The sequence below is a fragment of the Cervus elaphus genome, chromosome 5 (genome assembly GCF_910594005.1).
Source record: "Cervus elaphus chromosome 5, mCerEla1.1, whole genome shotgun sequence".
NCBI classification, from domain to species: domain Eukaryota; kingdom Metazoa; phylum Chordata; class Mammalia; order Artiodactyla; family Cervidae; genus Cervus; species Cervus elaphus.
The window spans coordinates 87,702,849-87,769,224 of record NC_057819.1 but is presented as its reverse complement, the minus strand read 5'-3'; the positions used below and the strand labels follow the sequence as shown (position 1 = coordinate 87,769,224).

At 40.8% G+C, this 66,376-nt stretch overlaps 1 protein-coding gene, 1 long non-coding RNA gene, 1 other non-coding gene and 1 pseudogene across 3 annotated transcripts; 2 read left to right on the top strand and 2 right to left on the bottom strand.

The window, feature by feature from the left end:
* The first annotated feature begins 23,652 nt into the window (after positions 1–23,652).
* LOC122693201 lies at positions 23,653–27,798 on the top strand (annotated as a pseudogene).
* A 7,498-nt stretch (positions 27,799–35,296) lies between these two features.
* On the bottom strand, positions 35,297–42,049 carry LOC122694377. Its single transcript, XR_006341177.1, has 3 exons — positions 38,984–42,049; positions 38,000–38,267; positions 35,297–35,358 (listed from the first exon to the last, which is right to left on the bottom strand). It is a non-coding gene; the product is annotated as an uncharacterized LOC122694377 (long non-coding RNA).
* Positions 37,992–38,154, top strand: LOC122695924. Its single transcript, XR_006341654.1, has one exon. It is a non-coding gene; the product is annotated as a U1 spliceosomal RNA (small nuclear RNA).
* An 802-nt stretch (positions 42,050–42,851) lies between the features above and the next one.
* On the bottom strand, positions 42,852–65,691 carry LOC122694376 (schlafen family member 12-like). Its single transcript, XM_043903028.1, has 4 exons — positions 65,385–65,691; positions 47,803–48,881; positions 46,830–46,910; positions 42,852–43,548 (listed from the first exon to the last, which is right to left on the bottom strand). Exons 2-4 carry the CDS (start codon positions 48,854–48,856, stop codon positions 42,968–42,970), a joined length of 1,716 nt encoding a protein of 571 aa, XP_043758963.1. The 5' UTR covers positions 48,857–48,881; positions 65,385–65,691; the 3' UTR covers positions 42,852–42,967.
* Positions 65,692–66,376: the final 685 nt, after the last annotated feature.

Sequence of the window (66,376 nt, the reverse complement as noted above, 5' to 3'; positions counted from 1 at the left end):
GGGAATTCCCATACAGTTGTTATAGTTCATAATTACGCAAGAGAAGAGAAAGGATCATTTTCAGTAACCCAGCAAAATTCCCAAAGACAACTCTGGTATGTCTAGCATGCATCACATTTCCATAAAGCACATTAACAGAATGAGAAAAAAAAATGATTATTTTAATAGATGCAGGGAAAACACTGGATAAAATTAAACAACTCATGATAAAAATTTCAGTAAACTAAAATTAGGAGACTCTGTTAGTCTGATAAAGATTATCTACATAAAAGCTACAGTTCAAATGGTATTTAATAATCCACCTGAGATTAAGAATGAGATAATACTTGCTATTACCAATTCCATTAGGCTTTGTACTGGAGGTTAAACTAGTACAATAAGAAAAGGAAATGAAAAACATAAAGACTGAAAATCAAGAAATGAACCTTTCAAATTAATCATGCAACAGGTCTGTACATGTATATGTGTATATGTATATGGGAAAAGTCTACAGATAAACTCAAATAATAAGTGAATTTAGATACAAGATCAGTTTACAAAAATCAATTGTATTTCTGTATACCTGTAATGACTAGGAAATTTAAATGTAAAAGATGATGCCATTTACAATTACATAAACCACATCAAATACCTAGGAATAAATTGTGTGAAAGATGTTGAAAGGCTCTACATAGAAAACTATAAAATACTATTTAGAGAAATAAAAGAAAACCTACATAAGTGACAGACATTACCACATTCATGGACTGGATGACTCAACGTTACATTGGAGATGCAAATTCTTTACAGATTGACATAGAGATTCCATTAAATGCTAATCTAACCTGAGCCTTTGGGGGACAGAGATTGATAAATTGTTTCTAAAGTGTATATGAAGGACTTCCCTGGCAGGCCAATGGTTGAGACTCCTTTCTTCCACTGCAGAGGGCGCAAGTTCAATCTCTGGTGAGGGAACTAAGATCCTGCATGCCCCGTGGATGGCCAGAAAGTTAAATAAATAAATGAAGTGTATATGAAAGTGCAAATAGTCGAGAATAGTAATGCCTATCTATCTAGAAGAAGAATAAAGTTGGAGCAAACTTTGTGAACAGGCATGTCATAAAAGAGGCCAATAAGTATATGAAAAGATGCTCAATCTCACTAGTCATCAGGGAAATGGAAAATGAAAGTATTATGAGATCCCATTCTAGAATGGTTAATATTGAAAATACTGCCAAATCAAGTGCTGGTGAGAATGTGGAGTCACTGGACCTCTTATACACTGCAGGTGGGAATTTCAATTAACTACAACTGCTTAAGAAAATGTATTTGGCAGTATCCCCTGAAAGAGCCAGCAACTCTTTTAAGTACAGAGTCAACAGAAATAGATATTTATGTGCACTAAAAAGCATGTATACAACAAAAGGGAATATTTCGATCACAGCTCCCAAGTGGAAATAATCCTAATGTCCATAGAACATGGGTAAACTGTTCCATCCTCATACAAGAGAAGATGACACACCAATTTAAGTGAATAAACTATGGCTACACACAATAAGGAGGTCGCTTACATAACACTTCGTGAAAGGTGCTGGCTTAACACCATGTACTGCATAGTGAATGATTCCGTTTGTAATAGGTTCAAAACCAGGCAAACTGGCTTATGGTATTCAAAGTTAGGATACTGTTTACAGTACTTGTAGGGAAGAGGTAGTGGAGAGTGATGGAGAAGGACTCTAAGAGGGAGTCTAATTTTTGGTCTGGATGGGTCCACTTTCTTCAAGCTTATGATTTGTGCCCTTTTCTGTATGTTGTTTCATTCCTCGGTGGCTCAGATGGTAAAGACTCCATCTGCATTGAGGAAGACCTGGGTTCGATCCTTGGGTTGGGAAGATCCCCTGGAGGAGGGAACGGCTACCCACTCCAGTATTCTAGCCTGGAGAATTTCACGGACTGTACAGTCCATGGGCTAGCAAAGAGTCGGACACAACTGAGCAGATTTCACTTCAAAAAGTGAATAATGTTTTTCTCTCGAGTGTGAGGATTACATAGAAGAATTGATCTCAAGCCCCTGGTATGTAGTATATGACTACTCAATATTAGTTAGTTCCCTTCCTTTCATCTGATGAATATTCCCTGTTCCTTAGGGTAGAGCACCCCAGTTGACGGATGTGTACTTCAAGGTCACTTAAGGGAATGGGGGACTGGTTAGCAAGCCAGTTTATATTTGCAAATTCACTCAAGGAATGGCAGCCACCTGGCCTCAGTGTGTTTAGGAAATGTAAGGGTTCTGGGCAGGAGAGCTAGCAGTGGTGAAATGGAGAAGCATCCGTTCACCGAGGTTCCAAGGCAGAGTGGCCACAGGGCCACGGAAGCAGGAGCTGGAGCCGGAGCTGGGATTGCTCTCAGTGACACCGGAACCCTACCATACTGCTTACTTTCCCAGAAGTGCAGGTTCCCATGACCTCCTTCTGCAGCCTTGTTGAACCTGTCACCTCCTTCTGTGTGGTTCTGCCAAAAGGCACTTTGGCAGTGATCTTTGAGGTTCTGAGGTCTGTGGGTTTCCCTCTTACTGCTGAAGTTCAAAACCCAAGCCACTGAAACATCAGGGTAATAGATTTCCTCGTGATTCATAAAACCTTTCATAAAATGTTTCATGTTTTATGAAAGGTTTTAGTGCAAACAGCCACACTACTAGTCAAGGTTCTGGGATCCAATCTAGGTAAGTGAGTTCTGGGTCTTGGGGAGAAATAAAGTGAAAACCACTCAGTCGTGTCCGACTCTATGCAACCCCATGTGCTTATACGGTAGGTCCAGGTTGTTTATCTATTTTAGATATAGAAAGTGAAAGTGAAAGTTGCTCAGTCGTGTCCCACTCTTTGCGACCCCAAGCTTGGTGGTGGATTTTCAAGAGGGACTAAAGGGAAGAAGTCAGAATGTCAAGGGAACTATGCTCTTTGGGTGGGTGGGTAGGTGTTCTGGGATTTGTATCACAGGTACTTTACTTTAAAAGAAACAGAACAGCTACCAACTCTGTAGGGGCTTTCCAGGTGGCTCTCCGCCTGCAAATGCAGGAGACTCGGGTTCGATCCCTGGGTCAGGAAGATCCCCTGGAGAAGGAAATAGCAACCCACTCCAGTGTTCTTGCCTGGGAAATCCCATGGACAGAGGAGCCTGGTGCGACCCCTTGGACTATACAGTCCATGGAATTCTCTAGGCCAGAATACTCGAGTGGGTAGCCTTTCCTTTCTCCAGGGGATCTTCCTGACCCAGGGATTGAACCCAGGTCTCCCACATTGCAGGGAAACCTGATGTTTCCAATATTCAAGGGAAGCCCAAGAATACTGGAGTGGGTAGCCTATCCTTTCCAGACCCAGGAATCGAACCGGAGTCTCCTGTATTGCAGGTGGATTCTTTACCAACTGAGCTCTGAGGGAAGCCCAAGGGTAGAAACAGGCTCCTGAAATCATTTTACAGCGGGCTGTGTTCCAAATGACTGCCTGTGAGCTTCTGTCTTTGAAGTCTTTGAAGATACCGGCATTGGATGGGGTGGGCAGGTGGAGATTTCTTCTCCCATTTACTCATGGTAAGAGTCGGGGCTAGAAAATGAATCTCTAGGGCAGAGTCTGTGTCAGGGTGCAAGGGGTGTGCTTAAAAGTGGGTTGAGCGTGTTCCCTGGGGTCTGGGAAGGGCAAGTGTTAGACATAGCTCAGGGATTATTGGATTGCTGCTCCTAGGAGTTGGTTGTTGTTGTTTAGTCACTGAGTCATGTCCCGACTCTTTTTGTGACCCTGTGAACTGTAGCCCACCTGGCTCCTCTGTCCATTGGATTTCCCAGGCAAGAATACTGGAGTGGGTTGCTATTTCCTTCTCCAGGGGATCTTCCCGACCCAGGGATCGAACCGGAGTCTCCTGCATTTGCAGGCGGAGAGCCACCTGGAAAGCCCCTACAGAGTTGGTAGCTGTTCTGTTTCTTTTAAAGTACCTGTGATTCAAATCCCAGAACACCTACCCACCCACCCAAAGAGCATAGTTCCCTTGACATTCGACTTCTTCCTTTTAGTCCCTCTTGAAAATCCACCACCAAGCTTGGGGACTTCACCCCGATGAAATTCTAAGTGTCATCAGGTTTTCGTGTAAGATTCTTGTGGTGTGGGTAGCTGGATTGGTGGATGACTCATATAGCCATCCGTGGTTACCAGTTACACTGGGGTTGTAACCCCATTTTTGCTTTCTGTACAACAAAGTTTTGTAAGCATACTCCTATTAAAAAAAAAGTAATAAAGATCATGGGAAAGGATGAAGGAGCTCGCTGTCACCTTCAGGGGGCAGTGCAGGGCATGCTGGCCAGCTCAAGGGGAACCGAGTCCCCGGTTTCTCGGGGATGGTGTGAGAGTTCCAGGTATCACAGCATCAGGGAAGGTCAGCAGTGCTTCCTGGGTAAGCAATGTTCATTTAAATGAAACATAAACTCTCAGACTCTTAAGAAACTTAGCAGAAGCACAAGTTTTATTATCTCCATGCATGTGGGAGACAGGAAAAAGCTTCTTCTCCTGGCTTGAAAAAGCAGATTTGTAAGTGCGTATTCCTTCCAGGAAAAAGGTGTCAGTTTAAATGTTATCAGAGCTGGACATCATTTAGTTAAAAAAAAACCCATCAAACTTTTTAGCAGTTTGTGATTATTTTCATAGGAGATGCCAACAGTCTCTGAATTCCAGGGGTCTATACAATTCCCCTTTGTCAGAATAGCATTTAGAAAGACAGCTTTCTGAGTCGTATCTGCTTTTTATGCAGATATGACTGCATAAGGTACAGGAGGTCTTCCCTGGCGGGTCAGATGGTAAAGAATCCACCGGCAGTGCAGGAGACCTGGGTTCTGGGTTGGGAAGATCTCCTGGAGAAGGGAACAGCTACCCACGCCAGTATTCTGGCCTGGAGAATTTCATGGACAGGGGAGCCTGGCATACAGTCCATGGGGTCACAGAGTCAGACACGACTGAGCAACTTTCACTTTCGCTTTAAGGGACAAGAAGATATTATCTGTTTAACTTGCTGAATTTCTGTTCTCCACCCAGTTCTGTAATTTCCCGAACCAAGCACTGTATTCACTAATTGCTTTGGAGAAAGTGAATGCTAGACTCCAAAACTCAAAACTTCCAATGTGCAGTGAGAGGTCAGGATGGGGTTTTTATTATTATTTGACTGTAGATTCTGCAGTGTTTTATATTCACAGGAGTGCCAAGAATCTGGGACTATTAAACACAGATTGTATCAGAGGCCCAGGATATATGGGGGGGGGGGGGGGGGGAAGTTCCAAAACAGGAGACAAACACATTGTCTTAATACTTTCCAGATAATTGGAAATAATTTTTTTTTTATAAAATTAAAAGATCAAAGTTGCCCAAGCACTTGGTATTGAAAGTCAAATAGTTCTCCAAGGCTTACGATAAAATCAGTAGTCTCCTGTCCCACCCCTCTTCCTGCTCCTAGAAGTGATCACTTTGATGTTTCTTTTGGATACACTTTTCTGTAGGTGCAGTTTTGAGTTTCAAATGGGTATTATCTATTTACTTCCTGAAGACTTAGTTCGATTACGCTCCCTCCCTGTCTTCCCTTCCCCATACCCTGCCAATGTGCTTTTATCAGCATTTTGGGTTAGAACAATCTTCAGCGTGTACCTTATTTTGACTCTTTTCACAGCTGTGCTAGGTGATATACTATGTGTACATTTCATTTCCTGTACAATTTTCTGCTTTGCTCAGAATTTATAATCATCTTACTTTCTGTCTGTTTAATTTTATAATTTTCTAACTTACCTCCAAATTCTCTGCCTCATACAAGGAAACTTTCTGTTGGTGCTGTTAATCAAATGTATTAAGTATACTATCAATTAACATCAATTTCTATCCTTAGGATGTATGTTCCCTGAGCCCTTTCCCCTGGGATCCTGACTGGGGCCTCGCTGGGCTCACTCCTGGGTTCTCCCTTCATGTACATACTGTTTTTTGTTTGTTTTGCTTTTCCCCAGGGCTATATCCTTGTTTCCTCGATCAAACTGCTGCAGAAGTATTTGGTGGTAGCAGGGTCAGGGCAATGTTTCAGGCACCAGAGTTTCCCTGTAGGTGCTTTGAAAGTCTCTCCTATCCATTTAGTTTTTAAATTTTCTCGGTTTATACTTTGATGAAACAAAATCTCTAATATTTTTAGAAAAAAAAATGCCTATCACCAAATTATTATTTTTTCTTTAAGCCTGAAGGGATAAGAGATGGTGATATAGTCTGCTGGGGTTCCTCTGACAAACAAAAGACTCAAGAGCTTTCAGTTTGAATACAGTTACTTTACCAATGAACTAACACAAAATCGGTTTAAACTAAAGATTGCAAAACATGGGAAAAAACTTTAATGCTTTGAAGGCTAGATGTCTCAGATGGGACTTTTTTCCCCCTAGTAGTTTCACTACACTTTTTTAATTTGGCCACGCTGTACAGTTTGTGGAAACTTAGTTCCTCAACCAGGAAACTGAACCCAGGCTCTTGGCAGTGAAAGTGTGGAGTCCCAACCAGTGGACCACCAGGGAATTGCCTTTTGTTGTTTGTATTTAGACTTCTTCTAAATAATCTTCAAGCATCCTTTAGTACACAAGTCACAAAGATGGCTTTTCACAAAGGGTGTTTCCATTAGACAAGTGTATGTGACTGTGAGAGTTTTGGTCTTTATTTACCTATAGACTCTGAGAATCCACCCACCCCACCGTGATATCCTGACACATGCTACCGTCACTGATGATGGGCAGTTTGCTCTATACAGCTCACCAGTGTTAGTACACTGTTGTGCTTCTTACCAGGCACTTGACCCCCCACCTGGAAACACCCACATCCCTGGGCTTCCCTGATATAACTCTCACAGTATCCTGTTTATTTCTAAAACTGTGTTTAAAAAAAAAACTACATAAAAGTTGTCATCTTAAATGGTACAGTTCAGTAGTGTTAAGTATATCCAGATTGTTGTCAGATAGACCACAGTTTTTTTATTTTGCCGAACTGAAACTCTACCCATTAAGCAACTGTGACTCATCTCTGCCTCCCCCAGCCGCTGGTAATCACTCCACTCCTTTCTGTCTCTATGAATTTGAGTACTTCAGGTCCCTTGTGTAAGCAGAATCCTACATCATTTGTCTTTGTATGACTGCTTGTTTCCCTCAGCGTAATGTCATCAAAGTTCCTCATGCTGGAGCACGTGCTGGGATTTTATTCCTTTCTAAAACTGAATAATATTCCATTGTATATATTTACCACATTTTGGTTATTCATTCATATGTTGATGGACATCTGGGTGTCCACTTCTACCTCCTGGTTTTTGTACACAGCGCTGCTATGAACATTAGTGTGCAAATACCTCTTCAAGATCCTGTTTTCAGTTCTTATGGGTATATACCCAGAAGTGGGATTGCTGGATCCCATGGTAGTTTTCATTTTTTGAGGAACTTGTATACCGATTTCCACAGGACTGTACCATTTTACAATCTCACAAAATGCAGTAGGGTTCCAATTTCTCCCCATCTTCACCAACACTTGTTATTTTTGGCTTTTTTTTTTTTTCTGATAGTATCTTTCTGTGGAGAGGGAAATGGCAACCCATTCCAGTACTCTTGCCTGGAAAATCCCATGGACAGGGGGGCCTGGTGAGCTACGGTCCATGGGGTCTCGAAGAGTCGGACACGTCTGAAGCGACTTAGCAGCAACAGTATCTTTCTAATGGGTGTGAGAAAATACTGCCTTTTGGTTTTGATTTCCATTTCTCTGGTGCTCTGAGGATTAGTGATATGGATCATCTTTTTACACATTTGTTGGCCATCTGTTATCACCTCTGGAGAAATGTCCATTCAAGTCCTTTGTCCATTTTTGAATCAGGTTATCTGATTTTTTTTCTGTTAAGTTGCAGAATTTCTCTATATATTCTGGATATTAACCCCTTATCACATATATGGTTTGCAAACATTTTCTCCCAGTCTGTCTGCTGTCCTTTCACTGTGAGGTCCTTTCATGCACGAGTTTTGTGTTTTTTTTTCATTTATTTTTATTAGTTGGAGGCTAATTACTTTACAATATTGAAGTGGGTTTTGCCTTACATTGACATGAATCAGCCATGGAGTTACATGTATTCCCCATCCCGATCCCCCCTCCCACCTCCCTCTCCACCCGATTCCTCTGGGTCTTCCCAGTGCACCAGGCCCGAGCACTTGTCTCATGCATCCAACCTGGGCTGGTGATCTGTTTCACCATAGATAATATACATGTTTTGATGCTGTTCTTTCAAAACATCCCACCCTCGCCTTCTCCCACAGAATCCAAAAGTCTGTTCTGTACATCTGTGTCTCTTTTTCTGTTTTCATGCACGAGTTTTAAAGTTTGATGTAGTCCCATTTGTCTAGTGTCTCTTTTGTGGCTGTCCTGTTCATTTTATTTCCTGAGTATCTCCCTGATGCGCTTGAGTCTCTTCTCCACTGCAACTGGTCTAGTCTATGTCACTACCTCTCAACAAAACAGCTGCAATGACCCTCCCCCTTTGCTTTTAGTCTTCATTCCCCACACCTTCCCTCCACCCTGAGTTAATAATATGACACTTTGAAGTGCAGACTGGAACATGTTTTTTTCTTACCTAAAGATCTTCATATAGGTGTAACCCATTGCTTCAGGAGCCCATTGGTCCAAAAGACAATGGATCTTAAGGATAGAAAAATGCATCTTGAATAAATGAATTGTTTTTACATTTATATTCTCTCTGAATACTGTTAGATTTTTTATGACAGAATCAGCTTTGGCATATAGTAGTTATTCAATAGATTGCTGAATGAAGTGGATGAGAAAATGGTTGTTGAATGTTCCTAAGATTACAGTCGTTAAGCCAACAACTATTTACTAAATCATAATGTGCAGGGCTGTATGCTGTCTTCTTTCGGCAATACAAAGTTTCTCTTTCCATGAAACTTACAATTCATTCATTTATTCACCAAATATTTATTGAGCACCTACTATGTGGCGGTTACTGTGGCAATGATGGGTATACAGTGTTGTACAATATACCTGACCTCATGGAGCTTTTGGTTTAGTAGGGAAGATCCCCATGAAAGCAAATACATAATTTTTTAATTAGAGTTGTTGTAAGGGTTATTAGTGAAAAGCACAGGAATCTATGAGAGCATTTTCTAGAGTGCCCTAATCTAGAGTTAGGGATGGTAGATGTGGAGAGGGGTAGGGTGGGGGAATAAGACATACACACAGCTAAGTATAGCAAAAGTATGTGACAAGTTCCATTAGAACCTCAAGCAAAGCACTAATGAGACTTAGAGAAAGGAGAATCGTACTGAACAGAGAAATGTATTCCAGATCCAAAACAGCTCTTCTTCAGTGGTGAATCCCTGGGCATGGAGCAAAAGCATTCAGCACAGGCAGTAGTCCAGACAAACAAGAGAATGTATGTGTGCCCAATGTCTTCTCCAAGCATCGCTTGGGAGCTTGTCAGAAAAGCAGACTCTTGGGCCCAATTCCAAAACTACTGAGTCAGGAGGACCTGCAGGTCTAACAAGATCTCCAGGTGATTCAGGCAGATCTTATAGATACAAGAGTGAATGAAGTTATCACATCAGAAGACTGTGATATATTTTGCACCTCCACCAACAAGAGGAGGTTCTGTTGTGAAGCACTGTACCCCTGAGTGCTTTTTTTTTTTTTTTATAGCACACAAAGGAAGTGCATTTGTTAGGTAAAGTTAGTTTCATTATCTTTATTTTTTTCATTATGTGCCTCACTTGTATCTCATTTATTTTTAAACGAATACACTTACTTTTCAGAGCAGTTTTAAATCCATAGCAAAACTGAGCAGAAAATACAGAGTATCTTCTGTCACCGCACACATAAACCTCTTCCCATTATAGATTTTCTGTCCCACGGTGGTACATTTCTTACAATCCGTGAACCTACACTGACACATATTCATCACTCCAAGGTCCACAGATGATGTTAGGGTCCACTCTTGTAGTTGAACAGTCTGTGGGTCTCAACAAACATATAATGACATATATCCATCATTACAGTATTATACAGAGTGGTTTTACTGGCCTAAAAATCCTCTGAAGTAGGTTCTTCATCTGTAACAGGTACAGCACATGCAGAAGTCACTGGTTGGGTAAAGTCAGTTTTCATTTCAGAGAGAATTTCAAACATTCTTTCAGCTGGGGATGAGACAGACTATGTTTTGAATAAAAGGAAGCAGGTGAGCTCAGAGGAAAGGGGGCCAAGGAAGGAAGAATCTATTTCAAACTCAGCTACTTATGCTACCTTATAAGCCTGGTCCTTTTTGCTCATCAACTTTCAACCACTGCTCTTTCAAATCTGATATTACCTTGGAATTATTTTCTTCTCCTTGAAGTAGTTCAGAAGTTAAAGCTTCACTCACCTTCAATCCAGTTATACAATGAATCAAGTTCATTTGCTTTGGCTTTTTGAAACTCATTTTCAAAATGAGTACTTTTAAAAGTGAATTTCTGAGTGTGTTTCTTCACTCTTGCAAGTGCAAGTGTGACGTATTTTTGTGCGTGTGAGCATTCATTATGTATTATATATTTTAGCTGAGTTTTAATTTTCAGGTTATTTTTTAACAGTTCTTCAAGTTTAAGTCTTAATTCAGGGTACAAGGAGCACTAACATGCACGTGTCCCTACCGGATTCGCCTGTGTTCAGGGATAGTTCATTCAATTTTCCCACCTCTGAGAAGTAGGTCTGTATTATCTATGCTGAAGAGAGTGAAGCTCAAAGAAGTCAAATAACTTTTCCATCACTTCCAAGGGCCAGAAACAGTCTGACTCCAAGGACCACAGTCTTTCCACTGCAGCAAACTGTTTAGTGCTTACATTTTAAGGAGTTCCTATAAACCAATAAGTTATCTATTTGCTGAAGATGCTATCTGCTATATAACGCAGGTCTTTCTTTCCCTTGCAAAGGAATTTTCCTTACAAAGGGACTGGTTGTGTGGTAGACAACCAACCAGCCCCCAGTGCTACCTAGCCATCCTAGGGAAGAGCTATGAGGGTTTGTAACAAAGCAGATTTAAGAAGAATACAAAGGATACCCAACTGGAGGACTCAAAAAGGAAACTGCAATATACAAAGTGTTAGTTGCTCAGTCGTGTCTGACTCTTTGTGACCCCATGGACTGTAGCCCACAGGCTCCAGAAGTCCATGGAACTTTCCAGACAAGAATACTAGAGTGGTTAGCCATTCCCTTCTTCAGGTGATCTTCCTGACCCTGGGATTAAACCTGGCCTCCTGCATTGCAGGCAATTCTTTACTATCTGAGCCACCAAGGAAGCCCTTAACATACTGTGTTTATGTTAATAGTATTCTGAGCCATTTTTTCACTAAAACTTCTACTGTAACAAAGTATTAAAATTTGTTTACAAAGTTTCTACTGCTGCTGAATCTAATCAGTTCAATGTAATCAGTTCTAATCATGATTTTAAAATTAACATGAAGAAAATGAGCTCACAAAATGCCCAAAAGTCATCACGTTTATACCTTAATACCAAGTCGTCCAAAACTCATGGGAATATATACTTGACAACTCTCTCATACAACAGTAAAAGGCATTTTTTCCTCACTAAAAAAATCCATAACTAATGTTATAGTCCTGACTTGGAAGCATCTCTGCACTTACACATGAAAAAATATAATAGGTATAAAATAATGTTTTTATACAGAACTGTCTGTGTGTATGTATGTGTGTGTTTTCAGGAAATTAACTGATATATCACTATCTCTCCTAAAATGTGTGTTTCCAAGATTTTGTGAGAGGTAGAAGGAGTTTTCATTGTTCAGATTTCATCTAAGAATTTGATTTCCCAATTATTTTGCTAATAGAAAATGACAGCTACTTTAAGAATGACCTGAAAATTCATTAAAAGAGCAAAATAAACACTTGAAAAAAAAGTCAACTAAAATTGAAGAAGATAATGAAAGTAACATACTCGTTAGTTTATGAGAACTGTGCTATATTAGTCACTTGTCTAAGACATTTCAGTAATTAATAATGACAATAATACAACCACCATGGCAACTTCAATAACAATACACTGTAGCTATCATCTACCGAGTAGCTACTCTGTGCAAGGTGCTTAGACCCATTGTCTCTTTGAAGTTCTACCACAGCCCTATGAAGGAAGCATCTCTAGATGAGCAACACAAGGGGCTTAAAGAGAGATTAGCTTGCCCACATCCCGTCCACGTGGAACTCCAGTTTAGTCGGGCTCAAGTATATACTCAGAAGCACTGCTACCTTGTGTTTCTTACAGTTAGCCTTAAAACATGCTCTTTTGAAAACTTTCAAGAGGAAAAATGTGTATTATGTGGCAATCTGTTTACATCAGTGACTCCCAGTGGGCTATGTGTTCATGGTTTGGGGCAGGTTCCTCTTCTTGAATCTGGGCTGGGTTCAAGACTGGCCTTAATCAACATGAGATAGAAATGATGCTACGTCAGGTCCAGGCCTCAGTCTTAAGAAGTCTGGCAGCTTCTGCTTTTGTGCTCTTGAGAGATCTGAACTGTCACATAAAGATGGTTACCCACCTGCAGAGCCCCCACGGAGCGAAAGAGAGGACCAGCCAAACCAGCGCTCCCACTGCCTCCTGCCCCTACCCGTGACCTCCACGGCACCAACAGCGTGAGTGCGAAGCTCTGTCTTGGACGCTTCAGCCCAGGCTGCTCTTCTTCTCCTTTAAAATATGTGCCTTCATGACTTTGGGGTCACAACGGAGAACAGCAGTGGAACTGCCCAGCTGAGGCCCGCTCAACTCACAGAATCCCAAGGAGAGAGAATGGTTCTAATTTAATCCACTAAGTTTGAGGGTGCTTTGTTCCATAACAATAACTGAAATAAAAATTCACACCTGGAACTGAGGTACTGATGGAACAAAAAATCGAGAACATGAGTCCTTGGTTTTGAGCCTGGATGAGGCTTAAAGCTGTCAGAGTGATTTCCTGGCAGTCACAGAACCAGGCAAAGGCTGAGTTAGGACTTGAATCTAGGTCTCTCTCTCTTTTCATAACACTTCATTAGCTTAAGCCAAAAGACCACTTCTCTCCACTGCTGAGCAAATGCAATTGTAGTCCTCGATGGCGGTGTCACACAGGATTCACTTCAGCATTTACTTTTTTTTCTTTACTTGCACAATGCTACACTTTCCTCAAGGAAATCACGTGATTCCTGAAGACAGGAAGTGGTTCCTTTATGTCTTTTGTTTTTCACATAGGAGGCAGAAAACCTGGAAACTAACACAACATTGTAAATCAATTACACTCTAATAAAAATTTTTAGGAAAAAAAAATAACAGAGACCTAGGGGTCAAAAAAAAGAAGAAAATATGGGGGCCCAAAAGCATCCCCAGCCCCTATGCATTTTGCATCAGCTGCATAAGGCTGTTCACCACTCTCCATGTAGTTTGGGATCTCTGAACCTATAAAAAGTGTCCTTGGTGCCTCTGATGCTATGCTCTCTTTGTTCACCTAAGAATTCCTCACCCTTCGAGGGTTGCACGCCCTCCTTCAGGGGATCTTCCCAACCAGGGATCGAACCCAGGTCTCCTGCATTTCAGGCAAATTCTTTACCAGCTGAGCTACCAGGGAAGCCCCATTTTCTAGATTTTAAAGCAAATCCTAGACAGTATATCATTTTACTTATATACATGACAGCAAATATCTTCATCAGATAAGACTGTCACAAGTTTTGCTTTGTTACATTTTTTTTCCCAAAAAAATCAGAATCCAAATAAGGTCCACACATTGCATTTAGTTGATAAGGGACATAAGTCTCTCTTAATCGTCAGCCTTGATTTCATATTTGAAATCACCTGGGGACCTTTACAGTCAACTCAGAGGTTCTTATTTACTCGGTCTGGAGTGCAGCCTACACACTGAGACTTTTTTTTTTTTTTTAGTATTTATTTGGCTGCGCTGGGTCTTAGTTGCGACACTCAGGATCTTTGCTAGTGCTTGGGGGATCTAGTTCTCTGATAAGGGATTGAAACCCAGGTCCCTTGCATTGGGAATGTGGAGTCTTAACCACTGAACCACCAGGGAAGTCCCCACATTGAGACTTTTTAACAGTTTTCCTGGGCAGTCAAGGTGTAGATCCACTATCCTTGTAGTTTCAGCATCCACTGGTGATTGTTACCTAGATCCATCATTTCATTAAAATATGCCCTTGAGACATCCTACTATTTGTGACAATATGGATGAAACTTCAGGGCATTATGGTAGGTAAAGTGAGTCAGACAGAGGTAGACAAATACTGCAAGATATTACTGATATATGGACTCTAAAAAGCTAAACTCATAAAACAGAGACAAGAATAGTGGTTACCAGGGACTGGGAGGTGGGGAGAAAGACAGTATCTTCCTAAAATACTATCAAAAATGACATTAATGCCATGTTTTAATGAAAACATATTTTCAACAAAAATTTTAGTGAGACGAGTGACATTCTTTCATAATTCTGCAAAGCTCTGATATCTGGTTTAAGAGAAGATAGCTAGATTTTTGATCTGCTTTTGTATTGTCTGTTAAATATCAGGTATCATGAAACCCCTGGAAAACTTTATTGTGTATTTGTGAAAAAATGAGAATGATGAGGTAAATAATGTCTTGGTATTAAAACAAAATTAGTTTTGACCTAATGGCTCCTCTGAAAAGGTCTTGGTTCCTGAGACCACATCATGTGAACTGTTTTTAAATGTCCTATTTCTCTCACAAGATATTGTGGAATCATTGTGATCCTTTGCTGAACCAGAGGACATGTCAATTAATGACAATGGTACCGTAGTCTGAATCACAATTTTAGTTTCCAACAGCTTCTGTATCAAATTACCACAAATTTAGCTGCTTAAAGCAATGCAAATTTATTACCATACAGTTCTGGGGATGAGGAGTCCAAAATGGCTCTCACTGGCTAAAATCAAGATGTCAGTAGGACTGCCTTCCTTTCTGGAGGCTTTAGGGGAGATTACACTTCTAGCTCTTCCAGCTTCTAGGTTGCCAGTATTCTCTCATTGTAGCCACGCGTTCTGGGAAACAAACTCACTCAGAAGGACAATGCAGATAGTAGAGGGCAGTCTATTACATCGGCGAGCCCAAGGCAGAGTCTCCTGTTAGCCAAGGACCTGGACCAGTTTTTGTGAAAACCTTTTATACCCTAAGTGCATAGGTTTCCCTGAAACTAGTCTGGACAAAGGATCAAATGCCTTAAGCCTAGGTAGTTAACAGTGGGCAATTATCAATAGGCCTGTGGTCATACCCCAATAAGCATAATAGAATGTGTGATTCTATTCAGTTACACAGATAATTAGAGTATTCTTTTAGGTGATGGAGAGCCCTGGGACTCTTCCTTTTGGGGGCCTGGTTTTCCAGTTGATACGTCGTTTCCATAGATATTGGGCATATAGCTCAAAGTCCACAGACTTTGCCCCTCGCAGACTGAAATGGAGTCAGTTTCTATTTCCCCAACCAAGGGAGGCATAGCTTCGCACCTTCCAATACAGGAAGGTCAGGCAAAAAATAGAGCCTGTTCTCTTTCCTCCTTCACCCTAGCTTGTGATCCCTTCTGTCTTCAAAACTAGCCATGGATGGTCAAGTGTTGCTTCACTCTGGGTGCGATGCACAGCATCATGGTCTAAATCTCACCAAACCAAGCCTTGTAGTGTTCAGTTAATTACACATAGCCCGGAAAGCCTGGTACCCGCCTCCCCCCATCAAACGGCTACCTAGAGCTCTGGTGTGTTCTGTCTGCAGAGGCTAGGCTTTGGTGATTCCATTTCCTTCTGCTGTCAGGAAGGAAATTCTTGAGGACTAGTACGGTAGGGAGGAGATGCTTGACAGTGGGATTTTTGTGGTAGCTCCTCCCAGTTCCCAGACCCATAGTGGGTCTCTAGAGGGTGGAGCTGCTAGAAGGACATGGGGCGGTGGTTAACGTTTTCCTGACCTTCCTGTATTGGAATGTGGGGAAGCTACGCCTACCTTGGTTGGGGAAATAGAAACTGATTCCATTTCAGTCTGTGAGGGGCAAAGATGAGAGTCCTTGTGGCCAGAGAAGCAGGAAAGACAAGCCACTAAGCCTGACAGTTTCCTGTCTCAAAAGTGTTCACTTCAATGTCACAACTCTTCAAGTCTTTTGTTTAAATAGGAAAATGAGCAATTACAAATTTTAGGCCATTCTTACAAGTGGACAAAGAGTGAAATAAAATGATCCACTTGTGCCCTGATTATGAAATCTCAAGGTGTGTATGTCTATCAGAAAACAGAAACCAGTCTCAGTATTCTTTTCTTGGTAACAGGACATTAAGTAAACAATGATTCATAGTTACAGTATCTCTCAAGGTTAATACACAGTTCACAGGTCAGGGTAACAGCCTCTGAAGACCAGGTGTCTTGAAGGATTCCTTTGCTAGCAAAAGAAATCTGTAAGAGCAGTTTTATGAAATGGAACACTTTCTGTTTTAATGCACCTGTAAGGGAGGAAAGAGCATTTTCTGCTATTTTGTTGAGGTAATTTTCAGTAGTAGTTAGATGGGCCTGCTGTTTTCTACACCAAGCACTTGATTTCCACTGAGAAAGGACTTGGCAGGTGTGAGAAGTGTAACCTTACAATATGCAAAACAAAGGATAGGGTGGGGTGGTGATTGTAAGGTAGTTCCGGCCGAGGCAGAAAAGGAAAGATGACCTCAACAGAAGTAGGTTACCTTTATTCAGGCAAGGAGGGGCGACAGTCAGCCTAAAGGCCAGGCTGAGCGCTGAGAGGGATCAGGGAGGTTTCATATTTATAGGGAGGTTTGTGGAAACGGTAAGGAAAACGTTACCTGATGGTGGGATATTTTGAGTATTCTTTAGTTGAGATGACATTTGTAGTTGGGCAGGGGATGATAAGTCTTCTGGGCAGGTGTAGGGTGTGGAAGGTTTCTGGACAGGGGGTGATAAATCCCAGATAGATGCAACCGGCCTGGAGCATCAGGGCGGAATTAAAGTTCTGTTGTTTTCTCCGAAGTTAGATGACTCAGCAAGGGCCTTTGAGACTGTTGTTTTCTTTTCTAGGCCCAAAAGACTCCTTCAGTGATTGTTATCAAATGAATATGGGGGCAAAGACCTCCATCTGGAGTATGCAGAATTTCAGACTCTATATCACTAATTCTTTCAGAGATATAGTTCCTGTGGGAAAAAACTTACCAATAGCAGGCACATAAATAGCCTACTGATTTGTGAACTAATTATATTACAGTAAGGCCCCTACTCTCTGGTTGGATCCGTTGGGATGGCATCACCCATGCAATGGACATGAACTTGGGCAAACTTCAGGAGACGGTGAGGGACAGGGAGGCCTGGGTGCTACAGTCCATGGGGTCGCAGAGTCAGACGTGACTGGGTGACTGAACAACAACAAAGGCCCCTATTTACAAATCTTCCAGTTTCAAACTTTCAAAGATGTAAATGTGCATTCACAAGTTTAAGTTAGTTCATGTGTCTGACATATGTTTGTCATATGTGTTGTCAACTACAAATTGGCACTTAACAAGAGTATTGCCAATCAGTTTTCATTCCAATCCCAAAGAAAGGCAATCCCAAAGAATGCTCAAACTACCGCACAATTGCAGTCATCTCACACGCTGGTAAAGTAATGCTCAAAATTCTCCCAGCCAGGCTTCAGCAATACGTGAATCGTGAACTTCCAGATGTTCAAGCTGGTTTCAGAAAAGGCAGAAGAACCAGAGATCAAATTACCAACATCCGCTGGATCATTGAAAAAGCAATAGAGTTCCAGAAAAACATCTATTTCTGCTTTATTGACTATGCCAAAGCCTTTGACTGTGTGGATCACAATAAACTGTGGAAAATTCTGAAAGAGATGGGAATGCCAGATCACCCGACCTGCCTCTTGAGAAATCTGTATGCTGGTCAGGAAGCAACAGTTAGAACTGGACATGGAACAATAGACTGGTTCCAAATAGGAAAAGGAGTACGTCAAGGCTGTATATTGTCACCCTGCTTATTTAACTTGTATGCAGAGTACATCATGAGAAACGCTGGGCTGGAAGAAGCACAAGCTGGAATCAAGACTGCCAGGAGAAATACCAATAACCTCAGATATGCAGATGACACCACGCTTATGGCAGAAAGTGAAGAAGAACTAAAGAGCCTCTTGATGAAAGTGAAAGAGGAGAGTGAAAAAGTTGCCTTAAAGCTCAACATTCAGAAAACTAAGATCATGGTGTCACGTGAATGTATGCTCCTCGGTTCTTTGTCTCATCACAACAAAAATTTGGAGTGACGGACATTGAAGCCCCCTCAGCGGGTCACAGCTCTTGGAGGACAGACCGTGTTATAGCTCTTAAATAAATCAGTGTTACAGCTCAGTGTTACAGCTCTATTTATTTAGATAATAGCAGGAAAATCCATCTTCGAGGCATGAGGGCACGTCGATCCAAAGACACAAAGAGAAGATTGCCCCATTGCGCGGAAGACAAAGAGGGAGAGAGAGAGAGGGAGAGGGAGAGGGAGAGAGGGAGAGAGAGGGAGAGAGAGAGCGCGAAGAGGGCTTTGGCTCCTTTTTTATATGTTTCTCTGTCCCTGGGTCTGTGTTATGTGAATTGGGCCTAGGCAGGAGCACTGTTTGTTTTACCTGAGGTTCTCACTCCGGTCGTCTGACCTTCCTTTGTTCTATTTTCGCGGGCTTTCCCCTTTCAGGTCTTTTAGCCACCGCCATTTTGGACTCCTTTTCCCTATTCTAACTACCTAACAATGGCATCTGGTCCCATCACCTCATGGGAAATAGATGGGGAGACAGTGGAAACAGTGGCTGACTTTATTTTTGGGGCTCCAAAATCACTGCAGATGGTGATTGCAGCCATGAAATTAAAACACACTCCTTGGAAGGAAAGTTATGACCAACCTAGACAGCATATTAAAAAGCAGAGACATTACTTTGCCAAGAAAGGCCCATCTAGTCAAGGCTATGGTTTTTCCAGTGGTCATGTGTGGGCGTGAGTGTTGGACTGTGAAGAAAGCTGAGTCATGAAGAATTGATGCTTTTGAACTGTGGTGTTGGAGAAGACTCTTGAGAGTCCCTTGGACTGCAAGGAGATCCAACCAGTCCATCCTAAAGGAGATCAGTCCTGGGTGTTCATTGGAAGGACTGATACTGAAGCTGAAGCTCCAGTACTTTGGCCAATTCATGCGGGGAGTTGACTCATTGGAAAAGACCCTGATGCTGGGAGGGATTGGGGGCAGGAGGAGAAGGGGACGACAGAGGATGAGATGGTTGGACGGCATCGCCAACTCGAAGGACATAAGTTTGAGTAAACTCCGGGAGTTGGTGATGGACAGGGAAGCCTGGTGTGCTGCGATTCATGGGGTCGCAAAGAGTCAGACATGACTGAGCGACTGAACTGAAATAAACTGAACTGAACTGAAGAGCATTGCCAATGACAAGGAGTTTGCCATCTGCCTCTACAGAGATTGAACCCCATGCTGCTATAGCTGGTGACCTTCAACCACCCCTGATGGAGTTCAGGGTGGAGTGAGGCACTCTGTGCTCCAGAGAATCTGGTGGGACAGGTCTTTAGATAGTTGCACGTTTGTAGGAGCAGACTTTATGATCTCAATCCTTGCATCTCCTCATATCTAGAGAAGCATTAAATCCCTTCATGCTGACATCAGACCCTCATGACTAATAAAAAACCTTTTGTAAATTGAATGCTTCATGGTATTGAACTCCCCTTTCACCAAAACCTTATATATTGACTTTCCCCTACTGCTGCTTTGGAGCAGTCTCTCAGAGCTATCTGAGATGCTGCCTCCCGGGCTGCAGACCTCATTTTGTCCCAAATAAAACTTAACTCACAACTCTCAAGTTGTGCATCTTTTTTTGGTCAACAGTGAGCATCCTCTCCAAGTGGTTGTGCTTTGGTGTACCTAACTGCACAGTACTGTACAGAGGATGGTAGTAGAGCATCTTCATTTCAAGCCCAGGATGTCAGGAAATGAGCATAAAAGCAGCATGATGGAGCTGGTACTGTAAGATTAAAAATGTTTTATTCTTTGTGTTGGGTTGCTTTTTATGTGTTATTTGTGTGAAAAGTATTCCTATTTCAGCACACTACCATATAGCTGATTGTGTTAGTTGGGTACCTAGGCTAACTTTGTTGGACTTACAAATTGGACTTAAGAAACGGAAATCTTTCGTATGCAAGGGACTTACTGTATGATAAAATGTTTTTGCTTATTTTCTCAAAATCATTCATGTATGTAGTTTTTAATAGCATTTTTGGGTATTTTTGACAAACAACAAACTGCACATATTTAAATATTTGTTTATTTATTTATTTGGCTGTGCTGGGTCTTATTTGCAGTATGTGGGATCTATCTCCCTGACCAGGGATTAAGCCTGGGTGCCTGCTTTGGGAACTCAGAGTCTTAGTCACTAGACTACCAGGGAAGTCCCCTGCACATATTTAACGTGTAAAATTATATAAATTTTGACATATGAAACCATCACTGCAATCAAGATATCGAACATACATACCATCCTCTTTGCAATCTCTCTCTCCCACTTTTCCATACTCTGCTACCATCTGCAAGAAACAATTGATTTGCTACCTGTCACTACAGAAGAGTTTGCACTTTCTAGACTTTTATACAAATGGAATCAAATATGCACTCCTTTTTTGTCTGGCTTCTTTCACTCAGAAAAATTGTTCTGAGAATCATTCATGTTGTGGGTACCAATAGTTCTTTCCTATTTTATAGGGAGCAATAATTCATCATATGGATAACTAAAACTTGTTTCTGTTGATGGGCATTTGGGTTTTCCAGTTTATGACTTTTACAAATAAAAGTGTTATGAACATTCGTGTACAAGTCTATGTTTGAATATATGCTTTCATTTCTCTTGGGTAAACACCTGGGTCTTGGTCTTACAGTAAATGTATGAAAATACCAAACTGTTTCCAAAAATGGTTGTACTTTAAGTTCCTACCAGAAGTACATTGAAGGAGGAAACAGAACAGGCTGCATCTTGAAAGCAGGACTCCATCTTGGGCTGGACTGCGGACTTTGAGCTCTATGCCCAGTATCTATGGAAACGACATATCAATGGAAAACCAGACCCCGCCCCCACCCCACCCCCAAGGAGCCTCAGGACTTGTACTTAGACTCTCCGTGGCCTAAAACAATATGCTAATTATCTCTGTACCAGAACAAAGTCATAAATCCCATTATGTTTCTCAGGATATGACCACAGGCCTATTGATAAATGTCCACTGTTTAACTATCTAGGCTTATGGCACATGAATCATGGGTTAACTTTGATTGTATCTCTCTTTTATCTTGTCCAGACTAGTTTCAAGGAATTTGGGGAGGTGGGTTTGAGCACGTACACTTAGGGTATATAAGGTTTTCACAAAAACTGGTCAGGGTCCTTGGCTAAGAGGAGACTCTGCCTTGGGCCCGCTGGTGTAATAAACTGCACTCCACTATCTGCATTGTCCTTCTGAGTGAGTTTGTTTTCCGGAACACGTGGCTACAACAATATGAGAGTTCCCTTTCCTCCATAACCTTGCAGACACCTTGTATGGTTTCATTTTCACCATTCCAATGGGTAGGTAGTTTTGATTGGTATTTCCCTAATGACTAATGATGTTATCTCATTATAGTTTTTAAAAAGCTATTTATTTAATTAATTAATTTTTGACTGTACCACACAGCTTGTGGGATCTTTAGTTCCCTGACCAGGGATCAACCTATGCCCCCTGAAGTGGCAGTGTGGAGCCCTAACAACTGGACTGCCAGAGAATTCCCTCTTTTATCCATTTTTAAATTGTTTTCCTATTATTGCCTTTCAAGAGTTCTATATATAATTGAGATACAAGTTCTTTTATCATGTAATCAATTACACATAGTTTCTTCTGGTCAAGGGCTCATATTTTAATTCCCTTAAAAGTGTCTTTCACTGTTAAGGAGATTTTTTTTTTTTTTTCCTAAGGAAGCATTTTTAAAGTCCAATAAATCAATTTTTTTTTTCTTTTATGTTTTGTGCATTTAGTGTCAGCTCTAAGAACTGTTTGCTGAACCCAAGGTAAAAATTCTGTTTTCCCCCGGAAGTTCGGAAGTTGAGAGATTAAACATACAAATGGATACTGGCCAAACCATAGATCAAAACGGACCTCTGATCACAGCGCTCAGTTGTGACTCAAACCTGATTCACAACTTTGACTTCCCAACCTAACCACAACCTCTGCAGCAACTGGTCAAACGTGTTCAGGACTTGATCAACAGCTGCTAAATTGCTTCCCCCACTTCCAACTCTGGCCCAACCAAACAAAGCCAGATAAGGTCTCCAAACCAGTGACATGAGATAACCCACTTCCAGGAAGCCCACTTCCAGCTTCCATAAGTGAAAGTTGCTCAGTCATGTCTGACTTTTTGTGACCCCATGGACCATACCATGGAATTCTCCAGGCCAGAATACTGGAGTGGGTCGCCTTTCCCTCCTCCAGGGGATCTTCCCAACCCAGGGATCAAACCCAGGTCTCCCGCATTGCAGGCGGATTCTTTACCTACCAGCTGAGCCACAAGGCAGCTTCCTCAGAACAACCTCAAATCAGGTCATCCCTGAGCCCTCTCTCTCTCTTTTCACTATAAATCTTCCGAGTTTCTGCCATCACAAACAAAGGATGGTGGCTGATTCTCTTGATGTACTGAGCTCTGAGTGAACAGAGCTCTACTTGTTATCATTTGGGCAGTCTTCATTTATTTCCACATGATTTTAGGCTTTACATTCAGGTCTATGACACATTTTAAGTACACTTCTGTAAATGGTGTAAAGACTTCGAATTGAAGTCCTTTCTTTGGTATGTAGATATCCAATGGTTCCAGTCCTATTTGCTGGGACAACTGGATTGCATTTAGAAAATGATGAAACACACCTCAACCTGCCAGCCTGGTTGTTCCCAACAAATAGTCAATAATTTGTTAGTTCCAAACAAACTAAATGTGTGTGTATATGATATATTTTTATTACATAAAATATAATATATTAAATATATAATATACTTTTTTTCCCTCACAAAGATGGGAACTGCTCGGACCAGAGAAAGCTAAGGAATGTGTTCCATTGCAACAAAGATAAATGACCAACTCAATCAGATTTGCTCCTTTCAAAACTTGGGCTATAAAATAATCTGAGATTGCCCAGGTCTAAGTGAGAGAGGAAAGACAAAGCACCAAGAAAAGCCATACCCACAGCATACCCTAGAAACACCCTGACCCTGAAAGCTTTCCAGGTCCAAGAAGAATGTTGCAGAAACTGTTACCAAAATCACAGCAGAAAAATCACCTCTTGACCATTTTTCTGGTGGCCATGGGCTCATGTCAGACTTGGCTTCTCCACCTGTCTTCCACACTTAATTCCTGTATGAATCTGGGCTCAAGTTCTGTGGGAATAAACGAAGTGAACCAACTTCAGAAGAGTGGCCTCAAAATAGTAATTTGCTTGCCTTCCCTGTGCTTGTCCTATTCTAATGGTGTGTCTTCCTGTATTTTAGGAGAACATTTCAGGGAAAGAACAGGACAATTGCTGAGAGTATGAGTCTCAAGACTGATTTGAAAATGAGTTTTGCTGTGTATGTTTTAAACGCAGGAAAAGTCACCCCTAGGAATGAGCACAGGAGAGGAATGAACCCTCAACTGCAGAAGAAAACAGAAAGAAAGCATCATGCATGCAACACCCGTCTGCTGAATTCTGGAGGGGGAGTGACCAAGGCTCAGACTGAGAACAAAGTCTACAATTATGAAAGCCGTGGAGTATGACTGTATCTGCCTTCAACTTTCAAAAGGCTGTTCAGATGAGTTGCACCAGGGACATGTCTTTCTGATTTCTGTGAAATCATGGACCATCAGAGGCCTCTGTTATAGGACTTGCTACCTCTGCTCCTCTTTGAACCACAGACAGCGAATATCTACTGTTGTCATGAATTCTCAGGAAGCACTGGCCTTCCTCAAAGGCAGGATTCAGACTCTTAGAAATGTTCTAATTTGTTAAATCCATAGAAAGCTCAGGTTCATGTACAAAATAAAGGTAACCCAGAGGCTTCAGCTGCTGCTTTATTTGATAGTGCTCACCGCCTTCAGTGCCTGGAAAAGCTCAACCTTACTTCAAGTCCACACAGGTTGAATTTAAAATGTTCTCAACAAAAGAGTCACAATGCTTTACTGAGTATCTCCTCAGGTGTTTCTGCATTTATAAACACTGAGGGAGGGTACATATTTTTTGGTGTGCATGATAAGACCCATCGAGTCACTGTCCTTGGAAGTGAAAAGAGAAACTAGATCTTTCCACCATGAGTGCTTCTGTTGATCACTGTATTAGGAAGTTACCAGTCCATCACTTCTGAACTCAGAGGTGTGAGATTAAAATATGCCATCAAATTCCTTGAAGTGCACAATCAGGAGGCCCTCCATGGATAGATATGTCTGTGCAGTCGAGGTGGAATGATTCTGCAGTGTAGCATTTCTGTCTAATTCCAGGCAGGTGAAGGACCACTGTGTGAGACAGCTGGCCACAAAGAACAGGCAGCACGGATGGTGTAAGAAGACTGAGGTCAGGAAACAAAATCAACAGTGGTTTTCATGTTTGCTGAGGTGGGAGGAGGTGGGGAAGGAGGAAGGGGAGGTTATTATTTTAGTATCTGGGGAAAGAGAGGTACCTTCTGATTTGCAGATGCCTGATTTATTAATTCCTATAGACACAGCGGGTGGGTCATTGCCCCTCTTTCCCTCTGCCTATCTTGAATATCCTGCATTCCACAAATAGATGCCCTGGCTTAGCAGACCTACTAGATGCTGGTGCAGAAAGCTGTTTAACAGTTTGTTATCTTCACACCCTTTCTTGTGTTCACATTCAAGTGTCTTGCTTCCCTTTCTGATTATGAATTCACACTTACTTCTTCAGGAAGTTCCTTTTTCACAGGTGCATATGTGTCCTCTCTAATTTACTGCCCCTTTCCCCTGCCCCCCATTCTTATAATGGTTCCATGATCAAATCTTTCTCACAACCCCACTTCCATTTTTGAACCAATACACAATCAAACCTCTCTTTCTTCACTTTTCCTTTCAAAAGTCATGACTTTTGATGTTAACCATGACTAGAGGCCAAAAAGGTGATATGCATGCACCTTGGAAAAGGAAATTCTGAGATAAAATCAGACAAAAGAAAATCAATGGTAACTTCTTTAAAAGTCCAGAAAAACAAAGTCCATTTCAGGGTCTTCTTAGAAATCTATATTCATTTACCTTCACTTCTTCTAGTCATACTTTTTAAAAATATATTTAGAGATATGCCAACATGTACACATAGATTAACTGTCCTCAATGGTCCCAAACAGAAAACAACCAAATTATCTATTGATACAACAATGGATAAATATAGTATACTCGCATGATGGAATATTATTCAGCAATGAAAATGAAATAGGTCTAGAGAAGGATAATTAAATTGTTTCAAAATACCACTAAAGGGTTAAAGAAAGAGAGGGAATTTTAAGGGGGTCTGGGAGACTGTTCTAAGGTAATGACCACTCAAGAAAAGAATCCAATAAGCTAGCAACAATCTACTCTACCTTGAAGTGAGACCAGGTGCATCTAAGCACTAGACACACTCAAGCCACAAGATCTTACAGTTAAAACACAAGACAACAGACATGGGGTCTGACTCTTGTTCCATGAAGTCAGAAATGCTGAAGAGCAGCATTTCTACATTTAGCTAAGACAGGAACACAGATGAAAGGAGAAAGAAACCAGGTAAAGGGGGCTTTATACTGAAACCTGGGATGAATTACCATATTCTAGAATAGGTTACCACCCTTTTGCTAATATATATGTTCTGAATAGCACCCTAACAGTCCTGGTTATATCACACAGGGATGGAGGAGAAATTAACTATATAAGCCTGCAACAAGGGCAGGGTAGGCATGCAGTTGTTAGCGCTCGACCCTTAGCCAGAGGTCCCACTCCACTAGCAGTCAGCCTCGCAGTGGTCCTGGCAGCAGAGAGTGTGGTGAAAGGTGGATCACGGCCTTCTCCCCAGGGTCCTCCAGGCCCTCCAGCCTCAGGACTGGCAGGTGAGTTGGGGCCCCCAGGGACAGGCTGAGAGCTGTACCTTGCAGAGCTCCAGAGCCCTCACCAGGGCCGCCCACTGGCCAGGCCTGGGCCCTGGTGAGAGAACGAGACCAGGTACTGGATGAGTGCTCCCAGGCAGGGTAACCGGCCTGCACAGGGAGACCCTCCTCTTAGCCAGGGCCTGGGCCTGGGAAAACGAAAGTTGAGTCTTGGGACCTTACCCTTTCTTGTCAGAACAGAGAACAACATTTGCTTTAGTGGAGGTTTACAGGGACATTGTGATCTGACCATGACCTGATACTGAGAAATTTGCAATAACTAACCCCTCTCCTCACATTTCCTATAAAAGGGCTTTGCTGAAAACTTTCTGGGAGTTCAGGGTTTTTAAGGCATGAGCCACCCATCTCCTTGCATGGCCCTGCAATAAACCTTTCTCTGCTCCAAACTAATGTTTTGCTATTGTTTGGCCTCACTGTATGTCAGGCACACAGAGCTAATGTTTGGTAACAAGACTTGATGTCTACTCAGGAAAGAGAAAATGATAGTTTTCTCCCCTCCCCACTCTTTCTTTGATTACAAAAATGTAGCCCTCTTTGTTCTTGGGGTTGCACTCCCTGGACTGCCCACTAGTATCTCTCACAAGCATCCTATGCTAATAAACTCACTCTTTGCCAACTGCTTTGCCTCACGTTGACTTCTTTCTGTGAGGAGACAAAACCTGAGCTTCAATAAGTCAGACACCAGATGAGCTGTTTTAATTGAAAGACAGTGGGCTTGAATCCCCTTCTGAACTAGGGATCTTGGGTTCAAATTCTAATCTGAGGTGCCGCTGGGTTCCAGTCCTATTTGACAAGGAGTGTGGCTTCAGAGCCTGCTCAGAACTCTTTCAGACACAGATCCAAACCACTAAATAAAATATACAATGTTAGGAACTAAATGGTTTGAAAACAGTAATGATTTTAAGGCAGTTTATAAAACACTCCTTTGATCTTTTGTGAGAAAAGACAAAGACTCAATCCCTTAATCTATGCCAAAGAAAACAGTCAATGTTGACATTTAAGGAGAGACTGCAGGATTTTTAAACTGTGGTTGTAGATTTAAATACACATTATATATTGCATTAGACTGAGTCTTGTCTTATAAAAATCATGTCTTAAGGAATAAGGAAAATTAGCAATTCCCCAAATTCAGATAATATAAAGATTTTTTAAATCTTAAACTTAAAAATTCACTCTCAAAGGTTTCAATGGGCCTTTTCCAAACATATTTATGTGCTCTTGCTGCCTATTGAACTTCTGCTCCAGAAAATATAAAGGTTGACCACCACGGTCCTCTCCTCCAACTCATGGGCCCTCCGGCTCCTCAAATGGACAGAAGGTGTGAGATCCAGGTAGCGGCCCCACGGAGGCCTAGATCCAGCGATGGGTCTCAAGGCCGCCTCCCGAGCCCCGGCTTTCTGAAATGGGATGTGGGTCTGGACACGGATGACCGGCAGGCACAGAAGACCCGAAAGTGTCTGCTCCGCAGCGCTGCACCACGGCCTCCGGGTCCTAGTATTTCAACCTGAAAGTCAACTTCGAGCTTTGCTTTGGACAGACCCTCCAGGCCAAGTGAACAGGACCACCAGGGAAGTCCCCGTGTGGACATGTCTTGAACCTCTTTGGGTAAAAACCAAGAAGTGAGCTGCAGCACTTTTCAGTGCCCACTACAAAGAGGGCACTTGAAAAAGCAAGAGAGTTCCAGAAAAGTATCTACTTCTGCTTTATTGACTATGCCAAAGCCTTTGACTGTGTGGATCACAACAAACTGGAAAATTCTTAAAGAGATGGGAATACCAGACCACCTTACCTGCCTCATGAGAAACCTGTATACAGGTCAAGAAGCAACAGTTAGAACTGAACATGGAACAGACTGGTTCCAAATAGGGAAAGGAGTATGTTAAGGCTGTATATTGTCACCCTGCTTATTTAACTTATATGCAGAGTACATCATGCAAAATGCCAGGCTGGATGAAGCACAAGTTGGCATCAAGATTGCCGGGAGAAATATCAATAACCTCAGATATGCAGATGACACCACCCTCATGGCAGAAATCGAAGAAGAACTAAAGAGCCTCTGATGAAAGTGAAAGAGGAGAGTGAAAAAGTTGGCTTAAAACTCAACATTCAAAAAAACAAGATCATGGCACCTGGTCCCATCGCTTCATGGCAAATAGATGGGGAAACAACAGAAACAGTGACAGACTTTATTTTGGGGGGCTCCAAAATCACTTCAGATAGTAACTGCAACCATGAGGTTAAAAGATGCTTGCTCCTTGGGAGAAAAGCTATGACTAATCTAGACAGCATATTAAGACATTACTTTGCCAACAAAGGTCCATCTAGTCTAAGCTATGGTTTTTCCAGTAGTCATATATGGATGTGAGAGTTGGACTATAAAGAAAGCTGAGCGCAGAAGAATTGATGCTTCTGAACTGTGCTTTTGAAGACTCTTGAGAGTCCCTTGGACTGCAAGGAGATCCATCCAGTCAATCCTGAAGAATCAGTCCTGAACATTCATCGTAAGGACTGGTGCTGAAGCTGAAACTCCAGTACTTTCGCCACCTGATGGGAAGAACTGCCCCATTGGAAAAGACTCTGATGCTCGGAAAGACTGAAAGCAGGAGAAGGTGATGACAGAAGATGAGATGGTTGGATGGCATCACCGACTCGATGGACATGAGTTTGAGCAGGCTCTGGGAGTTGGTGATGGACAGGGAGGCCTGGTGTACTGCAGCCCATGGTGTCACAAAGAGTCGGACACGATTGAGCAACTGAATTGAAATGAACAAAAAGGAAAGCTTCGTGGTTGGTTGGTTTCTCTGAATTTTGGACATGCAGCTCTAATCTACATTCTGGTGACCAGTAAGGTTGTCCAGGGAGCAGGACTCTGTAGCAAGACCAAAGCAAGGATGCCTGGCCATTTTCACATGATGACCCAGCAGACCCAGTGGGAATGGAAGGCTCTGTAGAAGACAGAGTTCTGAAGAAAGTTCCCTAACAAGCCCAATAACAATCCCTGTGGTTTTGGAGGAAGACCATGCTCACTCCTGCCAGTGAGAGCTGTCCATGTGCATTCAGTCTCTGGACTCTGACAGAGTCCTACTGAGACTGAATCTCAGACCATGGGGCACCAAGTAACTGTGTGCACTGACATCCCGTCACATCCTAGGGGTCAGCTGATCCACTGAATCACACAGTGAAGGTACAGAGTAGAATTCCATCGTAAAATGGAACTCATTTATACGAGACTGGACACAAGCGGGTCTGCAAGACCAAAACAAGTTACAAAAGCAGGCAACTCGGACCCCCATAGCATCTCCATCCACTATCTCACTGGCTTTCCCTCCACTCACAGCACTACCTTCAACCAGAATGGATGGTTGCTGCCCTCTGCCACACTCGGGTAACCCTGAAAGACAATGCCAAAGGGAACTTCTCTAGGTCAGCAAACAATCATTGGGGTGGAATGAGAGATCTTCAAGGACTAAGACCCCACAGGAATAAAAGTTTAGCCCCATGAGGTAAAGACTCCCATCCCACTGAGATGGGCAGAACTTGGAGGAGTTGATGGGAGAAGGGAGGCTGCTATAATTACCACCCGAGGCCTAAGGTCAGCTCCAGAAGTGGGTCAGTAGCAGCCAGGATTTGTGCTAATTGATGTTTCTTTCTCCCCCACTCCTTCTGATGAGAAGATCGGGGATTGATGACATTTTTGGTTTCAGATGAACATTTGACTGAATTGACACCACGGTATGGTATCTTCATTTACTATGTTGGGGATATTAACCCTTCACTCACAGGAAGGATAAGAACAGATGCTTGGGAGGGTGAGAAGGTGTGTTGTGAACATCTTCCCTCTGGGATCCATTCTCCATCCTGTTCTGGACCCAAGAGGCTGACTGGATGATATCATCACCTGAATTCCGGTTGATTTCGTCCATGGAGACAATGACTGAAAATTAGCAGGAAGGAGGACAGTAAAGCAAGGCTTTTAAAAAAAAAAAAAACTGCCCATTTTACAACCATATTTTGCTCTGCCATTTTTTATAGTCCTTTGTTCATGTATTTGAGTTTGCCTCTGCCACAGGATTCCCAGTACCTAGAACAGCTAGTTTCACACACAGGCATAGTTTCTTCTTAGACGGGAGGCCTTCCTTTCAGTTATCATCCTTCTGAATATACAGACATGCTTCCATCCTGGAGGCTGGAGAGAGCATAAGAGTCTGTGCAACAGTTGTCCCAGCCAACCTTAGAGTAATCTCAAACGTGACCTCCCTTGGAGTGATCTCAAACGTGACCTCCCTTGGACTGATCTCAAAAGTGACCTCCCTTCCCAAGTTTGGAGCAAACATCATCGTCCAACCTGATGTGTTCATCCAGCTCCTCAGATACCTTGTTGCTCTGGACCGTACCCTTTGCTTCCTCACTTGTTTCAGGAGCTTTGTCTGCTATGTTTATTAAAAGGTCAACCCCTTGCGGGAGTGATCCTTTTTTAAAAAGACCTGGCATAGCTCTGCCACATGGGTCTCCTCATGTTCCAAATACAGTGCACTCTAACCTCTAAAGTGCCATCCACACCCTAAGTCCAGGAAGCCCCCAGAGAGTCACAAGGGATGTTAGGTGGGGAATTTTCTCTGACCTCCTGCACTGCTCTTTGCTTTTGGATATCATCACAAAACACTCTATTAAATATCATCATCAAAACACTCTATTCCTGAATGCAAGGGTAGGGAGTGGGGAGGCCCCTGCAATCCAAGCAGCAAGTCAGAAAGTGGACCAAGAAAATCCAGAAAAAATTCCTGGGCAATTTTTGTCCTTTCAGTGATTTTTTTTTTTCTTCTCATATTAGTCTCTGTTGTCATTGTGGGAATTCTTAGTTTCATCAGTCATGACATGTTGCATCTTTTCAAATGTACTTTTTCATGGTTTTCTGAGTTATTGCCTGGCAGATGTTTCTTGTGTGTGCTTAGTCATTCAACCATGTCCAACTCTCTGCAGCCCCATGGACGGTAGACGGCTAGACTCCTCTGTTCATGGAATTTCACAAGCAAGAATACTGAGCAGGTTGCCATCTCCTTCTCCAGGGGATCTTCCCCACCCAGGGATCGAACCCCATGTCGTGCCTCTCCAGCATTTGCAGGCGTAACATGCTATTAAAAATGCAAGAAGAGCTCTTCCTGCCGTCTTTCAGTGCTGCCATAATGGTGCACGAATGTCCTGGTTGATGCTCTGGAGTACCAACAATGGCAAAAGGAAAGAGGTAAATGACAGGTTCCAATCAGGCCATGCTCCAAAGTCATCATCAGGTTTCTAATTATGATGATGAAGCATAGTTACATTGGCGAATTTGAAATCATTGATAATCACAAGGCTGGTAAAACTGTGGACCCCACAGGCAGGCTGAATAAGTGGCAAGTGGTCAGCCCACGATTTGATGTGCAACTCAAAGAGCTAGAAAAATGACAGAATAACCTTCTCCCATCTTGTCGGTTTGGTTTCATTGTTCTGACAATCTCAGCTGACATCATGGACCATGAAGAAACAAGATGAAAACACACAGGAGGGAAAATCCTTGGATTCTTTTTCTAGGGATGTACTACGTGCATGCAAATAAAATGCCTCAATGGTTAAAAAAAAAAAAAAAGATACAAATGCAGGTCTTCCTAATGAAATAAAGAAAGCAGATGATTTTAAAAAATTCTTTAAAAATCAAAGTATAGTTTATTTACAATATTTTCTTAGTTACACGTGTTCAACATAGTAATTTATTTTTTTTACAAATTATGTTCCATTTGGTATTACAAAATAATGCCTATATTTCTCTGTGTTGTATAATATATACTTGTTGCTTATTTATGTCATACACAGTAGTTTGCACCTCTTAATCCCATGCCCCTTCCCCTCTCTCTCCCCACTAGTAACCACTAGTTTGTTCTCTGTATTCGTTTCTGTTTTGTTATACACTTGTTTGGTTTATTTCTTAGATTCTACATATATTTGATGAATATTTTGGACAGCAAGGAGATCAAACCAGTCAATCCTAAAGGAAATCAACCCTGAATATTCATTGGAAGGACAGATGCTGTAGCTGAAGCTCCAATACTTTGGCCACCTGATGTGAAGAGCCAACTCATTGGAGAAGACCCTGATGCTGGGAAAGACTGAAGGCAGGAGGAGAAGGGGACGACAGAAGACGAGATAGTTGGATGGCATCACCGACTCAATGGTCATGAGTTTGAGCAAACTCCAGAAGATTGTGAAGGACAGGGAAACCTGGTGTACTGCAGTCCATTCATGTTGGTGCAAGTGGCAGAATTTCATTCTTCTTTTATGGCTGAGGAGTATTCCATTGTGTATATATGTACCACATCTTCTTTACTCATTCATCTATTGATGGACACGTAGGTTGTTTCCATATCTCGGCTGTTACAAATAATGCTGCTATGAACATTGGGATGCATGTATCTTTTCGAATTAGTGTTTTTGTTTTCTTTGGATATAAACCCAGGAGTGGAACTGCTGAGTCATACAACAATACATACATACAGTTTTTTTGAGACGCTACCATTCTGTTTTCCATAACGGCTGCACTAGTTTACAGTCCCACCAACAATGCACAAGGGTTCCCTTTTCTCCACATCCTCGTCAAAATTTGTTATTTGTACTATACTTTTGATGATAGCGTCCCTGGTGGCTCAGATGGTAAAGCTGGAATGCGGGAGACCCGGGCTCGACCCCTGGGTTGGAAAGATCCCCTGGAGAAGGAAATGGCAACCCACTCCAGTACTCTTGCCTGGAAAATTCCATGGACTGAGAAGCCTGGTAGGCTACAGTCCATGGGGTCGCAAAGAGTCGGACATGACTGAGCAACTTTATTTACTTACTTTGACGATAGCTATTCTGACAGGTGTGAGGTGATATCACATTGTGGCTTTAATTTGCATTTCTATAATGATTCCATAATGATTAGTGGGGCTTCCAAGGTGGCACTAGTGGTAAAGAACCCGCCTGCCAATGTAGGAGACGTAAGAGATACAGGTTCGATCCCTGGGTTAGGAAGATCCTCTGGAGGAAGGCATGGCAACCCACTCCAGTATTCTTGCCTGGAGAATCCCATGGACAGAGGGGCCTGGCGGGCTACAGTCCATGGGGTAGCAAAGAGTCAGACTCGGCTGAAGTGACTGAGCCCACATGCAGTGATTAGTGATGCTGAGTATCTGTTCACGTGCCTAATAGCCATTTCTACGTCTTCTTTGGGAAAATGTCTACTCAGGTCTTCTGCCCTGAAATTAATGTTTACATCTCTTTGGTCTCCTTAAACCTGGAAGAAACAGAGAAAAGCATAGAGTTCATCTGGATACTTTTTAGGTACCTATGACGTATCAAGCTGTACAACAAGCAACTAGACACAATAAAAATATTTTGAGCTCAGATAAAAATTACAGCCCATTAAAATGTAATCAAATGAGTGTATTGGTTATCTACTAAAATTTTAAGTTTTATTCTGAAATACTGCTATTAGTGCACAAAACTGGTATGCAGTAATGAGTAGCATGTGGCAAACCAACATTTCCACTAAGAACAGTTAGAAAAGGCTGTTATCATACATAAAACATCTATCTGAAGGCAATTTAAAGCTGAGGCAACCAGCTCTGCTTTGCTTTAGACAAATTAGAGATTTGCAAATACAAATCAGAGATAAACAAAACTGTCAAAACTCTCCTTGAGTAGCTAAGTCTCTAACTGGATTAAGATAATCATATGTTACTCTGTTGGCCTTGCAAAGAAGAGCATGAATCTTCTTGCGAGGAAGACAGTATCATCTAGATCCTCTATACCTTTTTTCATACAGTGTCTAGGATTTAACTGAAAATTACCTGGTATGCCAAAATATAGGACTGTATGGTAAAGACCAAGAAGGAAAAAACCATACAACAGAAACAGACCAAAGTTAACCCAAATAATGGAATTATCAGACAAGCTATTATTTCTGTGCATAAGAAAAAGAGGAAAAGAGGGAGAAAAAAATCATCAAAGAATTGACAGACTCCAGTAGGAATTCTAGAATTGAATTGAAATTAGACATTAACAGATAGGTTTAACAGGAAATTAGACAGCAAAAGAGAAAATTAGTGAACTAGAAGGCTGATAAAATCAATATTTAGATTTAAGCATATATATGGCAACCCACTCCAGTATTCTTGCTTGGAGAATCCCATGGATGGAGGAGTCTGGTTGGCTACAGTCCACGGGGTCGCAAAAAGTTGGACACGACTGAGTGACTTCACTTTCACTTTCACTTTCAGAGAAAAAGAAGAGTGAAAATTCAGTTTAAAAAATAGCCATATGGCACACAACAAAAACATCAAATGTATACACAACATGGAGAGATGCGAGAAAGAATAAGAGTAATATTTTCTTTAAGAGATAACTTTTGAAAAATTCCAAAGCTGACAAGACAGAAAAAGCTGTGAATTGACATTCTGTGAATCCCAAGCAGGATGAATAGAAACAAAAATATACATAGGCACAGCATATCAAACTGTTAAACATCAAAGACAAAGGAAAAAATATTAAGATGAAGAAAAAAGTACACATCACTTTCACAGTAGTAACAGAAAATATTCTGTTGACTGTTTAAAGTTTTCATTTTATGTTGGACCATAGTTGATTAACAATGCTGTGTTAGTTTCAGGAGTACAGCAAAATGATTCAGTTATACATGTACCTTCTTTTTATTCTATTGACTTTTTACAATTTAGATATAATTGGCATATAACATTATATTAGCGACTGGTATACAACACAGTGATTAGATATTTCTGTATATTGCAAAGTGATCACCACTGGACAGTAAGTCTAGTTGATATCCATCACCATACATTATTACAACATTTTTTTCCTTGTGAAAACTTTTAATATTTATTCTCTTAACAACCTTCAAATATACAGTAGAGTATTACCATAGTTGGGCTTCTCTGGTAGCTCTGCTGGTAAAGAATCCACCTGCAATGCAGGACACCCTGGCTCGACTTCTGAGTCGGGAAGATCCAGGAATCTGAAGGAGAAGGGATAGGCTATCCACTTCAGTATTCTTGGGCTGTCCTGGTCACTCAACCGGTAAAGAATCCACCTGCAGTGTGGGAGACCTGGGTTCAATCCCTGGGTTGGGAAGATCCCCTGGAGAAGGGAACAGCTACCTACTCCAGTATTCTGACCTGGAGAATTCCATGAACTGCATAGTCCATGGGGTCACAAAGACTTGGACGTGACTGAGCAAATTTCACTTTCACTTTCATTACCATAGTCACCAGGCTGTGTATAACATCCCATGACTTATTCATTTTACAGTTGGAATTTTGTGCTTTTTAACTTACTTTATCCATTTTGCAACCCCATCCCCACCCCTAATCTTTGTATTCATGAGCTGGGAGCTTTTTTGATTGGTTGGTTTTTGTCTTCATATTCCACATATAAGTGAGATCACATAATATTTGTTTTTCTCTGTCTTATTTCACTTAACATCATGCCCTAAAAATCCACCCATATTGTCAAAAATGGCAAAATCTCCTTCTTTTTCTATGATTGAATGATGTTTCATTGTGTGTGTTTAATGGCTATACAGAATATAGGAACATAAGTTTCTTCCATATCTTGGCTATTGTAAATAATGCTGCAATAAACATAGGGGTCATGTATCTTTCAGTTAGTACTTTTTTCTTCCTTTGAATAAACACCCAGACGTGAACCTGTGGGATCATATGGTCGTTCTACTTTAAATTTTTTGAGGAACTTCCATACTACTTTCCATAGTGGTTGCACAAATTTATACTCCCACCAACAGTGCACAAGCATTCCTTTTCTTTCAATCCTCACTAAAACTTGCCATTTCTTGTCTTTTTGATGATAGCCATTCTAACAGGTGTGTGGTGATATCTCATTGTGTTTTTGATTTTCATTTCCCTAATGATTAGCGATGTTAAAGCACTTTTTCATGTACCTTTTATTGTCTGTATGTCTTCTTTAGAAAAATGTCTATTCAGATTCTGTGCCCATTTTAAAATTAGATTGTTTTATTTTGTAGTTATTGAGTTGAATGAATTCTTTATATACTTTGGATGTTAACCCCTCATCAGACACATGATGTGCAAACATATTCTCCTATTTGGTATGTTGTCTTTTAATTTTATTGATGATTTAATTTGTTTTACACAAAGTTTTAAGTTTGATGGACAGGGAGGCCTGGCGTGCTGTGGTTCATGGGGTCGCAAAGAGCTGGACACGACTGAGCGACTGAACTGAACTGAACTGAACTGCTTGTTTATTTTTGCTTTTGTTATCTGTGCTTTTGGTGTCAATTCAAAAAAACAAAATCACCAAGACAGATGCTAAGCAGCTTACCACCTATGTTTTCTTCTAGGAGTTTTATGATTTCAGATCTAACATTAAAGCTTTTAATCCATTTTGAGTTAATTTTGTATGTAAGATATGGATTAATGGAACAGGATAGAAATCCAAGAAATAAACCCAAGCACTTGTCAGTTAATCCATGATAAAGGAGGTAAGAATATACAGTGGAGAAAAGACAATTTCTTCAATAAGTGGTGCTGGGAAAACTGGACAGCTCCATTTAATAATAAAAGAATGAAATCAGAACATTCTCCATCACCATTTACAAAAATAATATCAAAATGGATTAAAGACTTAAATACAAGACTGGAAACCATAAAACTCCTAGAAGAAAACACATGCAGAATACTCTTTGAAGTAAGTTGTAGAAATATATATATTTTTGGATCTGTCTCTGAAAGCAAAGAAAATAAAAGCAAAAGTAAATAAATGGAACCTAGTGAAACTTAAAAGCTTTTGCACAGTAAAGAAAACTATTGACAAAATGAAAGACAATCTACTAAATAGGAGAAAATATTTCTAAATGATATGACTGATAAGGGGCTACTATCCAAAATATTAAAATAGCTCATACAACTTAACATCAAAAAGCTAGCAATGTGATTTTTAAATGTGCAGAAGACCTGAATAGATAATTTTCCAAAGAAAACAAACAGATGGCCAGCAGGAACATGGAAAGAGGCTCCACACTGTTAATCATCAGAGAAGCTCAGCTTAAAACCACAATGAGACATCGCCTGATACTGCCAGAGTAGCTACCATTAAAAAGAACACAAATAAAAAATGTTAGCGAGCATGTGAAAAACAGTAAGGAGCTTTCTCAAAAGACTAAAAAGAGGACTACCACATCACCCAGAAAATCCACTCCGGGGTATATATCCAAAAAATGAAAAACTAATTTGAAAAGACATATGAATCCCAATGTTCATAGCAGCATTATTTATAACTGAAGCAACCTAAGTGTCTATCAACAATGAATGGATAAAGAAGATGTGCTATATATGTACAATGGATTACTCAGCCATAAAAATGAAACCTTGCCTTTTTTCAACAACATGGATAAAATAAGTCAGACAGAAAGACAAATACTGTATGATATCACTTATATGTAGAATCTAAAATATAAAGCAAACTAGTTAAAACTAGTAACAAACTAGTAACAAAAAAGGAACAGACCCACAGATACAGTGGGGAGAAGGAAGTGGGGGAAGGGAAAAATAGAGTAGGGATTAAGAGGTACAAACTACTATGTATAAAATAAATGGGCTCCAGGGATATATTGTACAACACAAGGAATATAGCCAATATTTTATAAAAACTATAAACGAGGGATAACCTTTAAAAATTGTGAATCATATACTTACCCAACAGGGGAGATAACGTGATCACGAAGGTGGTTTTCCCAGGGCAGGGCTCATCCATTGCACTCCAGGTGTTGCACTCCTGCGATTTCCCCAAATGTGGGGAACTCGGCTGCATAATTTGTAGTAGGGAGGAGCTGTATTCATGCTTCCCCCTGGTCTTTGTAGGTTTTGAAAAACATCTGGGAATTTCCCAGTGGTTCAGCTTTTAAGAATCTGTGCTTCCACTGCAGGGGGCACAGGTTCAATCCTTGGTTCTGGAACTAAGACCCTATATGCCATGTGGTACAGCCAAAAACCAAAACAAAACAAAAAACAGAACAAAACACTGTGAATCGCTGTGTTGTATAGTAAAACTTATATAATATTGTAAATCAACTATTTACATAAATACATAAACATTTTAAAAAGAAAGTAATTATTGATAGGTTTGTATTTAGTACCATTTTGCCATTTCCTGCTGTTTTGTAGCTCATCTGTTTCTTTTTTCTTCTCTCACTCACTTGCTTTGTGATTTGATGACTTTCTGTAGTAGTATGCTTATATTCTTATCCCTTTATCTTTTGGAGTGGAAACGGAAACCCACTCCAGTATTCTTGCCTGGAGAATTCTATGGACAGGGGAGCCTGGCCAGCTACAATCCATGGGGTCGCAAAGAGTTGGACACGACTGAGTGACTATCAATTATACTTTCATATGTTTTCCTATTACAGATCTCCCTTGACTTGTGATGGTTTTATGTCCCAATAAACTCATCATAAGTTGAAAATATTTTAAGTCAAAACTGCATGTAATACAACTAACCTACTGAACATCATAGCTCAGTCCAGCCTACCTGAAATCAGCTCAGAACAGTTACATTAGCCTACAGTTGGGCAAACTCATCTAACACAAAGCTTATTTTTAAATTAAAATGTTGAATATATCATTTAATTTATTAATCACTGTACTGAAAGTGAAAAACAAAATGGTTGTATGGATACTCACCATCAAAGCAGACAGCTGAAAGCGCAGCAGGCCTGAAGAATGTTTCAAACATTGAACTAAAATCAATTGCTGGATGATATTGATGCTACAGTGACAGGATCATCAATTCTCTCTCGATGAGGCTTGAGAATAGCTGGTAGGAGGCACTGGGGCATCTACACTTGCTGATGGTTAATTAGGCACAGTATTCTTTAGGAAGGTTTCAAGCTTTGATTGTATAGTTGTTTCTTCTTTTCATCATGAATTTCCCTACAGCAAATAAGAGCATCCTGTATCTGCCTGTGAGCTCTTGAGAACCTCTTGTAATTGACATCCATTTCTTCTAATATCCATATGCCCCTGCTCACAGTAGTAAATGTCTCTGCCAGTTTCTTTGCTGTTAACTCTCTTGGTGCCTTGGTATAACTTCTTCCTCTGCCTCAACTTCGTTACCTTTTAAAAAGTTTTTATTGAATTTGTTACAATGTTGCTTCTATTTTATGTTTTGGAATTTTGGCCTTGAGGCATGTGGGATCTTAGCTGCCCGACCAGGGATAAAACCCACACCCTCTTCTTTGAAAGGCAAAGTCTTAACCGCTGGATGGCCAGGGAAGTCCCCCAACTTCTTTACTATTTTTCCCTCCAGTTTGATGAGCTCCTCCCTGGAAAGCTCTTCAGCTTTGATGCCACCAAAGCTCATGAATATCCTCTATATCAATGTCCAATTCTAGATGTTTCTCAAGCACTAGTGTTTTGTGAGGTGGCTCAGTGGTAAAGAATCTGCCTGCCAAGCAGGAGACACAGGTTCAGTCCCTGGTTCAGGAAGATCCCCTGGAGAAGGAAATGGCAACCCACTCCAGTATTCTTGCCTGGAAAATCCCATGGACAGAGGAGCCTGGCAGGCTACAGTCCATGGGGTCACAAAAGGGTCGGACACGACTTAGTGACTAGACAACAACAGAATATCTTGTTACTTAATATTTCATCAACCGCAGAATCATTTGAATATTCACATATGTCTTCATTCATTGCTGTGTGACTTTGACCCACACTACAACAATGCTCCGGATAGATTTAGCATGTGAAAATCTTTCCAAATCTCTGAGAGTGTTTGGCCAGATTCACCACTTCAAAAGCATATGCAAACCTTTGGCATAAATAGGATGCTTTGAACGTAGCTGTTGCACCTTGGTCCATTGGCTGTATGAGTACCGTTGTGTTCAGTAGCAAATGCACAGCTTTTATAGCACACTGCTGATATGATGTGGATGCCTTGGGGCATTGTCTAAGATCAGAAGGGTCTTAAATTGAATGTTTTGCCTGCCACATTGTCTTGTGTGCAGAATAAGACAGTTCAAAAACCAGTTTTCAAACAATGCTAATGTCATCCAGGCTTCCCTGTTACAGCAACAATAAATGGGAAGTATATGCTTTTTTTGAGCAGGCTCTGGGAGTTGGTGATGGACAGGGAAGCCTGACGTGCCGCAGTCCATGGGGTGGCAAAGAGTCGGACACGACTGAGCGACTGGACTGAACTGAACCTATATGTTTTCTCATATTCCTACATGCTCTAGGGTTTTCCAAGTGGTAGGTTAAGAAAGGCTTTAACTTGAACCTTACAACATCTCTATCCCAAAGCAGCATTATATCGTCTTCGAAAGCCTTGAATCCTGGCATTGTCTTGGACTTTTGATGAATGTACGTATGCTCTGGCATATGTTTTCAGAACAAGCTGATTTCATCAACATTACATATGTGTTCTCATTGACAATTATTCTACGCAGCTCTTCCTTAAATGCTTTGGCACTTCCTTAAACACTTTGGTATCAGCAACCTGCTGCCTCACCACCGACCTTCACATTATGAAAATAACAACGCCTCTTAAAACACTGGACATTTACTCACTATAAACATTCACGTATGTGTAAGATCGTCAGCATACTCTTTAAGCGTATGTAAAAAACTTGCCTCAGTAGACTACGTGGAGTGCGCCTCTGTATCTGGTCTTCCATTCTAGTGTCGAGAAATTTTCCCATATCATCGATTAGCCCAGGTAATTTCTTCGCAAAGACAGTGGATTTAACCAATGCTGACAATTTCACTGCATCACCGATTCGCTTATCCTTTAAGACGGTCGAGATCATCAATTGTGAAAGTCCTAATTCACATGCGATGGCCATTACTGACTTGCCACTTTCACGCAGGGAAATTATCTTGAGTGTCATCTCAAGAGTAATTGCTTTCCTCTTCTCCACATCAGAAGCAGGAAGCGACACAGTACACTATAGAGTGTTGATTGTTTACCCTCATGATCGCATGGCTGACTGGGAGTTGTGGCTCACTGCCAGTGCCCGGCATCATACGAAAATATTGTATCACATACAGCTAGCTCAGGGAAAGATCAAAATTCAAAATTCGAAGTATAGTTTCTATGGAATGTGATGCGCTTCTGTACCATCGTAAAGTCAAGAAATCCTAAGTCGAACCATTCTAAGACAGAGACCATCTGTGCTAATTAATTAGCACCCTTTCATTTCAGCTTAAGTCCCTGTCACATTTCTTGCAGCACCAGTCTAGTGGTGATGAACTTCTTTAGCTTTTGTTTGTCTGGACGACTATATCATCTTCAATTCCGCATGTTAAACTGACTATTCCGCTGAGTTCTTAAGGATGCCAGCTGAGTAATTAGAAACGTCATAACTTCTCCTAGAGAACAGTGTAAAAGTAGTCCAAGAAGATTCAGAGAATTTTGCAGGGAGGGGAAACAAATTTTGGATTCTTCTTCATTTCCTTATAAAGATTGTAAACATCATAATTATAATCTTTTCTAAGTTATAAAGGTTTTCTGGGTACGTCTTGGAAATTTCCATTGCTGTTGTTAAAAATAAAAGTATTGAAATTTTTTGCAACTTAAAAGTGGAAGAAAACTTATCCATGAACTATGCACAGAGTAATTAACAAATTAATTTTCCTAATAACTTTTAAAGGGGCTTCCCAGAGGGCTGGGTGGTAAAGAATCTGCCTGCCAAGCAGGAGATGCAAGTTTGATCCCTGAGTTGGAAAGATCCCCTGGAGAAGGAAATGGCAACCCCACTCCAGTATTCCTGCCTGGGAAATCCCACGGACAGAGGAGCCTGGTGGGCTACAGTTCATGAGGTTGCAAAAGTGTGGGGTACAATTTAGAGACTAAATAACAACAAAAAGTCTTGAGTAACACCTATGAAAACCATTTAGAAAGAAACAAATTGAAAATTAAATTAGACTTTCCAAGATCCTATCAAGTTGTTTTCCTTGCAAAGTTTTTCAGAGGTATATTTTCACATTATTTGAGAACAACATTGACGACATAATGAAAAACATCTTTGTAGCCTGGTCCACTTTTCATGATTCAGATGAGCCTTGCACAAGATTTTCTTGGGCTCCAAAATCACTGCAGATGGTGACTGTACCCGTGAGATAAAAAGACACTTGCTCCTCGGAAGAAAAGCTATGACAAACCAAGACAGCACATTAAAAAGCTTTGCCAACAAAGGTCCATCTAGTCAAAGCTATGGTTTTTCCAGTAGTCATGTATGGATGTGAGAATTGGACCATAAAGAAAGCTGAGCGCCGAAGAATTGATGCTTTTGAACTGTGCTGTCGGAGAAGATTCTTGAGAGTCCCTTGGACTGCAAGGAGATCCAACCAGTCAATTCTAAAGGAAATCAGTCCTGAATATTTATTGGAAGGATTGGTGCTGAAGCTGAATACTTTGGCTGCCTGATGCAAAGAGCTGACTCATGAGAAAAGAACCTGCTGCTGGGAAAGATTGAAGGCAGGACGAGAAGGGCACGACAGAGGATGAGATGATTGAATGGCATCACCGACTTGATAGACATGAGTTTGAGCAAACTCCGAGAGATGGCAAAGGACAGGGAAGCCAGCGTGCTGCAGTCTGTGGGGCTGCAAAGAGTCGGACACAACTGAGCGACTAAAGTGAACTGGACGATATTTAAACACCTTTTGTCATTCCTCAGAAAGTAATCCCTGCTGATTGCTCAGGAGATGGTGAAAAATCTCAGAATCAAATTTATCACTCAAAGTTCTAAGACTCTTCAAGACTATAAAAAGGGCCTTCTTTAAGTCGTTCATTGTTTGACTGGTTATAAGGGTGTAGGACTTAGGGTAAATTGCAGATAAGCTTGAATCATGAAGAAGTCTTGCACTGCCTTCAGTTAATATAGAAGATTCTTCACTCCAGTAGATCTTTGTCATGACACACACTTTACCAGTGTAGCCACCAATTTTTACCAGTTTCTTCTTTAAAGTTAAGGCAGTTTGTATAGAATAACCTTTTAGTTCCTCATTCAGTTCCCTGAGGAAGGTGTATAAGACTGGTGGACGGTCCTGGGAAATTAGAAGTGCATCACAGATGACGCTCTGGTTCTCTTGCAAGTCCAGATCCAAAGACCAACTCTTAGAAAAGATCAATGTACCATGATGAACAGAGCCCATTTCTTTACGTATTAACTGTGCAAGTCCTTCATGTTGTGAGAACAGTCTCTTGCAGAGGATTTCTGGAATATACGTCACCTTTTCTGATGGCACTAGATATGAAAATAATCATAATAAATGTTTAAACATTGGAAGCTTCCAATTCCAACCATGACAAAGTAGCTTGTACCAGACCAATCTCTCCCACCAAACACAACTATAAAAGTTGCATAACATATAAAAATAGAAATTTAAAGAACTAGAGAGCAACCAACACAAGCAGGACTTAAAGGGTCACAATATTTGATGGAAGCACAGGAAGCAGCATCACATTCATCCCAGCTTTTTGCCTGAGGATATTTTCCATATCATGTCATGGGTAAATACAGCGCAAGCATAAATCTTCAGTTTTACTAGGCTGAGGAAAAAGAGACTGGCATTCAGGGCTACCAGAGGAACTATAATTCGAGAAGGAAAATCTAAGATAAAACTGCAGAAAAGCAGCCAAACTCTACATACACATTTCCTTCAACTAACTGGCAGATACAGGGTGAGATGCAGACAACCCAGAAGAAAATGTCAACTGGGAGGTTAAAAAGAGCTGAACTTGAGTTTCATCAACCTCATGGTGGTGGGGTGACTTAGACTGGAATTCAAGTCCCTGAAGAGCGGAAGGCCCGTGGTTAACACCTCAGAATTTGAGACTCAAGAAGAGCCATGACCTAATAATGGTAAGGGCAAAATTTAAAGATATTATTGCTAGAAAAGTATAAAACAAACCTTAAAACAAAAAATCAAGGTTATCACTGGTACTCTATCTACCTGCAGAAAGAAATAGAATCCCCTTTGGAGGAATGGTGCATCTTCCAAAGCCTCTGTAGTTTTTTCTTTTATTTTAATTGGAGGATAATTGCTTTGCAAGGTTGTGTTGGTTTCTGCAACACAATATCTTAATGATATTTTCTTAGGTCCGGAAAGCAATGTTATTTAAAATATTTAATTTTAACAAGGTGGTGTGAAATCAATATATAAAATCAGTTACATTTCTACACACTAGCAACAAATAAGAAAGAAATGTAACTTTTAAAGTAAAATGCTGAGAATTCCCTGGTGGTACAGTGGTTAGGACTTTGTACCTCATTCATTCCTGAGCGCACAAATTCGGTTCTGAGTCAGAGAACTAAGATCCCGCAAGCTAAGCAGTGCAGCCAAACAAAAAGGTAACATCAGTTAGAACAACAGAACATTTTAAAAACCTATGCTCAGTTGTACAAAGGCCAATTGATATAAATTATGTCACTATGCCACTTCTGAAATGGCATATATGGATATTCAGTGTAACTGCGATAAACATCTTTAAAGGGCTTTTTGTGGCACTTAAACAGTTCTAAAATTTGTTTCATAGATTAAATGATTTTTTTTCTATGTACAGTAGATAAAAGTTTTATTAGACTGCAGAGTGTTGTTTCATGGAAATTAAGATAAACATGTTTCACACAAGACATTTTGCCATAAAGTGAAATGAAGTCGCTCAGTCGTATCCGACTCTTTTCGACCCCATGGACTGTAGCCTACTAGGCTCCTCGGTCCATGGGATTTTCCAGGCAAGAGTACTGGAGTGGGTTGCCATTTCCTTCTCCAAGATTAAATGATTTAAATTGCCAAGACGCTCTCCAAGAAAAAGAGTACTAGTAAGGAGGCCTGCCCTGCTAAGTACTTAGAACAATATTACAATATTAAGACAGTATAGTGTGTATAAGGACAAATTGACCAAATGAACATAATAGGGATTCTAGAGACATAGTTATACATATACCTAGTAATATTGCTGGAGTTGGCATGGCAAATTGGTGGGTGAAAATGGGAACTGTTCAGTAACTGGAGCTGGGTAATGTGGTTACTGGGCTTCCCTGGGGGCTCAGTGGTAAAGAATCTGCCTACCAAGCCAGGAGAACACAGGTTTGATTGCGAGGTTTGGAAGATCCCCCTGGAGAAGGAAATGGCAACCCACTCCAGTATTCTTGCCTAGGAAATCCCATGGATGGAGCAGCCTGGTGGGCTACAGTCCAGGGAGGTCACAAAGAGTCAGACACGACTTAGTGAATAAAAAACAACAATGTGGTTATCCACATGGAATAAAATGAAATACCACCCTTACATCACCACTGAGATAGATTGAGGCTTTAAATATTAAACATAAAGTGCAAAACCCTAAAACTTTTAGAAGAAAATGAAAGGAAATATGGTTCTAACTTTCTGGTTAGAGAGGATCTCATACACAAAGCAGAAAGAGCACTGAAACAGAAAATTTAAATATTGGTAACTTGGAGTATTTTAAATTTAAGTTATAATCAGCAAAACTATCAAGCTGCTGATAATCATCATATGCCTGAAGGAGTCGGATACGACTGAAGCAACTTAGCAGCAGCAGCAGCCTCAAGAAAAGAGAAAACAAAAGCTACAAACTTGGAGAAGATTTCTGTAACCTGTAATACCTATGATCAGAAGAGGATCTGGATTCTAGAATCTCCTACATATCAACAGGAAAAAGACAAAAGCCTAATAGCAAAATGGGCAACCAACAGAATAGGCATTTCATAGGCAATAAAATACATACCGACAGTAAGTACACAAAGAGATGCTCAACCAAATTAATAACCAGGGAAATGCAGATGTAAACAGATACTACTTTACACCTATCTGAGTGGGAAAAAGGAGGATGAAAAGAAAGATGAAGAGAAGCTGACAACTGGAGAAGATGTGCCATTTCTAACATGTTGGTGGGAGTAAAGTGACTCATCTACTTTGGGAAACAATCTGGCATTACCTTATTGCTTGGATATTCATATACTTCCTGACCTAGCAATTCTACTCCTAGGTGTGCACCCTAGAAAAACCTTCACAAATATGCCACAGAAGGCTGAAGAAAAATATTCAAGATAACACTGTTTAAACAGCAGAAAACAACAAACATGTTGCCCATAAACAATAACAACAAAAACAGGTAAATCAGAGATTCTGAGTATTGTTGGTCTTTCTTCAATAATGTAATATAGCCGTGTATGAAGCTGGGTCTCAATATAGACTTCCTACTGACATGATGGATTTCCTTTTTGTTTAAACTAAGTTGACTTGGGTTTCTCTTACTTCCAATGAAAGGAGCTCCTATTACACCAAGAAAAAGTCTACTCAAAATCTGAAATATTACATTTTGATATAGTCCACGCTAAAACCACCAGAAGCATTCCCCTGAATGCCAGAATATGCTTTGATGATAAGTTTCAAGACAGAGCTGATTTGAAGAGGAGATTTGAAAACACAAACAAGTCCAAAGAAACCCTAATTAAATTACCTCTAAAGTGATATCTCTGCTGATGACTTTCTAAATTCTTACCTTTATCAACAGACCAATCATGGGGAATTGGTGATGACATACTTCGTTGAAGGTTCATCTCTTCAAGCAACCTGGAAAAATCTTAAAAAACAAAAACCACTTTCTTAATTTGTCACAACTAAATGCTTAGTATTTCAACTAAATGCTTTGTATATCTAAAGTCTGGTTAGAAATGACCCCATTTTCCCAATAGAAATATTGTTAAATATCGTGGATAGATTCCCAGGTCAGACAAAAGTTATAAATTTATTCCTTGAAGCTGCTGAAGCATACTATGTTGAATATTAATAGGAAAGTGCATGAATAGTAATTGAATACATTACCATATAACTGAGCTCATTTAAAAAGCAATTAAAATTAGAAAACATGATGGCTAGTGAAGGAGAGCCTAATTTCATGCAGATTCTAAGAATAAGGCTTGCAATTTCAGAGATTTTTAAGTTGCTAGTGCTGGTCCAATTTCACTGGATGCTTTCCTTTTCCAAAAATCAGATAAAATACCAACATTATCCTTTTCTTATCTGTCCAATTTAGGGTTATATGTTGGTCCACAAATGGAAGAAACAGGAGAGGAAGAGGGAAGAGGTTTTAAGGGAAAGGTGTAAAGAAAGATGAAGGAGCAAGTACATAAAAGAGGCAAGTGTTCCTGAGAGAAAGAAATGGTCAGTTACTGAAACTGAGTTCTGAAGGGAAAGGGAGAAGGAATTCACAGGCTTTCCTTGAAAGTGAGTAGAGGTGATAGGGAAGAAAAATTACACCAGGTAGTGCTGTGGAGAGAAGATAATGTACTTCTGTGTATGGAATCACTACCTTCTAAACAGGTAGAGATAGCAAACTATTGCTTGTATCTACCAAAGATTAGTAAATTAGGTGTTGAAATCTGAGGACTATTGATCTTGCCCCCAATCTCAAAGAACAAAAAACCTTGCTGCCGCAGCCAAATGCACCATTATTTCTAATCCCCCTTCCTCACCCGGCTCAGGACCCATCATTAATTGCACCCACTCCTCCACGGACAGCTGCATCACTTGATTGTCTTTCACATGCCAGGAATCCGGCTTTTTGGCAAACACTGCACAACAGAACGGCTCTATTTTGAGCATACAGACATATCCACAAAGATTTTCTTCGTCGTATACCTCAAGGAATTTGCATAAATAATTTATCTTCTTCTTCTCCATACAGAAGTGATAGACAGGCAACTTGCTGATGCATTTTTCTATTTCTCTTTCTAACTTGTCAAGGTCACTCTTCTCTGCTTTAAAGCCAATTACTTCTTGTCTTTCTTCACTTAAACCAATAAACAAATACCCCCCACGAGTATTTGCAAATGCAGAAACGTTCTGAGGGAGAATCTCTTTAATGCGTTGTAACAGCTTTTGTGTTGAGAAGTCTTTAATTTCCACATATGTGGATTCAGTAAAGGTGAGTTTTTCTCTGTACCCAAGTTGCGTCTTATTAAAAAAATCAGAAGCCAAGGCCTTTGTGCTACTTTCTTCTGTTTCTTCTCGGCACCTCTTTGAAGATGATTTCGACATTAAAGAAAATCTCTCTCTAGTTTCTACCCTGTCTTTGAGGAATTCCAGTGCCACGGTAGCATTCATGACATTTACAGAGGTTATATCTCTTTTGTACAAATTGGAACTCAAGGTGGCAATCTTCATCCCAGGGATTTTGGAGCTCCACGATTTGACAAAAATCAGAAAATATTTACCTTGTTTCATAAAGTCAAAGTATTTATGAACAATTGGAACCATATCGGCTAAAGAATGTTCCAAATCTAATCCTATTCCATCTTTTTCATAACTATAATCTTCATTCTCAATTTCAATCTTGCTCATCCCCCCTCCAGAATTCAGCAAAGTAATCACACATTTTGAGAGGTTTTCATTCTGCTTTTTTCTCAGTTGAGAATCTCTCATTTTTTTTCTCTTCTTCTCCCCCAAAGTGACTTTTCCCACATCTAAAACCAGCTCAGCGTAGTTAGAGTCCAAAACAATACAGTTGGTCATTTTCTCAGGAGCCATTCAATTTCCAAGCAGAAATTCTTTTCTGTAAAACAGACAGCCATTTAAAATAGTACCTGAACAGAAGAGATAGCAAATTCTGTATTGTGAGGCAAACCCAGCAACATTCTTTCTTTTGCTTTACCCTATATCCCACTGAACAGCACGGTAAGGATACAAAGTATGTTTTTTTGAACATATTTTGAATTAAGGTGATAATTTGTACTCCTCTAAAATTTTTCAATATTTTACCATAGTTTTATACGACCCTCTTCTAATTGTTTGAATCTCATATTTATCTGTTTATATTATATACTTTCTAATTCCATATATATAAAAAACTTATTTCTCTCTTCTTTTCTTAAATAAGGCCCTGAGGAGAGCCTATCTATATTTCTGATCTCAGTGAACCAAGTTTTAGTTTTATATATTACATATATTTTAATTTTTAAAATAATTTCAACTTCATCTTAATTATCTTATTGAGGAATCCTTTGGTGAAATTATCATTGTTGAGTATAAACACATTTAGCAATATACCATTTTTTTCTTTTTTTAGTTGTAAAGCAACATTGCTTTACAATGTTGCGTTGGTGCAATATGCCATTGTAGTAATTTTTCCTTCCTGCAAGGATGAATCAGATTCACAAATTTTGGCCATTGATCTTAAGCAAGGTGGGCCAAGATTTTCTATTTTCTATCCATTTTCTATCAGATATCACATAGCCACATATTTTCAATGAGGTAAAATTCTTATATACAAAAACATCTGCTTTAGTATAACTATATACATAATCCATTAGCTCTGTCCCTTTAAGGTCTATTGGGATTACGGTTTTGCTATATGGCTTAGAGACAACTGAGTGTAAAGTTTATCACAGATAGAAATAACTACACTGGGAAAGGATATAAAGGGTCCAAATATTCCTATCCTTTGCTGGACCAGTATCCTGAGGAGGCTCAGCTGTGGGTTGTAGATACCACCTCAGTCTCCATAAACTTTTGATCATTTGTAAATAACTGTATGGACTGAATATTTGTTTCCCTCCAAAATTCGTACGCTGAACCCCTGCCCTACCATGCTGAAGATATTAGAAAGTTGGGCCTCTGGGGGGTCATTAGGATCAGATGAGATCATAAGGTTCGAGCACTCATGAATAAGATTAATGCCTTTATAAGAATCTCAAGACAGCTTGCTTCTCTTCTCTGCTCTCTACCATGTCATGAAAAGTCAGTAGTCCGCAACCAGAAAAAGACCCTCTTTTCAACCAGACTAGAACCTGACCACACTGGCACCTTGATCTTGGACTTCCCAGCCTCTAGAACTGTGAGAAATAAATTTCTGTTGTTTATAAACCACCCAGTCTAGGATAGTTTTGTTACAGCAGCCAGAGCTGAGACATCGAAAATAACTCTTTGTGCTGTGTGCTGAGTCGCTCAGTTGTGTCCGACTCTTTGCGACCCCATGGACCCCAACCTCTGTCCATGGGGATTCTCCAGGCAAGAATACTGGAGTGGGTTGCCATGCCTTCTTCCAAGGAGGATCTTCCCGACCCAGGGACAGAACCCAGGTCTCTCGCATTGCAGGCAGAGATTCTTTACTGTTGAGTCATCAGGGAAACCACCAGGAAGTTTAGAGTGGTTGTTTTCAAACTACAGGAAATCAGGTGGGGGCTTCTAATCAGAACACAAACAGGAAAGATCTGGGGCTGGTTCCTGCCATGGACTCTGAACCTCTGGGGTACAGAGCACTCTTCATGCTCTGGAATGTCGTCCATGAAATTTTCTGAGCCCTTCCAGTGCCTGGGACCAGCCAGGGCCAGCAGTGTCATCCTGGAAGGTTGCCCAAGCCTGGACAACACTGTAAGGTTTCAGGTCCAACATTCCTCTCTTTGGAGTTCTCAATGGCCTCTACCCAAGGAGCCCTGGGACTCATGCCAACATGTTGTCCTGGGACCTCATGACTGGATCCTGGTTCCAGAGAATAGCCTGGTACTATAAATTTAATGTTTGTGTGCCCCTAAAATTCACATGTTGAAACCTAATCCCCAGTGTGATGATGTTTGGGGTGTGGTGTGATTAAGTCATAAGGGGGGTGCCTTCCTAATTAAGATTAGTATCCTTATAAAAGGTTCCCCAGAGAGCTGCCTGACCCCTTACACCATGTAAGGACAGAGAAAGGACAGTCATTTAAGAAGCAAGAAGCCGCCCTCATCAGACACCAAATTTGCTGCACCAACTTCCATAACTGTAAGAAATAAACTTCTACCGTTTATAAGCCACCCAGTCTATGACATTTTGTGATAGAAGCATGAACAAATTAAGATATCTGACAAGTGGATCACCTTAGTATTTCTTGCACAGGACTGAGACTGGACAGCCAGAATGGTGCTAATGTTCCGATTTTAGTTGAGAAAATTATTTTTATTGGCAAGAATCCCACACACACACAAAAATTTAGCCAGGCAGAATTCACCAGTGAAGCCATCTTTATAGCCAGGTAGAATTCACCAGTGAAGCCATCTTCATTTCATCTTCTTCTGACCCTCATTTCTTATTTTTTTAAGGAATATATTATGTCTTTATTGATTATTTTGTTGAAGCGTTGAATGAGATCCTTTAACTTACATTCATCCAGTTATCCTTTTGCTTTTTTTTTACCTCCTTCCTTCCTTTCTTATTTATTTATTGCCTCTCTCTTTTATTTACTTTATGACATTAGAAAATTTTAGTTTGATAATAAAACAATAGTGATATCATCATGTCTTATGGCAGGCAAAATTATAATCCTTAAAGATGTCCATGCTCTAAACCCCAGATCCTGCAAATATGTTACCTTATATTATACCAACAGCCTCTACAGATGTGATTAAGGGTACAGATCTTATTTTTTTTTTCATTTATTTTATTAGTTGGAGGCTAATTACTTTACAATATTGTAGTGGTTTTTGTCATACATTGACATGAATCAGCCATGGATTTACAAGTATTCCCCATCCCGATCCCCCCTCCCACCTCCCTCTCCACCCGATTCCTTTCTTTTTTAATTGAAGTATAGTTGATTTACGATGTGATAGTTTCAGGTGTATAGCAAACTAATTCAGTTATACATATGTGTGTGTATGTGTGTGTGTAAATCTAGTCTTTTTCAGATTCTTTTTCATTGTGGGATATTAACAGATATTGAATATAGTTTCCTGTGCTATACAGTAAGCCCTTGTTGGCTATCTATTTTATAAATAATAGTGTGTATATGTTAATACTAATTTATCCCTCCCCCTGCCTTTTCCCTTTGGTAACCATAAGTCTGCTCTCTATGTCTGTGAGTCTATTTCTGCTTTGTAAATAAGTTCATATGAATCATTTTTTTAAGATTCCATATATAAATGATATTAGTCTTTCTCTGTCTGACTTAACTTCACTTAGTATGATAATTTCTAAGTCCATCCATGTTTCTGCAAATGGCACTATTTCATTCCTTTTTATGGCTGAGTAATATCCCGTTTTGTGTGTATGTGTATATATTTATATGATACATCTTCTTTATCCATTCACCTGTCAATGGACATTTAGGTTGCTTCCATGCCTCGGCTACTGTAAGTAGAGTTGCTATGAGCACTGAGGTGCATGTATCTTTTTGAATTAGTTTTCCCTAGAAAACTGCCTGGGAGTGGGATTGCTGGATCATATGGATACTGTTCTCCATAGCTGCTGCATTAATTTACATTCTCACCATCAGTGTATGAGGGTTCTTTTTTCTCCATACCCTCCCCAGCATTTATTGTTTGTAGACTTTTTAATGATGGTCAGATCTGACCAGTGTGAGGTGATACCTCATTTTAGTTTTGACTTGCATTTTTCTCTTATAATTAACAACCTTGAGCATCTTTTCATGTACCTGTTGGCTATCTATCTTGAATAGATGTCTATTTAGGTCTCCTGACTACTTTTTGATTGGGTTGTTTTTTTGACATTTGGGTTATATAACCTGTTTGTATACTTTGGGAATTAGACCCTTGTCAGTCACATTGTTTGCAAATATTTTCTCCCATTCTGTGAGTTGTCTTTTCATTTTGTTTATGGTTTCCTTTGCTGTGCAAAGTATTTTAAGTTTAGTTAGGTCCATTTGTTTATTTTTCCTTTTATATCCATAACCCGAAGAGACAGATCCAAAAACATGTTGCTGCAACTTATGTTGAAGATGTTCTGCCTATGTTTTCCTCATTTCCTATTTTAATGCCTTCCTTTGTGTTTATTTTTTCCCCATAGTTTACCTTAGGGTTCACTCTTGGTGTTGAATTTTCTATGGGTTTGGACCAATGTATAATAACATGTATCCATGATTGCACTATCATACAGAGCGTTTTCACTGCCCCCCAAAATCTTCTGTGCTCCACCTGTTCTCCTCTCTGCAACCCTCAGTCCCTGACAACTACTGATCGTTTTACTGTCTTAGTTTTGCCATTCCCATAATGTCGTATAATTGCAGTCATACAGTATACAATCTTTTCAATTGACTTCATTCACGCGATAATATGCATTTAAGGTTCTTCTGTGTCTTTTCATGGCTTGATAACTCACTTATTTTTTAAAAAAACTTTTAATTTTATATTGGGGTGTGGCCAATTAACAATGTTGTGATAGCTTCAGGTGAACAACAAAGGGACTCAGCCACACATACACATGTATCTGTTCTCCCCTAAACTCCCCTCCCATCCAGGCTTACTTATTTTTAACTCTGAATAATATTCCATTGCCTGAATACACCACAGTTTATTTATCCATTCACCTACTGAAGGATGCTTTCCAGGTGGTGCTAGTGGTAAAGAACCTGCCTGCCAAACCAGGAGACATGAGGAGACATGGGTTTGATCCCTTGGTCGGGAGCATCTACTGGAGAGGGGAGTGGCAACCCACTCCAGTATTCTTGCCTGGAGAATCCCATGGACAGAGGGGCATGGTGGGCTATAGTCCATGGGGTCACAAAGAGTCAGACACAACTGAAGCGACTGAGCACTGAAGGGTGTCTTAATTGCTTCCCAGTTTGGGCAGTTATGAATAGGGCTGCTAAATCATCTATATGCAGGTTTTTGTGGAGACAAAAAATTTCATTTCCTTTGGAAAAATACCAAGGATCAAAATTGCTGGAGTATACAGTAAGAGTATGTTTAGTTTTGTAAGAAATTGCCAAGCTGTCTTCCAAAGTAGCTGTGCCATTTTATATTCCCATCAGCAATGAGTATGAGTTCCTGGTATTTCACATCCTTGCCAACATTTGGTGTTCTCTGTGTTCCGGATTTTAGCCATTCTAATAGATAAGTGGTAGAATCTTGTTTTAATTTGCATTTCCCTGATGACATATAGTGTGGATCATCTTTTCATATGCTTATCTGCCATCTGTATATCTTCTTTGATTGTTAAGATTTTTTAGCTCATTTTTTAAATAGAGTTATTTTCTTATTGTTGAATTTTAAGAGTTCTTTGCATATTTTGGATAACAATACAATAACTATGTTTCTTGGAAGTATTTTTTCTTAGTCTGTGCCTTGTCTTATTCTCTTGACATTTTCTTTTCAGAGCAGAAGTTTTTTAATGTTAATGAAGTCCAGTTTATCAATTCTTTACTTCATGGACCATGCCCTTGGTGTTGTATCTAAAAAGTCATTGTCAGCCAAGGTCACTGAGGTTTTCTCCTAGATTATTTTCTAGGCGTTTTATCATTTTGAATTCTACATTTGTTAATACATCCCATGATCCACTTTGAGTTAATGTTTGTGAAGTGTATAAGGTTACTATCTACATGTTTTTTTTTTTTTATTTCTATGTGGATGTTCAGTAGTTCTACCACCATTTGTTGAAAAGACTATCTTTACTCTATTGTATTGTCTTTGCTCTTTTGTCAAAGATCAGCTGGCCATATTGATGCAGGTCTATTTCTGAGTTCTCCATTCTGTTTCATTGATCTTTTCTATTCTTTCATCAGTACCATGCTGCCTTAACCAGTGTAGCTTTATTGAAGTTAAAGTACTTTCTTGAAGTTGGGGAGTATCAGTTCTCCAACTTTGTTCTTCTCCTTTAATATTGTATTGGTTATTTGAGGTTCTGTTTTTCTCTCCATGTAAACTATAAAATCAGTTTTTTGGTATCCACAAAGTAACTTGCTGGGATTTTGATTGGGATTGCATTGAATCTTATAGATCAAGTTGGGAAGAACTAAGATTGTGACAATATGAAACCTATTCACAGATACGGAGTCCCTATTTAGCTCTACTTTGATTTCTTTCATCACTGTTGTGTGGTTTTCCCTGTACATATCTTTTACATATTTTCAAAGATTTATACCTAAGCGTTTCATTTTGGGTGGTGCTAATGTAGGTGATATTGTGTTTTTAATTTCAAATTCCACTGCTCATTGCAAGTATATAGGAAAATGACTGACGTTTGTATATTAACCTTGTATCCTGAAAACTTGCTATAACTGTTTATAGTTTCAGTAGTTTTTGTTTTATTATTCTTTCAATTTTTTGCATAAATGATTATGTCATCTGTGAACAAATTTTATTTCTTCTTCCCAATCTGTATACCTTTATTCTTTCTTTCATTATTATTATTGTTTTAATAAGGACATCCAATATAATGATGAAAAAAAGTAGTGAGAGGGGATATCTTTACCTCAACTTAATTTTAGTGGGAAAATTTCAAATTTCTCACCATTAAGTTAGGATGTTAGCTGTAGGTTTTTTTGCAGGTCTTCTTTACCAAATTGAGAAAGTTCCCCTCTATTCCTAGTTTGCAGAGAGTTTTTTAATCATAAATGGGTGTTGGGACTTTTTTTTAACTATGTGTCTCAAACCCAGAGGATTTGATGAAGAGTTTATTTTTTAATAATGTTATTTATTTTTGGCTGTGCTGGGACTTCATTGCTGTCTGGGCATTTCTCTAGTTGCAGCGAGCAGGGGCTACTCTTTACTTGCAGTGTGCATGCTTCTCACTACAACAGCTTCTCTTGTTGCAGAGCATGGGTCCTAGGGCACTCGGGCTTCAGTAGTTGCAGCTCCCAGTTTCTAGAGCACAGGCTCAATAGTTGTGGTGCATGGGCTTAGCTGCTCTGCAGCATGTGGGATCTTCCCAGATCAGGGATCGAACCCATGTCGCCTGCATTGGCAGGCAAATTCTTCACCACTGGGAGCCACCAGGGAAACCTCATATATAACATTTTAAAATGATGACAATCTGCCTTAAAATCATTTCAATTTAACTTGAGTCACATAGAAAAACTCTACCTCTTTATAAATCATCCCTCCCTCACTTTATGTTACTGATGTCACAAACTGTATCTTTATATACTATGTACCGGTAACTTAGATTTATACTACTTATGCATTTTTCTTTTAAATCCAGTAGAAAATAAAAATAGTTACAAACCAAAATTATAGTAATACTTTTGTAGTATTTGTCTACATATTTTCTTTTACCAATAACTGTTATTAGAATTACTATCTGACATCCTTTCACTTTAACTTGAAGAATTCCCTTCAGCATTCCCTTTATGGCTAGCGTAGTGGAAATAAATTCCTCTAGCTTTTGTTTGGGACTATCTTAATTTCTCCTTTATTTTTAAAAGACAGTTTTGCCAGAGATAGAATTTTCAGTTGACAGGTTTTTTTAAAATATTTTAAATATATATCATCCCACTGCCTTCTAGCCTCCAAGGTTTTCTGCTGAGAAACTGGCTATTAATCTTACTGAAGATCCTGTGTGATATGACAAGTTGCTTCTCTCTTGCTACTTTCAAGGTTCACTTTGCCTTTGGCTTTGACTGCTTGATCATAAGAAGTGTTGGTGTGAATCTCTTCTGGTTTATCCTTCTTGGGAGTTTACTGAGTTTCTTCTGTAGATTCACATATCTCACCAAATTTAGGAAGTTTTCAGTCATTATTTCTTCAAACAATCTCTTTTCTCCTTCTGGACTCCCATAATGTGTATTGCTCTGTGTGATAATATCCCACAAATCCCCAAAGCTTTGTTTGCTTCTCTTCATTCTTTTCTTTCTGCTCTTCAACTTCGATCATCTCAATTGTCTTGTCTCAAAATTCATCGATTTTTTTTCTTATGCCTTTTCAAGTCTACTGTTGAATTTCTCTACTTTTTTTCAATTCAGTTATTGTATTTTTCAGCTCCAGATTTGTCTTCCTTTATTATTTCTATTATTTTTGTTGATATTCCTACTTTGTAAATATACTGTTTGCCTGGTTTATTTAGTTCTCTGTCCATTTTTTCCTTCGGCTCTTTGAGCATACTTAATCTAGTTGTTTTAACATCTTCATCTAGTATGTCTGATATCTGAGTTTCCTCAGGGGAAAGTTCTGCCATTCTACCTTCTTATTTTGCATGGGCCATGTTTTCCTGTTTCTCTCTATGCCTTACAAGTTTTTGCTGAAAATCAGATGTCTGAAAAAACAGCCCCCTCTCCCAGTTTTTGCAGACTGCCTCTGTGCCAGGGCAGTCTTTCACTGATTAGCTGAGCATGGTCTGAGCATAGTGAGTCTGCCTCACATGAGAGGTTAAGAAATTCTCAGGTCTTTTACTGATCACAACTCCTACCTGAGCTTTATTCAATTTCTCCATATACATAATTGCTTTGCAATACCTTCATTTCCCCAAAATCTCACCCCAGCTCTTTCTCCAGGCTTTAGATGGTTATTGTATGTCTTCAACTGTAGTCTTTTGTCCTAGACATCTGTATGTTTATAGTCTCCTTGAAGATTTCACAAAGAGTGGCTGCCACTTTTTCCCACCTGGGGTCTGAATGAGGTGATATGGACACCATCCCTCAGGCAGTCTTTAAGACAGGTTAGAATATCACATGTAAGGCCTGTTCTGGCACCTCCATGTCAAGGAGGGAAGCGGGAACTGAGTTGCTATCTCATCCAGACCAAGATCTTGCCAAGCCAGGGAGAGTTTGAGCCAAGGGCAAGCAAAATTGTCATGCAATTTCTTACAGTTTTGAATGCTGTGTCTTCTTGATATACTCACTTGACTGCCTTTAACCACTTACTATTGTTCAGTTCAGTTCAGTCGCTCAGTCAAGTCCAACTCTTTGCGACCCCATGAATCGCAGCACGCCAGGCCTCCCTGTCCATCACCAACTCCCGGAGTCCACCCAAACCCATGTCCATTGAGTCGGTGATGCCATCCAACCATCTCATCCTCTGTCATCCCCTTCTCCTCCTGCCCTCAATCTTTCTCAGCATCAGGGTCTCTTCCAATGAGTCAGCTCTTCACATCAGGTGGCCAAAGTATTGGAGTTTCAGCTTCAACATCAGTTCTTCCAATGAACACCCAGGACTGATCTCCTTTAGGATGGACTGGTTGGATCTTCTTGAAATCCAAGGGACTCTCCAGAGTCTTCTCCAACACCACAGTTCAAAAGCATCAATTCTTCGGCGCTCAGCTTTCTTCACAGTCCAACTCTCACATCCATACATGACCACTGGAAAAACCATAGCCTTGACTAGACGGACCTTTGTTGGCAAAGTAATGTCTCTGCTTTTTAATATGCTGTCTAGGTTGGTCATAACTTTCCTTCCAAGGAGTAAGTGTCTTTTAATTTCATGGCTGCAATCACCATCTGCAGTGATTTTGGAGCCCAGACTATTGAGCCATCTGGTTTCTTGTTTTTTTATTTTTTCCTATATTTTCATGGGGAGTCGAAGCTTCCTTATCCACCTTTTTGCTGACATCACTCCTGTAATCATTTCTTTTTTAAAAAAAATATTTACTTAGTCTATTTATTTGGCCATGCCATATCTTAGTTGCAGCATGTGGTATCTTCCTTGTGGCATGTGGGATCTTTCAATTGTGGCATGCAAACTCTTAGTTGTAGCATGTGAGATTTTAGTTCCTGACCAAGGATCAAACCTGGGCCCCCTGCATTGGGAACACCAAGTCTCAGTTACTGCACAATCAGGGAAGTCCTTCCTCCTGCTATCATTTCTTAATATTGAATCTGACTTGTAATATTTTGTTTAAGATTTGTATTTATGATCATGGATGAGATTGTAAAAAAATTGTCCTTTCTCATATTATTGTTGACAGATGTTGGTGTCAAGGTTATAGTTCAGTTCAGTTAAGTTGCTCAGTCATGTCCGACTCTTTGTGACCCCATGGACTGGAGCATGCTAGGCTTCCCTGTCCATCACCGACTCCTGGAGCTTGCTCAAACTCATGACCATTGAGTCAGTGATGCCATCCAACCACCTCATCCTCTGTTCCCTTCTCCTCCTGCCTTCTATCTTTCCCAGCATCAGGGTCTTTTTCAATGAGTAGGGTATTTTCCAGTGAGTCAGTTCTTCGCATCAGGTGGCCAAAGTATTGGAGTTTCAACTTCAGCATCCATCCTCCCAATGAATATTCAGGACTGATTTCCTTTAGGATTGTCTGGTTTGATCTCCTTGCAGTTCAAGGGACTCTCAAGAGGCATCCCCAACACCACAGTTCATAAACATCAATTCTTTGGTGCTCAACTTTGTTTACGGTCCAACTGTAACATCCATACATGACTACTGGAAAAATAATAGTTTTGACTATATGGACCATTGTCAATAAAATAATGCCTCTGATTTTTAATATGCTGTCTGGGTTTGTCATAGCTTTTCTTCCAACAAGCAAGCATCTTTTAATTTCATGGCTGCAGTCACCATTTGCAGTGATTTTGGAGCCCAAGAAAATAAAGTCTGTCACTGTTTGCATTGTTTCCCCATCTATTTGCCATAAAGTGATGGGACCGGATGCCATGATCTTGGTTTTTTGAATGTTGAGTTTTAAGCCAGCTTTTTCACTCTCTTCTTTCACTTTCATCAAGAGGCTCTTTAATTCTTCACTTTCTGCCACAAGGGTGGTGTCATCTGCATATCTGAGGTTGTTGATATTTCTCCCAGCAATCTTGATTCCAGCTTGTGTTTCCTCCAGCCCAGCATTTCTCATGATGTACTCTGCATATAAGTTAAATAAGCAGGGTGACAATATACAGCCTCGACATACTCCTTTCCCAATTTGGAATCAATCCACTGTTTCATGTCCAGTCCCAACTGTTGCTTCTTGACCGGCATACAGATTTCTCAAGAGGCAGGTGTGATGGCCTGATTTTCTCAACTCTTGAAGAATTTTCCACAGTTTGTTGTGATCCACATGGTCAAAGGCTTTGGCATAGTCAATAAAGCAGAAGTAGATGTTTTTCTGGAATTCTCTTGCTTTTTCTATGATCCAATGGATGTTGGCAATTTCTCTGGTTCCTCTGCCTTTTCTAAATCCAGCTTGAACATCTGGAAGTTCTTGGTTCACATACTGTTGAAGCCTTGCTTGGAGAATTTTGAGCATCACGTTGCTAGTGTGTGAGATGAGTGCAATTGTGTAGTAGTTTGAACATTCTTTGCCATTGCCTTTCTTAGGGATTGGAATCAAAACTGACCTTTTCCAGTCCTGTGGCCACTGAGTTTTCCAAATTTGCTGACATATTGAATGCAGTACTTTAACAGCATCATCTTTCAGTATTTGAAATAGCTCAGCTGGAATTTCATCACCTCCACTAACTTTGTTCGTAGGGATGCTTCCTAAAGGCCCACTTGACTCTGTATTCCAGGACGTCTGGCTCTAGGTAGTGATCATACCATTGTGGTTTTCTGAGTCATTAAGATCTTTTTTGTATAGTTATAGTAGCTACATAATATAAATTAGAGATGTAAGCTGTTTTTCTGCTCTTTTAACACTTTACCCAACATGATGAGCTTTTTCCAATGGAAGAGTTTGTATGGTCTGGTCCATGCTAAACTTGACAAACAGTTTTAAATCTTGTTTTTCCAGTGTAATAATATGTTATATATACTCATTTTGTAAAATAATGATTAGCTATTTTTAAAAACCTTACTAACTGCTTCATAACTTCATATATATTATTAGCATAGTATTATTTATTTTTCTACAGCTGGGAAATGAAATTGCTTTTTTTAAGATTTTTTTGGGGGGCGGATGTGAAACATTTTTTAAAGTCTTTACTGAATTTGTTACAATATTGCTTCTGTTTTATGTTTTGCTTTTTTTGGCCACGAGGCATGTTGTATCTTAGCCCTCCAACCAGGAATTGAACCTGCACTCCCTGCATTGAAAGGCAGTCTTAACCACTGGACCACTAAGGAAGTACCCTGAAGTTGCTTTTAATTATTCAATAAATTATACTAGGATCATAGATCAGTTATACTGAGGCTTGGATAGGCTAATTACATCTTCTACTTTGCAGTGAGTCTAAGAGTCTCCTGACAAAGTACTTCAATTCAGTATACAAATATGATTCAAACATATGTAAAGGCTTTTTAGGATGGGGAATGGAGGCCAGAACAGAAAATCAGCAATTTCTCTTCTGTTCTAGAAATGGAGGATTTTTCCCTAGGGGAAAAATCATGTTAAGTGAAGAAAGTGTCTAGATCTGTGGAAATAAAGGTTGGCTCTAAAACATGAGGTTACACTTGGTCTTAGGTACATAAATAAGTGAAAATTATAAAACTCTGGAAGTAGATGAAGTATATACAGACACAGAGATTTCTAAAAGTTGAATCAGTAGATCGAGTGATGAAATATTTAAAGATCTAAATATATATTGTCAAATGGTTTCCTAAAGAATGGTATAAGATTTTTTTTTAGTGAAAAAATATAGTGTTTATTAGGAGGAAAATAAACAGGCACACACATGGGCAGACAGATTCAGATAGAGTCACACCCTATGGTAGTCTGAATCGCTTATATGGAGATCTTTTTGTGTGAATAAGGTGCGCATAGTGGAAAGCATAGTGGAGGGTTCTACATGGGACAGAGAGATTGAAAGACTCTTTGGGCTCCTTCCCCGTCAGAAATCATGTTTCCACTAGGTCCCAGTGGACAGCGTCAGCTGTCACTCAAGCATTATTTGAACCTGCATGACCTGGGGTATCCTTAATTTGAGGGTGGCCCTTGTCACTCAATTTGAGTGGACCCATAAGGCAGTGAGCAGACTGAGTTTATGCTCTGCATGTCTTGAATAGAAAGCAAAGCAGAAAGCAAGAGAAAAAGGACAAGAGCAAAAGTCAGGGGCCTCAAGCCGCAGCTGGGCAAAGGCTGCGGTTTACCTTGAATTCCTGGGTTTCTGCACCAAATATGATCTCGGGTGGCCTCGGACTACAGCAGCTTTAAGCAGAATTTCAGTTCCCAGCCAGAGACTGAAGTCATGCCACGGCAATGAGAGCTCTGAAACCCAGGCACTAGACCACCAAGGACCAGTGGCTAGTGACAAGGCCCTGGCCCGTCAGCTGTGAATAAATGGATTTCCAAGAGAAATGGGAAGTAGTGAAACAAGTTAAGCATTTATTAGGGGGCAAAAGAGCACATGGGAATAGGCACACACAGACAGACTCAGAGACAGAGAGTTGTCCAGATTTTTCTTTAGCAACTTCATCTTTGAGAGGATTACTGGGCTCTGCCCTGTACCTTTTGGAGGGAGAAGGCTGTGGTTCCAAGTTTACTAGAAGGCAGAACCATTTCCTCAAGGTTGCCCCAAAACTCAGAGCTGAACCAGATGGAAGATGCCCTTCTAAGAGATGAGGAACTAGTAATCCATTCAAATAGGACTCCTTGGCCCAGGTCCCTAGAAGAAAAGCTTTTGAACATGACCCTGAAGGAAGGAGTGAGTGAAAGTGAAAGTCACTCGGTCATGTCCGACTCCTTGCCACCCCATGGACTATACAGTCCATGGAATTCTCCAGGCCAGAATACTGGAGTGGGTAGCCCTTCCCTTCTCCAGGAGATCTTCCCAACCCAGGGATTGAACCCAGGTCTTCTGTATTGCAGGTGGATTCTTCACCAGCTGAGCTACTGGGGAAGTCCTGAAGGAAGGAACATTTCCCCCAAAAGAGACACTAACAGAAGAAGTATCCTCTCCTGATAGATAAACATCGATAAAGCCAGCTAAACAAAGTCATTTAATTATAACCCTTAATAAAAGTCTTAATGTTGCATAAACAGATAACCAGCAAAGACCTACTGTATTTGTACGTACAGGGAACTCTGCTCAATATTCTGTAATAACCTAAATGAGAAAAGAATTTGAAAAAGAATAGATACATGTATAAGGGAGTCACTTTACTGTACACTTGAAACTAACACAATATTGTCGATCAATTATACTCAACTGTAGAACAAAAATTTAAAAATAAAATCATTAAAATAAATTAATAAAAAAAAAGAAAAGAGCAGAGAGAGATAAGTATGCCTGCCATCCTATGCTTTCTCCACAATATTGCAGTACAACTAGTATTCTTTAGACCCAGTTTCTTTGTATTTCTTAGACATGAGGGCTGCCTCAAACACAGGTCCACATTTCCTGCTGACCTGACAGAAAAGATTCTGCATCTCTATCCCAAAGGGAGAGTCAGTTCTACTCATGCCCAAGAACACAGTCCCAGTCCTAGTATCTTCTGTAATACAAGCCCTGCCAAGAAGTCCCTGCATCCCAGTCTTCTTGTAGCTTCTGCATCTAGAGTCCTCTCACCTTTCCTCCCAACCTTAACACCCTCTGCATCAGGCCCTACCACTGGTGAACCCTTCTGGTTCACTCACCATATGTACTGTCTCACCCCCCAGAGTGCTTAAGGAGGATGCCTTCTCATCCTGCTGGGCAACCTGGAACCCACGGAAGCTGGAACTGAGACACCATATAGAAAAAGGACCCAGAGCTTGTGGGTGAGCATGACATCCTGGCCGTGCAGGTCCAACTCTGTAACTATGGAGAACTTTCTACAGTTCAAAACAACTGCCTTTAGGTGGTGGAACACAGTCCTTAAATATGCTGGGAACTGAAGCCTACCAAATCCATAAGAGCCTAAAAATCATTGACCTCACCTGGAACCTTGGATCTAGTTTTACAGGTAAGTTGTTTTTGAAATCTTCCACACTTCAGACTTTGGGGAAAATTCTATCCGACCTGGATTAGGGATTTAGCCTGAGTTGTTAGCTATTTTTAATGGGCAATGGGATGGCATTCACATCTCCTTAGTTATGCCAGAATGAAGGTTGGTGGTAACTGCACAGAAAGGTGGGCCAGAAGTGACAGGAACTAACTCCTGAGAAATAAAAACCAAGATGCCAAATACACACACATACACACACACACAAACCACAGACCACAAGCACATGGTGCATTCTTTGGCCTTCTCCCTTAGCACTTTGTATTTAGTTTAAAAGGGCGTGGTTCTTCTCCCCACTCCCTTTTAGACTATAAGCTCTGGCAAAGCACTAAGGGCTTGGTTTCTCTTTCTGGATTTAGAAGACAGTTCACCAGTGACTGCCAGCCACATTTCTATCCACAAAACCCTAACTCCCCTTATTCCTGACCTGTCCCTTGCCCTTCCTCCCTCCCTGTGATATGCTGCTGCTCAGACCCCAACTTTCTCTCCCTAGGTCCATGCAGGGGAAGATGCCAGCTCTGACCTCAAGCTCCCACGTGTCCCAATCCCAAGTCCTTAACAGTCTGTAGGCTTTTGGTAGATGTTGCTACAGAGACGGAGAAGGCAATGGCACCCCACTCCAGTACTCTTGCCTGGAAAATCCCATGGACCGAGGAGCCTGGTAGGCTGCAGTCCACAGGGTCATGAAGAGTTGGGCAGGGCTGAGTGACTTCACTTTCACTTTCCATTTTCATGCATTGGAGAAGGAAATGGCAACCCACTCCAGTGTTCTTGCCTGGAGAAACCCAGGGAAGGGGGAGCCTGGTGGGCTGCCGTCTATGGGGTCGCACAGAGTCGGACACGACTGAAGCGACTTAGCAGCCTCAGCAGCTACGGAGACAGGAGTCACGGAGCCAAGACTCAGACATGAGGGAACATCGGGCCGGGGTCTGCCCGGGGACAGCAGGAAGTGAGCTGCTGGCCAGCGAGGGAAGTTTCATGTGCTGCTCCCCATCACTCGAATTACTGCCAAAATCACACCCCCTCACCCCACCCCCATCCCCACCACGGTGGTGGTAAAATTGTCTTTCTCTAAAAGAAAGGTGTCAAAAAGGGTTGGGGGCGGCTGGATTAGACTTAGGATAAGAAGCTGAGGTCCAAATATGTGGCAGTAGTGAAAGTCGCTCAGTCATCTCCGTCTCTTTGCCACCCCATGGACTACACAGTCCATGCAGTTTTCTAGACCAGAATACTGGAGTGGGTAGCTTATCCCTTCTCCAGGGGATCTTCCCAACCCAGGGATCGAACCCAGGCCTCCATAAGGGAAGCTCAAGAATACTGGAGTGGGTAGCCTATCCCTTCTCCAGGGGATCTTCCCAACCCAGGGATCGAACCCAGGTCTCCACAAGGGAAGCCCAAGAATACTGGAGTGGGTAGCCTATCCCTGCTCCAGCGAATTTTCCCAACCCAGGCATCGAACCGGGGTCTCCTGCATTGCAGGCGGATTCTTTACCAACTGAGCCACCAGGGAAGCCCGTTTGGCAACTGCGGGGGCAGGGCGGTGGAGGGGACAAACTTACCCAGGTGCGCTGCTCAGAAGTTTGCAGGATCCTTGTTGTTCCCAGTTTGAAAGGCGAGCTGATAAACGCTAGGCGAGCTGGCACATCCAGCCAATGGTGACGACGCCGCCTCCCCCCCTCGAAACTTTGCGAGTGAAGAGCCCGGGCTTTAAACACGTGAGTGTCCGAGTGGTGGCGGGAGATTTCTCCTTCTGGGCCTGCTTATCTGTACTTTCGAAGATACTATGCACGATAGGCCTAAAAGAACGAAGCTCACTTAAAACAAAGAAATCGAAACTGGCGAGGTCCGCTTTCTGGTCCCGGTCGCGGTTCTTCCGGGCTCGGCGTCCCCATCCGCCCGCGGCCGTTCCCGCCTGTTAGCGCGGCAGCCAATCAGCTTGTCAGGCAGTGTCCCCCCACGCGCCGGGAGCCACCCTGAGCGTTTGCTCGACTGTCCTTTCTTTGGCTCATCACAGCCGAAGGGGTATCAGGTTTTCTACTCGGGACTCTCTCCAGCTCTACTCGCCTCGTTCCAGCCGCACCGCTGTCCCCTGGACTTAAAGCCCAGTCGCCGCTGGGGACCGGGTAAGAGCCGTCTGTGCACCTAAACGAGGATGGCGCGAAGATCCGGAGGCAGATTCGGGCACATTCCCCGAGGAGCACCTCAGGGCCATTTGGGATGATCGGTCCGGAGCCGGCTCCATTTGGTTTCTCTCAAAGGGGTACGATTTTCTTGATACTTTTCTTAGGCCCGCTTTTTTATGGTAATTATGGTAATAGATGTTTCTGCAGCTCAGCCAGTCTAAGACCTGTGACCGGAACCCGCAGACTTTGAAACTCTCGGAAGCCGCGTTTTAAAACCGTGAAAGAGAGAGATGAAGGAGGAGAGGGAGGGAAGAAGGGAGGGAGGTCGGAATGCCTAAGGAACCCCCGAGTTAGTGGCGTCTCCTACCATCAGCCGCAGACTGAACCTTCGGAGGATTCCAACCCCAACCTTCAAGTCAGTTGAAAAT

What these genes read in the sequence shown, in the direction of transcription:
- LOC122694376 (XM_043903028.1), bottom strand. Translation starts at nt 48,856, where the DNA reads ATGGCTCCTGAGAAAATGACCAACTGTATTGTTTTGGACTCTAACTAC. An exon ending in AATGATGGGTCCTGAGCCGG is followed by an intron (nt 46,911 to 47,802) that starts GTGAGGAAGGGG and finishes TTGTTTTTTAAG; the next exon opens with ATTTTTCCAGGTTGCTTGAA. An exon ending in TGATTGGTCTGTTGATAAAG is followed by an intron (nt 43,549 to 46,829) that starts GTAAGAATTTAG and finishes TTTCATATCTAG; the next exon opens with TGCCATCAGAAAAGGTGACG.